This window comes from Myodes glareolus, chromosome 21 (genome assembly GCF_982192425.1).
Source record: "Myodes glareolus chromosome 21, mMyoGla1.1, whole genome shotgun sequence".
Taxonomy (NCBI): Eukaryota; Metazoa; Chordata; class Mammalia; order Rodentia; family Cricetidae; genus Myodes; species Myodes glareolus.
In genome coordinates, this window is record NC_142046.1 from 58,540,723 (window position 1) to 58,612,811 (window position 72,089).

The 72,089-nt window shown below is 41.7% G+C and overlaps 1 protein-coding gene and 1 pseudogene across 1 annotated transcript; both read right to left on the reverse strand.

Moving 5' to 3' along the window:
• Window positions 1-3,365: 3,365 nt before the first annotated feature.
• Cwc22 (CWC22 spliceosome associated protein) lies at window positions 3,366-48,685 on the reverse strand. Its single transcript, XM_048425896.3, has 20 exons — window positions 48,530-48,685; window positions 41,948-42,089; window positions 38,467-38,534; window positions 37,242-37,352; window positions 35,164-35,403; window positions 33,378-33,506; window positions 29,989-30,157; window positions 29,604-29,657; window positions 27,005-27,140; window positions 26,709-26,915; window positions 26,566-26,628; window positions 22,873-22,980; window positions 21,666-21,747; window positions 16,696-16,756; window positions 13,544-13,621; window positions 12,570-12,722; window positions 10,446-10,573; window positions 9,303-9,404; window positions 8,995-9,212; window positions 3,366-4,161 (listed from the first exon to the last, which is right to left on the reverse strand). Exons 2-20 carry the CDS (start codon window positions 41,960-41,962, stop codon window positions 3,593-3,595), a joined length of 2,691 nt encoding a protein of 896 aa, XP_048281853.3. The 5' UTR covers window positions 41,963-42,089; window positions 48,530-48,685; the 3' UTR covers window positions 3,366-3,592.
• A 643-nt stretch (window positions 48,686-49,328) lies between these two features.
• On the reverse strand, window positions 49,329-50,290 carry LOC148118736 (small ribosomal subunit protein uS5 pseudogene; annotated as a pseudogene).
• Between the last annotated feature and the right edge of the window lie 21,799 nt (window positions 50,291-72,089).

Sequence of the window (72,089 nt, forward strand, 5' to 3'; positions counted from 1 at the left end):
GCAAGTCCTGCTGCCTGGATTTGCTACTTAGTGTGGTTGGTCCCACCAGTGTGATCTACCTAGCCCACGTAAGGACTGGTCTCGTGATATCAGGTCATCCTTAATGACAATGACAGTCTAATGAAAAAAAAATGGTAACAGTGATGGCAATAGAGAGCTCTTGATGCCAGGCACTCACTCACGAGATGGGCTTCGAAGACGTCTTCCTCCTCCCAGGATGTATTACTGTGCTGACATAAAATTTAAGACAGATGTTGAAGGGACTGTCTAAAGGTCTATGGCCAGAAAGGGGTAAAGATGAGACTGAAAACCCAGTTGGATTTAAATATGCGGTTTCCAGTTGCTAGTGTTCAACCCATGTAACGGCTAGTGGGTATAAAGCTGTCTTTGCCCCTGAAAGCAACCACTTCTGATCTAGGCAGACTCCTGCCCTTTTCACAGTACACACGGATATACAGAGCCTGTGACCGTGGCTGAGTACCCACACTTCACCTGTGTATAACTGATCTGAGGTAGATCGGAGTTTACAGTTCATCACAAAGCATGGGTGTGGTGGGTGGGGCGGTGGTCGAGAGACAGAAAGATTGCCTTGCTTTTGTTTTCAGTAAACAGAAACAATGGCAGTCACATCTAGATTAAAAAAAATGTGCATTCTAATGGGAAGCGCAACAAGCTCCAAAAACTTTCAAGGACATTTGGGAGGAGGACTTGGGAGTCAGGAGTGGAAGAATGCTGTATCAGATCCAAGGCCAGGGAGACAAGAGGTCTGAGTAGGGACACAGGCCAGTGTGGTCGTGCGTGATTGGGGTCTGGAGAGTCTAGGTGAAATGTGTACAGAAATGAGAATGTTCCTTAGGGTGACACTGGGCCCTCAGCTCTCCTCCCTATGGCATAAGCAGCAGATGTAAACAAGACTTTAAAGTCAGGAACCAAAAGTTCACCCAGGGAGTTTGCTGTGAGACAGTGCCTCGGAGCAATGTCAGAGGCTACAGCCATGAAGTCTCAGCAGTCAATGGATGCACCAACGTGTATGGGAAAGGCTCACAAGACTTCAACCCTGCACAGGGCGCTACAAGCAAACAGGAACACTGAGAGTGGGAGGAAGTATTCCAGGGAAGGACATGCCAACTGGTTATCCAATGCCAAATGGTCAGCCCTGAAAACACATACAAGTTAACATTATACAGCCCTGAAAACACAAGTTAACATTATACAGACTGAGCAGGTTATATTTAGAAATAAGTGTATAGATGTGTATAATAACATGAAAAAAGAGGTTATGGTTTTGAAAGACAGTAAAGGGGCATTGGAAGGTTTAGAAGGAAAGGGAAGAAAGGAGTAAGGCAATTATATTATAATCTCAAAACTAGAAGAAAATATCCTAAAAAAATTTACCGGTAATTATAGAAGTTTTTTTCTGGCATCATTGTGAAATGGCAGAAGAATCAAGTTGTTTGAGCTTAAATGATGTATACATCCCAAAATCTTAACGAATTTAAAATAAAAGAAATAGAAGAAAAATGAGGGGAAGTTGCTTCTGTCACACCCACACTCCCCGAGCCACCCTTTCTATATGGCTACTTTAACATTTAAAAAGAAAAAGGGAAGGCTCAGTGCTATTTTAGGCCAGATGAAAGACAGCGGTCATAAAAAGCCAGTCAAAGCGCTCCATTTCCCTTTTAAGTCCTTCCTTTATGATGGGGGAAGAGGAGAGGGTCGAGTGCGTACTGTGTGTTATTTCATGGCTAGAACTTTGTGAAGTAAGTGCCGCAAGGTCCTACAGAAGAATAGCGAGAGAAAGGAAGTGTGCCTATGTTCACGCAGCGAGGCGAAGGAGCTGCTGGTCAACAGTCCAGCAAAGGTTCTGCCTTTGGAAGGAAGCTGGCCTAGGATAAAACCTGGTTCCAACACTTTCACAACTACAAGCTCCGAGTCCACTGGCCTCTTGGGCTTTAGTCTCTTCTTCTGGGAGACAAAATCCAACCCTAAAGGGTTGCTTTGAAGAGCTAAACTAGCCCATCATTTCTTCATCTATTCCAAGGACCAGGCTGCAGAACAAGGGAAAAGAGACATGGCGCCAACAAGTGAGCAGATGAGGGGCTCTGAGAGGAGCATTTAGAGGAGAGCAGCTGAAGCCAGGTGAGCTGGGTGGGCACCGGTCGGAGCATGCTTCAAGAAGAGATTTCAGCCATAGCTGTAACAACAGAGGGTGGCAAAGGTGCTAGGCACTGAGGAGCAGAAGGTCCAGGCGAGGCAGCCGAGAAACTAAATGTAATGTATGCAAAGTATCTATATTTCTTCTGGGTGCAGGATACTGGCTAGTGTGAGCACGCCCACCCAGCTGCAGTACCTTTGCTGGATGCTAGTGTGAGTACGCCTTTAAAAAGTACTCAAAGAAAAGTACTCACTGCTAATTTAAAAGTCATGAATTAAGGTTAAAATGAAGTAAGATAAAATTCACCCCCACCCCAGTTTTCTAGTGTTTTTGTCTACTCAAGAGCAATGTCCAGGTAAAGGAAGTAGACCACATCTATTTCCTTCAGAGAGACACCTTCACTCCTCAAATTAGGTTTGCTCAGCTATGGTTTTGTGAGACGGGTGCCCTCATGATGTTTGGCTACTGATATTCGTCACCTCTTGTACGGAATACTGCGGGGTTGGTAACACTTTCCTGAGGGAGAAATGATTTTCACGGGCTGCACCGTTGCTCATGCTCAGGTTTCTGGATAATAAACTAGGCGTTCTGAGTCAGCATATGCCCAGGAGCTCAAGATGACCACAGTGGTCCCACTATTCCTAATACCCACACTTTGGCTGGAACGCGCCCGATGTACTCTAAGGTGAACAGGTGCAAGAAGCCATTGAGCATGGGGTGCCAGACTTACCTGCCCACCCAAGGGAACGTTTTATCTACATAGCAATTATTATGCTTCTATATTCTGAAGTTACAATAAAGAAAATCCTTCCAATTCAAGTTAAAAAAGAATGGAATTGCTTCACAGGCAGCTCATGTACCCCATGGCTATGCTTTTTAAATGACTCACTAATCCAATTAAAATTAAATATATACACCAGCCTACCTTGACATAATGATAAATTGGTAAGCACTAACCACAGGATCTTAGGAACTTTCCTGCAGGGTCAAGAAGAGATGGACTAGGCTGCCCTGTGGCTCACTCCCAAGTGCATCTCTCAAGAGGACACCCCAAAACACCGCAGAGAAACTTACAGAGCTGAACTTTGTCACAGATACCCTACTGTAAAAAATGGAAATTTTTTTTTGGTCTTCGGTTATATATAAAAGCTACTAATAATTATTAAGCTAAAGTTATTAGACACATTGAAACTGTTTTACAAATCAGTGATTCAATGAGCATTTGTTCCTTTTATTCACAAAACATAAGCCCCTCTGTTGAGACCTTTTATGATTTTACAGAGGACTTGAGATACATCAATTATAAAACATGTCAAAAAGAAAACATCTTCAAAATATACAGATACAAAGAGGTCCTTTATACAGAGTTCTCTATAAAATTCATCAGTGTAAAAAGACGTCGGAAGGGAAGTAAGGCTCGTGCTGCTGTCATCAGAATCATCTTTGTCTAGGAGACTTTTCTCTCCTCCGGTCCTGGTTTCTCTTCGAGTCTCTAGAATGTTCTGAGTGTCTGCTAGACTTCTCCCATCGTCTCTCAGCACCATTCTGATACCTGTCATCATCACTCTTATGGCCTGAATGTCTTCTGCTCCTGTCCCTTGACTTGGAGCGATCTTTCCTCCTGACACTTTCACTGTCCTGACTTCGGGGTCTTTGCTTCTCATTTTCAGAAAAAGAATCTCTCCTCTCTCGTCGCTTCTTCTTTGGCTCACCATGCTTGTCTTCCAGCTCTCTGAGCACGTCTTGGTCTCGGCCATTCCGAACTCTACTGTAACTGTTTTCTTGGGAAGGAAGCCTTCTGTCCGCCATGTGCTTTGCTACAGGATCTCTCCAGTCGGCATTTCGGGAGTCATGCGCTCTGTGTCTCCCCTCAGACCTCCCTTCCGGGTGCCTTTGCTCCTCCCTTCCTTCTTCTCGCCTCCTGTCACGTGTCTGCTGCCCCCTGGCTGCTTTCTCTACCTCTTCACTTCTGGCCTTCCCTTGTCTCTTCTTTCTTTTATCTTTAGCTGCGTATAAAATAGTATAGTTAGTTTTTATGTTAGTCTAAGTTCATGATTTAACAACATTACCGCCATACTGGAGAACATTTATTTGTGCAAACCAAATGTGAAGCCAAAGTGAAAAGCCTAAAGCAAGACTATTTTAAAAGATGAATAATTTTAAAAATGTCATTATTAGTTATTAAGTAACTATAGTTTCAAGTTCTCATAAAAGTTTTCAATAAACTATAGCAAATATAAAAAAAATCTATCAAGTGATTAGACATGGTACAATGCTACTCTATCCTCTAACCCCAAAGAGAGCCTTGTCAGATGAAACTTAGCTGAAGCAGCCCTGGTACACAGACAAGACACATGGCCACCCACCCCAAAACCACTTCCTACAAGGAGGCCAGGGGCAACTGGCTTCACGTCACAGGATGTCTGTGTTTCCAGAGAACTCTCCCTCTGTGAACAACTAAGCTGTTTTCTGGTGTTCTCAGAGACACCAGCCATCCCAGCAAAGGCCGCGTTATGACAGTTACAGGCTCTATGAGGCCAGGAAGCTTGGTCTCTGACCAACTTCTAAAGAGACTCTGAGCAATTTAGTTTTACTGATATAACCCCAAATATAAAATAAAGGAAAACAAGTCACCACCTTAAGATAAACTTAGCCACTTGTTGATTTGAGCTCATGAATTACAAACACTGAGATGACGAAAACTTCACAGATTCCTCTAACTACAGAAGGAAAACCCAGCAGGAGTTCACTTCTTCCCCTGACTATGTCCGTGTACCACCCACTTTCTTCTAAGTGGCGATCGCTGGCACACAGCCTACGAGCTGACGGGCCAGTGAGAAAGAACTTCCTTCTCAGGCTGCAGCTGCCCAAGCACAGCCGTCTGACTCAATGCTAGGCCCATGTCTCTGGCTCACTCTATACACTGTCAGGGCTCCGCCAAGATAACACCTCAGCCACGCACCAACATGCAACCCCCTCAGCCATAACTGCTTCTCAGTTTTCTGATTCGGAGGCATTCCCACAGCATTTCTGCTATGTAATACTTTAATAATGAGACACTCCTCCGCTGAGATTGTATAAGGTGAACGAACCTGGAACCAGCTACCTTTCTTACTGCAAATGTCATGCTGAGCTACCGTCTGTCCTCAAAATGGACACCATGAGACACACTCTGTAACATTCCAAGACTGTGAAATGAACAGTGCTTGCATGGCTTCCATTCAGGAATGAGTTCCTGTGAGCCAATGACACATTCACAGGAATGTCCAGTAACACAGAACACGAAGAGGCCACAGTCATCAAATACTTGAAAATGCAGCAAGACAGGGAATCACATCATAAATATCTGCCGACCAACTAAAGGCTGAGAAGGGAGCTGCTAGCACTGCGCTCGGCACTAAACTGTAACAACGCATTAGCTATGCAGGCACTCTGCTACCCAGGTGGATGAAGATGCTCTACTGCAGAGAGGCAGAGCAGATCTTGGTTAAACCACGCAGACCTCAGGAAACATGGACCAGGAAGGAGGTCAGTAAAGCATCTCTCTTCCTGGTGGAGTAAGGCACGTACTGAGAGGCCTGGAAATGCCTGTCTGGAGCCCCAAAATCTGCAACATTTGTGATGTTGGAATGAAAGAAGTGTTCAAGTATAGGATGCGAGTGTGTGCAAAGAAAGGAGCCAACCGAAAACACTGAAGTATCAGAGTGAAATGAGGGCTGGCAAGAAGTTCAGTGGGTGGAAGAGATCGCCAACAAGCCTGATGACCACCCGAGTTCTACCCCCAAATCCCACAAGGCAGAGAATCAACTCCTGAAACCTGCCCTCTGATCTCCGTAAGTGTACACCATGCAGGTTTACACACACACACACACACACACACACACGCACACATACATACACACGCACACAAAATTAAGATTTGAACAGAACCTGGAGTGTAACCCACAGAATAACACAAATAGGCATAAGGTCATGGTATAAAGATAAGACTGGGTAAATAAACAAGGAAGGGGACAGCTTTTCTCTTAAAGAAATTCAATTACTAATTCAAAAAGAAAACAAATCATCATTAGGCAAACACCACAGAGAATGCTCCAAATACGGCTGCCAAATGACTGAGGGGAAGCTGCAGACGGACTTCAACAGAATTGCATGCTATCCGTACAAGGCAATTGATTTAATAGGTGAGGTGTTTATCTGAAAACATCCCAGACTTTCTCAATTTAATGATGACAGCTGATGTTAGTGAAATTACAATGTGCCAGCATTTATGACCCTTCATAAGATGCTCTAAGAGGAGGCCACTTCCATGATGTTCTATCTAAAATCTGGTGGTGTGAATGAGAAAGGTCCCACAGATTCATATTTGAATGCTTGGTTCCTCGATGGTAGAACTGTTTGGAAAGGATTAGAAGATGTGGCTTTGTTGGAGGTATGTCACTCACCGGGGGGGTACCCTCTGCCACAGGCTTGCAGGTAAGATCTAAACTCTCAGCTACCACTACAGCACCCTGCCTGCCTGCTGTCTGCCTGCCTGCTGCCATGCTCACTACCATGTTGGTGGTGGACTCTCCCTCTCTATCTGTAAACCCCAATGTACTTTCTTCTATAAGCTGCCTTGTCATTGCGACTCTTCATTGCAATAAAAAGTACCTATGACATCAACTTTTATTCTGTTCGTAAGAAAGGAGCACATAAATACCTATACTGAAGGACTACAATATAAATGACCAGAAGTCTTAAAAAATGTTAAAAATGTGTGGAAGCCTTGACAACTGCTGTGGAATTAGACAGTGCTGAAAGATGGAAAAGGACCCTGGTGTCTTGGGTCCTGACTCATTCACCAATTGCTTTACTCTTTGTGAAATCCAAATGAGATCTCTAATAGCACTATTTACTGTTCCTTTCCACAGTGTCATTGATAACCGCATCGTTTATGTGAGAAGCTGACACTGAGGGAGCTGGGTGGAGGGCGTATGTGGATTCTATCTTCTGACTTTCGTAATTTCGTAAGTATGAAATTAGTTCAAGATAAAACTTTAGAGCATTAAAAACATGAAGGACTTGGTTTAAAAAACACCAAACAAACAAACAAACAAACAAGAATCAATGGCTCCATATTTAGGGGAAGGCCGACATGCAGAGAAGTAAGCTACGTTGTGCTGCGACATTCCCCCAGACGGTCTGCTGCTCCAGGGGCTGCTGAGGGAAAAGATAAGACAGCAGCGCTCTGGTGGCCTCACAGGACTAGAGACATAAGTGTGAATATTTGCTTAAAATATCCATATATAAACATATTGCAGCATATTACACATAATAGATGGAGAGAGTGAGAGAGAATGAATACAAGGGAAAAAAACCTAAAAATAGGAATGTCAACTTAAAAGGGGGAGCGAGCAAAATTTGAGCAAACAGGAAATATCCAAAGGGCCAATAACGTTATGCTCAGCTTCATTAGTGATCAAGGAAATGCAAATTAAAATCAAAGATATCAGGCAATATTATCACAAATTAACCAGGATGGTTAAAATTAAAAACATGGCCAATATGCAGTTGTCAGGAGTGTAGCTTGGAATAATCACTGAGAAAGCTGGTGGTATTTACTAAAACCAATGCATCCTACAGCAGCGTGCCATCTGTAGCTATGGGGCTGAAAAGGAATGTACATGTGGGCGCTCCTCGACTCAAGATGAGGTTATTGACACACCACAAAAAGCACCGTTTACCACTCTCAGAAGGCTTACATTAATCTACAGGTTACACACAGGAGCTCAGGAAGAGAGAATCCAAACTTCTAAGCCTATCTCTGTTGACTATACAGCTTTTATATCAGTGTAAAGTTGGGAAACCAAGAGCACAATATGATCAGACAGGGACTATCTGCATATATATATATGGTTATTGATAGAAGTACCTAGGACATCAGAGACATGTATGAGTATGTACAGCAACCACTGTGGATGGATGAACTATAAACACAATAATATGGGTAAATTTTGTGAACACGATTATAAAAGAAATATTAGATAAAGGAGTCCACAGTTAATAACTATAAAGTGAAAAAGGCACTGTGGCACAGGCCTCTACTCCTAGCACTTGGGAAGTAGTGGCAGAGAGAACAGGTTCAAGGCTCGCCCCGACAGAACAGTGAAAGACTAGACGGCATATAAGACTCCAAGAAGCAAATAATACAAAACATCCAACAGCAAACAAGCCAGGCAAAGGCTGGACATGATGTGTGGCTGAAACCCCAGCACTTGGGAGGGGAAGGGGAGGGGGGTTGCAGCTTCAGGCCAGCCTGGGCTGTGTAGTAAGGAGACTAGGTGAGCATGTTGTGAGAGCTTGCTGCAATGACACAAAAGAGGCAAGACTAAAGGATGGAATTACAAATCACAACAGCTGCTGCCGTGAAGATGGGGGAGGCTGGCAGGCACAAGGAAGGGTTCTAACAAAGGAGTTCTAAAGTGCCAGTCGTTCTTGGTCTGAGGAAGAGCTCTGTACAGCAAAGCCCCAAGTGAGCTACACAATGAATAAGTTGATGTTAAGTAGTCACAAAACGCTTGACTACACAAATACAGCTCTAAGTGCCTTGACAATGAAGCATCGGGATGGCACCTACAAACTAGAATGAGTACTTCGGGCATCATTAAACCCCAGTTGTGTCTATGAGGAGGCTTCTAAGACAGAAATAACCCAGTGTCAATAACAGATGATCGTCTCTATTAATAAAGATGATGACCACAATAAATAAGCAGCAATTGAAACCGGCCCTCAACATGGACACTAGGAGCCCTGCTCTTGTTAGGAACAGCAGGCTAAAGTCTGGATGAGCCTGATACCTGAGACGGAGCTCTGACCGCTGGAGGACGAGGAGCCGCTCCCTTCACTGGAGGAGTCTGAGCTGCTCTCGCTGCTGTCGGAATCTGAGTCAGAGGACTCGGACTCCGAGGAGGACGCCGAAGACGATGAGGTTAGGGCGGGTTTCTTCTGCTCGGCTTCTGGTTTCTGGGCCATGATGACCTTGGGTGTATTTTTCAGGTGCTCTCGCAGTTCATCCCTAACAGAAATATAAGGTGTTATATTGCTTCCAAGGTGCTTGTAAGATAACTTTGTCAGCTAAAGCTAAAATTCTGCAAATGATCCTTACGTTAAACCTCCAAGACCTATGGAAGTGAAGAAGTTGATGGCGAAGCGGGTATTCCGTGGGTTGTCTCGAGGTAACAGCCCTTCAAAGAATGGCTGCAGAGTTCTGAAAAAAAAGAGAAAAGAAAAAAACACAGAAAGAGAAAAATGAAAACTCCTTACCCACTTACCAGATTTCCTATATATTCAATTAGTAAGTTAAGTATAAGAAAGTGGTTTATGCATTTATAGGTTAGGCTACCTAAATATAATCAGTAACAAGAAATAATTCACTGAAGTTCATTTCTTTATAAAAAAAATTTCTTTACAGTGTGTGTGTGTGTGTGTGTGTGTGCGCGCGCACGCGCGCGTACGTGCGTAGGCCAGCATATAGGAGATGGTTCTCTCCTTCCATCATGTGGGTGTCAGGGATCCAACTCATTTCAGATTTGGTGTCCTTCACCCACTGAGACATCTCACTGGCCCTTAGACTTGATTTCTGTAACTACACAATATGGATTTAGAAATTTTTCATTTAGACACTAGGATACACACAGAGTATACAGATGGCATCCACACATTCTGTGTACAAGTATATTTTGCACACATGCACAGAAAATATTAAAGGCCTTGGCGTACGTATGCTCATCTCAGTAAGCACTGGGAAAGAGTAGGAAATAGGCAATGAGTGTTTTCTAGAAAAGGGTACATTATAGGAAGACTGACTAAGCATGGAAGATCAACAAGAGGGGCATGGCTTCTGCAGTCACAGGGTTGGTGCACATAACAGCAGCACTACCAGTTCAGTGATCCTGGGGGGTGACCCTACAGAGCCATAGCCGAGACCACAGTGAAGCCTGTAGACCTGTGCGGGTCTTTGGTCATGGTTTAGGAGAGGCAGAGCAATGAAAAGCTGGAATAACTCGTGGTGCTGGCGGAATGGAAGAGAGGCCAGTCCAAATAGGTACTAAGGAAGGTGAAGCAGGGGTTATGTGACAGCCCCAGAACCAGACCCTGAAAGCTGCATGCTGTCCCATGCCTTTTAACACGCGGCATGCTAATGTCACTCAAAGTCCTAGAGGGTTTTCCCTGAGGAGAGGACAAGTCTCTCTGCTAACACGGGGCTCGTCCAGACACAGAAAGAGAGAACTGTTCATGGTCAACTCACTCATCCTTTAACCTCGCGTTCAGTTTAGGAAGACCCATGTATTCACACAGTTCCTGGAAAAAGATTTTGACAAAAATTCTACTAGAAGACGTAGTGGTTTCTTCACTGAGCTTTATGCACTCAAGAACCTGAAAATTAAGAGAGAAAAAAATTACTTTTGTTTTAAAAGACAAGGACAAGTAGCCGAAAAGCTTAAGTCCTCTCAAAATGACTGGGAATTCGCACCCTCAGCAGCATCTCTGGACCCTCCCATGCTGACATGTGCTATTTCTAGGTGACATGGAAGACTGCATCTCTGTATTAACTTTCCAATGTTAAGATGGTACAGTAATGGTTTTGTTCTTTTTCTTGAAGAAGATGCTTTTCATAGCAGAGAAGAAATCTTGTCTTGAGCATATATCACCAAGTAAAGACTGTTAGCAAACTTCCCTCCACAGAATAGGATGTACACAAGGGGCTAGATAAATGCCACCCAGAGCAGGATGCTAGCTTTATTTGGCATATATACACAAGGTAAAAAGAAAAAAAAATGATGGATGATGTATCCTGAAAACCAAGATGACCATTTTTATAAACTAACTGTGGACATAGATTTTAGAGATAAACAGGAAAAAAAAAATCTAGCTTTTTATGGGTTATACTCTGGAGCCTATTTTAGCCAATTGTTTAAAACTTCCTTTTTAGAACGCAGAAATGAAACAAAAGGTTATGATTAGTGTAGGTACACAGGTCTTTCCCGTTTCTTCCTGGCAATTCGCAGGGCCGTTTGACCTCTGGCTCCCTGGAGATTCTGCACTAGCACTGGCTTGAGGGTATAGTTTAGAAAGAACTTGGCTCTCTTTTGTTAGGGTAATTCCACCTGTAAACAAGGTTATAGCTGCGGGCCCTATACGCCTGCCACGCCTGGCTCCCCCAGCTGATTCTGCCTGAGGCGCCGGGCACCTGTCATCCTATTCCACTGCTCCTGATGGGAGGGGGCCGTGCCCTTTTGAACCCTCTTGCCCACTGGTATAAATACCCGACTTGAGTTTAATAAAGTGGCCATTTACTCTTTGGTAAGTGAGCAGGTCTCTTTGTGTCTGTTTAAACCCTTAGGACAGTCGTCCATTCTCGTGGACTCGAGTTCAGGAAAGTGCGCGCCTGAATCGGGCCTGGGTATCCACAGAAAAGTGCGGAGGCTAACAGATTAGCTGCTGGGTTTCCGTGCCCATTGAGTGTAGTCGGATAGACTCAGGACTTCAGTACTGCGAACATATTCAACACTCCTCACGGGTGGAGCTCACTCTACCACCAGTTTGTGGTATTTTACAACGTCGTCGTCCTCTTCTTGGGTGTGACTTCTCTGTATTAAAATTCTTCTAGCAACTCTGCTTTACTTGGGGTATGAGACTTTTTATGGCACCTTTTCTCTTACATGGTAACATTCCTGAAAGCAGGGACCACATAAATCATTCAATTGCCCGCTACCAAGAATTGTGACTGGACATGCAGCTGGTAGCAATAACATCATTTGAATCAACAGTGAGTGATTATATAATAAATATGGGTTTAAAGTTCAATTTGGTGCATATTTCCCCATTAAGGACACCTTTCTTTGCTCTAAACACAATCACAGGGTCTCCTCCCTATAGCTTAAGCTAAAATGGCCCCTTACCATCTCCTAGAACAATCCTTTCTTTGAATCTTAGTAAGAGCAACCTTGGAGAAGCTATTCTCTTAGGAAAATACAGACAATAATTCTGAGGCACCAATGCCACCAGGAGAGGGGACACATGTCTCTCCTTGGTTATGGAGTATGCACAAATACGCAAAAAGATGTCAAACATGAAAATACATAATATTTTCCCTTAAAATATTGCTAGTTGGTGTTACTACAAAGCCGCATGGTTTGGGCATGTATATCCACAATAGTATTTCTTACACGCGTCCATTATTTGACTTATTCTTTTGATTCCATGCTAAGTGAACATGTTTCAAAGACAACAGCTGCAGTAAAACTGTACCACGCATTTCATTTTAATTAGTATTTGCTGATAGGATAAGCATGGCCATGCCACAATTAATGCATACTTCAGAACAACAGGAGATCAGGAATGAAGAGCAAATACTGATCCAGTTACTTACACTCCATGGAAGTGAATCAGTGTATAGAAGGTGAGCAAACATCTTAGCAACATTTCTCAATTTGTTTGTTTCTAAGCGATGGATGGTATCATACTGTTCTTTGAATATACTTTCAAATGATTCCATGTATTCTTTTTTCAGCATACAAAACCGCTAGAGATAAGAAAACTGAAAGTCAACACCAGCAGAAACTGAAGTCAATACAACTGAACTTACTGGTCCTAGGTTTACTAAACAACTGTAACACCTTCGAAAATTATCTATCACTCAATCTTTCTGTGTGAAATGATGTTCACAAAGTTACAGCTATAGTTTCTATCTGGATTTTATATGCTAAAATAAAATTATACATTTAGTTGATCCTACACACATACATCTTGTATTACATAACTGTGCTTTATGAATAGTTTACAAATATTTTAAGGCCTGGAAAATGACAGATCAAAGGTTAAGAGTTTTTAGTGTGGTCTGCAGAGGACCCGAGTTATGTTCCCAGCAGTCACGCCAGGCGGCTCCGACAGTTCCAGAGATCCACCTTGGGCCTCTGCAGGAACCTGTGCTCATGTGCACACACCCTGACATGTACACATACAAAGACACATAATTAAACATGATGAAAATAAACCTTCAAAAATTTTTAAAATCATGATTACCCTGTGCTGGCTTAGCAGGTTCCTGACTTTAGTAACTGCTTTGAGTTTCTGAAGACATTAGTTGTTTTGGACTGGTTACTGTTACAAAGTATTTGTAATTTCAAAAAGCTGTAGAGACATGATAGTAATTTAATGTACTGAAGGGCATGAGTAATCTGAAGGAGGAACATTGTGCTCTCAGAAAAGAAAATATGTTGTTGGTTGAAGGTAGACCAGGCCACGAAGCACAATCATTAATTCGCTGTATTATTGCTGGGAATTCTTTTGGAGCTTCTAATCCTTCTATTAAATCTGGACATGAAAAGCAAGGCTGTAACTCACCCCAGCTAACAAGCCAAAAAATTTTTCATAGGTCCTTTGCTGGGCACAGCAATCAAGTATCATGTTGCAGAGTTCTTTCTGTCGGAAAGAAAAACGGTGTTAATGGCGCAGAACACAATGGAGCTTTGCTATATGGCAATTTACCATCAATCAGTAACTGTATTTTCAAACTAGACTTTTAAAAATTTTGAAAACTTTGTAAAATTATTTTTAAAAACTCAATGTCAAGCTTATTATTTTTGAAAAGCCTTTGGCCTGACTGATAACATCTAAAGCTATTTACGATAATTTCATTAAATATAAAATTTTAAATTTATGAGTATGAATCGTTTCTAAAGAATCTAGTGAAGAGGGTCAAGGCATAATTGGATATTCTGTCTTTAAAGACATCTGTATGGAATTCTTTTAAATTTAGACTCACCAACACAAATACCTGACAATTTAGACATGAACTCAATTGCTAAAGGATATGCTTAGATAGTTAGTACGGAAAAAGCACAATATGAGTGTTTACAGAAGCATGAATGGACACTTCAGTTTCAACTTCAGTGACCTTCAAGTTGGTAAAGGAAAAAACATATAAAAATGAATAAATAAATAAATGAACAGAAACAAGACTCATGACTTGAATTTCCTAAGTCCTGACATAAATGTTCTCTGTAGACCTATCCACAAGGGGATGGATGCTCTATGTACAGACCTACCTAGAGGAGGATGGTCGCTCTACGTACAAACCTACCTACAGGGGGATCTCTAAAGATGGATGTGTCAATCCTGTAACTGCTGGAATGTACTACCCAATTAGCTATTTAACTGATTTAAAAAACATCTCCATGAGAAATTTTGGAATAAATAAAGTCCTGATTATGCTGTGAGGTTAACAGAAAACCCACTATCACAAATGATTGACATCTATTTTTTGGCATACATGATTTAATAATTCCTAAAATAACCCTAGTGGATCAGACAGTGATTTCTTGAGACAGTAACTCAGGTAAACTGCAAGTGAAGACAGAATGAGAAGGCCATCACCCGTGTACATTTTATAAAAATCACTCATTAGAATGTCTACCTTTTTTACAAACAGTAACTTGAACATAGTTAATTCCTCTAGTAGAAAACAATGTATACAAATTAAATATGTTAATTTTTAAGTTTAAACAAAACAGTTAATTTTTACTTTTAAAATTTAAATGAACCATCTTGAAACTTTGCCATTGTCACTAATTGAGGGGTGATCTAAGAAAAGACTGTTAACATTTTTAAAATTAGGTAATTAAGCATTTGTGTCTATGTAAGCAATCTGTCTTAGAGACAGAAGTGCAAGTGCAGAAAGAAAGACTGGACAGGAACCTGTGCTATCCAACATGATAGCCAGAAGTCTCTATAAATCATTTAAAATTACAATCTGAGTTCCTTAGCCAGGATACTCTTACTGTGCTGACCAAAAGCTGCACGTGCCTAGCTGCCGCTGCCACTGGGCAGCATGCTCGTCTCCTCGCCGAGCAGCTACTGCACAGTGCTGCTCTAGAAACAGATGGTCTACCATGAACCTTACCACAGCTCCCTTTAAAACACGGGCGCTTTAGACACAAAGAAAATGAAAAACAAGTCATTAGCTAACCCAAATAAGTAAAATGTTTATAAACGTGTTAAGTTCTGGAAAAGAAATTTCACCTGGTACTGAAAACTTAAAATGAATTCTTTCTAAATTATGCTGTTAGGTTAACTTGATGTGCAAAATTCACTCTCAAAAATTTTTGCATCGTGTTTATAATATGTTAATCCTATTTTAATCAACATGCAGTAATACACCAACGGTGCTACTGATTCAGAACCACCTGCAAAACATCAATTTTTCCCTCAGACTAGGTGCAATTATAAGCAGTATTATCTATGGCTTGTGATAATTAAATATTTTAACATGTCAATTAAATATTTGAGCAATTTTAGGAGTCTTTAGTATATGAAAATAGATGTATTAAGATACTTCCAAATATTAATCAAAGTATGTTGAAGATAGTTCTAGAACAGCTACCCTTTGGATTAGCATCAATAAAATTGTAATGACTTAATTATATTCCTCAAATGTAACATGGTCACACAGCAAATTCAGTGTCAATTCTAATTTTAAAGGTTAATTTAATAACTTATTTCCTTCTAAGGATGACATATCCACTGTCTTCAAGGATATAAATAGCAACCATTAGGAAAAGGAACAACTTTCTAATTTGAAAATAATTTGTTTTTGCAAATTTTATAAAATGTTCAATATGTACAGACATATTTAAAATAGATTCAATAAAGAATTAAGGATTTTTTTCTGTAAATGCCCAAACACTAAATATTTTACAGGTAAGGACTAGTGCAGTGCTGGGCAAAGGTATTTATTCTGCTACTATGGTATGAAAACAGAGTGTGTGATTTTACTGCAATAAAGCTGTACTTATGAAAACAGGAAGTGGGTCTGGGCGCCGTGTACCAATCCCTACAAATGATCATCTAATCCTGACACAGCTCAGTACCAAGAGACCGCACACAGAACAGCCCACTGGAACACGTTTACTCCTCCATCTATGAGGTCTATCACACGTCCGTAAGGTGTGAGGAGGGCGCCACCAAAGCCTGAGCTCAGGCTCCAGAGACCTAAAAGACTATATGGCGACAGCCGGGAAAAAATTACAAAATTATTTACAGAGCTTGGTGTTTATTATCCTTAGCACTGGGGTTCTGATATGCTGATGAACCCATGAAGCTAACAAAAGACCTTAGGAACAGTAACACAAATCCTTCCGAATACAAGCTGAGCAGTCATACATGTTGTGACTGCTACAGCTCCCATCAGAAGGATTCTTTACTGCATAGGGATAAGATTTCCTCCTAAGCGGTAATGTGCTCACAGGTAACCACCCAGAAATTCTGCGTAAGCACCGTGGTGAGAGACGCCCACGCCAGGATGCATCCATGCAGACGCTGCACTCCACTAGAGCACACGTCAAAGACCCCGGGGGCCTTAAGCCTTGGTTTAAAATAGAATTACAAAACTTACATCTACATGAGTATTATTGTTTCAATTCACAAAACCTATTCATCTTAAACATTTTAGTTACCAATACGTGTTTCCTAATTTAAAGACAAAGGCATGGACTTACTGTTTGGCTCTCTGCGAACTCCATCTTCAACAACTTGTGCGCACATTCTTCAAAATCTAAACTAGGGAGACAAGATGGTCACAATATGTTAAAAGTCTGAAACAGTAAATTACAGTGCTCTGTACCTGTCCAAATATTACATTACTTTCTTAACTGTAAATGTGCATAATATCCCAGCACACAGAGAACAGCTCTTAACTCTACAAACACCAAAGTAAATGCACACAACAGTACAAGGAACCTTAAACCATGCTACAGAGAAGTCAGACACAAAGGCCACAAACAATATAATGAACAGGCAAATCCATATATAGAGAAAAGCTGACGGGACCAAAATGATGGCTAGTAGAAGCAGAATTCATTCTTCAGTGTCAAAAATATTTTGGCAATGTTTGGACAACTTTACAAATACTCCAAAACAACAAATTGCAGGTAAGAAAGGAGGAATGTTATAGTACATATGGATATATATATATATATATATATATATATTACAAGTATATGTGTAAACTATAAAAAGATAAACTAGAAATAAAGAGAATGACTATGTCTTGATCTTTATTGTTCTCTCAAACCAATCAACCTGCAGTGACAGCCGGGTAAGCTGTCAGCACAGACAGGAAGGACGTTTCTCAATGAAGCACAGCGGCTGTAAGCTCTCAAGCGCCAGCATCAACGTTTCCTTGAATTCTGGAAGACAGCTGGCATGGTGGCTAGTTCCTATAAACCCAGTACTCATAAGGCTGAGGCGAGAAGGACTTTCTTTGAGTTTGGGGGCCTCAGGCTAGAATGAGATTCTGAACAAAGAAACGAGAACACCAGTGGAGGATAAAAGCCCTGTGAGGAACTCATGAGCTGTTCCAAACTGATGTTCCAGTAGTAAAGTACAAATGAACGCTAAAGATAGGGAACCTGGTCCCAGGAGGCAAAGACTGACTCATGCTCAAGATCTACTGAATGTCAGTCATTTCTTCTATATTTGTAAGAATATTTGTTTATACTTGTTTAGTAAATTAAGTCCACAAAAAGGTAGTAGTAAGTTTGCTCAAAATTTTAGGTAAAATAACAGGTAGGATGCTTAACAATAAATATACTAAAGTTTAAAATGTTACCAAGTACTTGGCTTTTTTTCTGTTTGCTTCAGAAAAGGTTGCATATAGCCAAGGCTATGGAGGATGACCTAAATTCCTGACTCTCTGCCTTCACCTTCCAGATCCTGTAGGTGTCTCCACATAGTACCTATAACCAACTAACTCTTTTAAGAAATGTATTTTCAGTTGCCAGTCCTACATCCACACATTAATCAGTACATCTGGTTCCAACTTTAACATCTCAGATTCAGCAACATTTGATGTGATCCTCTTGTTTTAAAGAATAGAAAATCAAGACTCAAAGGTGTCTGTGAGACAGACTCCTGGATAACATCTCAGTAGTTAAGAACTAAACACGAAATACTTATGCTTCTAGCTCACTGGGAAAGCTACAATAAGTACTGCATTTTAAAAGCGTCTTGAATTGTGTATTATGTATTTAGAGAAGCCAGGAAAGAAATTTTAATTAAAACAGGCCCAATTTCTTATGTTTCCAATATTACAAACCTCAGTGTAGAAGAGAAAATGATCCTCTATCACACTGCAAACCTCAAGACACCTCTACAGCACTGTCTACCCCACACACCAGCGCCGAGCTATCCAGACACTGCAAACCTTAACACACTTCCACAACACTGTCTGTCCCACTCACCAGCGCCGAGCTATCCAGACACTGCAAAACCTGAACACACTTCTACAGCACCGTCTACCTCACACACCAGCGCTGAGCTAGGTCAAGGTTAGACCTGCTGCAAAAGCCAGCCCGATACACTACAAGTTATTTCATTTTATACACAAACACAGGGCTTCCCCATTTATGGAAAATAACTATAACATTAGTAAATGATGCAAAGCAACTTATAAGGAACAAAAGCACATTTTTACAGTGTTTATATAGATGATTTTATAATATCCTTAACACAAGATAATTAGCAAATTCAACAAGAGCTTGACTCAGTAATAATGCTGATATAGCCAAACCCTTTCAGATGGTCTAAACCCTGCCCAATAACCACCCAATGCAATGCAATGATTCTGAAAGTGTTTGCAATTCATCTGTTATTTCTAGCTTCTATTACTTACTAGGTTTCATTAAGCACAACTGGGCAACCATCCAGCATAGTGCAAGGCAAGAAAAAAAGAAGAAAGCTAAAATAAAAAAAGCAGCCTTCCAGGTAGCAGATAATAGGCAATACTACAAGGTGCCTAGAATGGACACACTTCAGTACTATAGCAATAATAAAGAGTATTATTAAATATATGAACTGTTAAAAAAAAAAGGAAATACATGGCAGAAGGAGAACTTGATAATTAAAAGCAAGTCAAATAAGTAATAAGAAAATTTTACTACTTTTATTTACCAGAAAAAGTTGTATGAGCTTGTGCATTTGTATATTTGCATTCTTTTAAAGCATATGGTGATTCTGAAGGGTCACTAGTTATAAATATCACATGAGCTAACACTGCTCAATATTTTAGGTATCTTAGGTGGCTGAGCATTATTTCCAGTTTTAAAACAATAATAATTGAAGTAGGGTTATATAAACGCATTACTAAATTATTGTCTTCTTGACTTGATGCCAGTTTTAAGTAGTATTTAAAGATGACTACACCGATGTGTCCAATCTAAGAAACTCTATCATCGGTGACACTGCAGTCCATCTCCAGCTGCCACCACAACGTTCAAACTGCAAAATCTGACCATCGTCAAGAAGCAGGAACAAGGGGGGAGCTTCCGCCGCGACAGCAAAGCCAACTAACTGCTTACTGTGAGGTTTTGTAAAATGAAAGAGTGATCATAGAGCCGCAGGAACCTCAGAGCAGCAGGGAAACAGGAAGACTAGCAAACTAGTCATAATCCCTAAACAGCTCAGGAGCCAAACTGACTTGTTTGCATAAAATCACCTAAGAAGAGTCCTATGTTCAATTCTCAGGCCTGTAAAATAAGTACCCCCACACCACCTCAGTCAGTCACTTCATCCCATCTGACCGGAATGGTATAAAGACTTCACACAACAGGAAGAAAACACTGGACACACACCCACAAACAGAGACTGACAGACAGCTCTTCAATCCAATCCGATGTTGATTACTATGTATCATTTCTTGAGCTGCCTAGAAGGTTTTCAATGAAGACCACACTTTCTCCAAGCTGACATGGATCTGAGCATTTCCTACATTTTTAACAAGTCACGATCAACTCAATTCTCACGGGAGGCATAAACCAGACATTTGACCATGTATGGCAGGTAGTGATTGCCTATTTGTTCCCTTCATTGTTTTGCAATGGACAATTTTGTGTAATTACAGTAATGAAAGAGGGCCAGCTGCCATGGAGGGAAAGCCCTTGACTCGTGTTCCCAAAAGTTTTCTGTAAAGAGTTTACCTACAATAATGTTTTGTGAATCTAATAAAATTCAAGATCTAGTACCACTGCTTCAAAAAAAACAAAAAAAGCTACTTCTGCTTTTGATGACCAATGACAGCATTTCTTTGCCTAAATATTTGATGACTAACATTTTTATGAGATTTTATCACCAAAGAGTCTTGTTCCTAAGTCCTCCAATGTGTATATTGGGCAGTAATGATTTTCTTCTAACATTTGAATGGGTTTTTATAAGTCTAGTAACCATTTTCATATAAAATTGGAAAAAAATAACTTGTCAGGTATGGGCTGGTAATCTTAATGCTATTATGCAAGGTCTGCAGGCACAACAAGGAGAAGCCACTGTCTAAGAGTGAGTGGCTGCCTACGCTGGGTGTAATCCCAGCATCAGGAGGTTGAGGCAGGCAGATCTCTGTGAGTTCAAAGCCAGCCTGGTCTACAAAATGAGTTCCAGGACAGTCAGGGTTACACAGTGAAACCCTGTCTTGAAAAACAAAACAAAAGCAAAACAAGAACAAACAAACAAACAAACAAACAAAAAACAAAAAAAAAGAAGCAGCAAAGAGTGGCTGCCTGTGTCTTGGTGCTTTTGTTTTTAGTAACTTCTCTGATTTAGATAGTAGCAAAGTGAAGGTAACCTAGACCGGGTTCTTTCTACACAATTACTCAGCTGCACTGCAACTCCTCCCAGGCACAGCACTGAGGGCAGCACTAAAGTGATCTCTTCCCTCCTGAATAATGCCGCAGTTCTGAAGAGGACAGCAGGGCCTCAAACTCTACAAAATTCTCATCTTCTAAGTTGCATGGAAAAACTAGCAGCTTTTTCATTTGAAAGATAAAAACATAGGTCAAGATAAACAAAGGAAAAGTTTTTATCAGTGTTTGGTATTCCTCTATTTGAAGTTTTCAGACAACGAAAACAAGATGGCTCCTACTTAGTCAATGGAAACACAGAACCTAGCAACAACCCAAACTGAGAAAACATCCTTCCTCCTGTGTGAATGTAAACACATTCCCAGTAAATCTATAAGCTGATTCACATCAAAATAACAGATGAACTAAGCACTTAACATTCTTGGATATGTTCCCTCAAATCAAGTGTACAGGTTTCAAAGGAAAAATAGTTTTAATTTCATGGTATCTTGGTACTTCTTAACACACTTCAGAGTCTTCAAAGCTTTCCAAAGTGTAATTCCCAATTCCATTTCTATCCTCCTGCATCTGCACAGCAAGTAAGTTCTCAACGAAGAGTCAGAATTAAAAACCACATCAGAAAAAGAAACATTAAATTCACATTAACAAATATGGTGATAGCCTTTGATACAGTTGGTTTTTTGAGGTTTAATTAGTAATATCTAACTATAAGAAATGGCACACTGAAAGGAAAGCAGAACCTATTTAGGTAACACAGTTAGGACTCTAAGTAAAAACCCTGGTTACCCATCACTTACCCAAAATAGAAATAAATGATCAACTAAGCTATAAAGTCTTACCTTGACTGAATAGCAAGATATATTGTACGGCGAAATGAGACTAGATTGATTTCTGTTTTGTCATGAATAGTTACTTTTTGTCCTGAAATAAATTAAACATAACAATTATAAAAATATATTTATTCTATGATCAAATTTAGTAACAACAACAATGTTGTTTTCCTTTTGTAAAAGAGTACTTGCAAAATTAATGGAGCTACTGTAAGCTTCTGTCATACCATTTTGTTGGATCAGAGTCCACCACTATGCCAAAAATCTACTTTTGTCTCTGTATTACAAACTCATTTAGATACCATAGAAGGCTTTATTCCACACTGATGCTTTATGGAATACTATTTCTAGAGTTATACACAATTTTGATTAGGCGGATGAACTGTACGGGCTGGAGTTCAGCTTAAGAGAAAATGGGGCTGGGGCAGGTTGGTTGGCTCTCTCCAAATGTATAGTTTTCAAAATCTCTTCACTGATGTAAGAAAACTTTCTTACACCTAATTATTTGTATTTAAACAGTATTTCCATATAATAAAGAAAATCTAAAAGAAAAAAGTAATATATAACTACTTAGATGACTTAAAGACACCAGTAGAAAAAGCCAATCTATTTTTTATAAAATGTTACAGAACGATTTCACTATAAGACCTATGTTACTCTAAAAAGAAAAACATACTTTTATTATTTCCAGATCTGTAATGTAAATAACGCCAGCTTATATATGCTGCTGTATTACTGATACTCAACCAAAGGAAAGGTCTGAGCTTGTTTTTCTGCACAGTGACGTCACCGGGGCTGACGAGGAAGGACACCAAGCCTGTTTCTGCACTAAAATAGTCAGTGGCCTCCCGAGCCTATTTTGCCAAAATGAACAGCAAATATCTAAGTCATTCACATCTGTCACACTCTTGCCAAGGTTACATAAATCACACACCCTCACCATGAATGTACCTTTAGAAGTCAAGGTCTAAAGCACCAAATTAAAATTACGTTGTTAGTAAAAATGAATTTCCTTGTTTAAAACTTTTAGGGTGGCTTTCCTGTTGTAGGGGGCAGTCTTCTGTCCTATAGGGTATGGAAAAGTCTTCACCCACTAAACTCCAGTGGCATTTTTCACAATCCCTTCTCAGTGAATTGAGAGCCGTTTTAGAATGGTACTTCAGAATCCACTTAACCCCGGAGCGTTTACAGCACACTTGGAAAAGCCACACCTTACCTTCTTCCTCCTCTTCTCCTTCTTCATCCTCTTCTTCTTCCTCCTCGTCTTCACTACTTCCAGCTTCTTGGTCTGTGTTCGAATCACTGTCTCCTTCATCAAGAATTTCTACAAAGCAAAATAAGTTTAAGAAGAAAAAAAAATGAGCTAGATACATGTACCTCACCTTGAGAAGTTCAGTCTCATTTCACCGCATCTAATTTTAACTGTTCATCTGCCAACAGTTATAGCCAGAAAGCAATGAGAACGATTTGACGTTAGGAAGGTGACTCTTTGTCAGATAAAATGCGCTCAGGAAACAAGGGATGAAAAGAAGAAAGGAAAGGCACGTGACGGTTTTCTAAGTGGGCAAGAGCACCAGGAAAACACTGGAGACCAAAGCTAGCACTTCGAAGTCCAAATGCTATCTTAAGAAAGAGAGCAGTCTATGATGGAAAATCAGGCCACATACAGAACACAAGAACACAGAGTTAAGAGAATGGACTGACACGGGAGGGAAATAGTTCCATAACTTCCTGTATTCACTTTAAATAAATAGATTGAAAATTTTAAAATATATAATTGTTAAATAGAGTATTACAATCAACCTAAAGGGTTTTCATGCATAAACCTAAAACAGAAGTTGATCATGAACAAAACTGTATAACCCTCACTATTACTTAAAATACAGCATACATTCGGATCTGAATGAATGTACATGAAAGGTCACACAGGACCACCCACCACATCAACAGTGCAGATGGCACGGATCACAACTGTACCTTGCCCAGAGATGCTGTCAGAGCTACACACTTTTGTAAGATGTCCTGTGCACTGTGACTATGTACTCCTCCCATTGGTTAATAAAGAACCTGTTTTGGTCTATTACAGGACAGAGTATAACTAGATGGAAAATCCAAACAGAGACAGAGAGAGAAAGATGGTGGGGACAGGAGAGAGACCAGCAAGCAAGCCACACATAGAACAGGATGCCCAAACACTGTAGAGCTGTCATTTAGCCTTCACCTGACAAACAAAACTTAAAAACATTTATAGCAAATGCAACTCGAAGAAACAATTCAGTGTCTAGTTGGTTATGCAACAGAACACAGACTCTGAAAAGAAGAAACTATTTAGTATTCAAAAGTAGGAAGACAGGCACTCCTGCTGTTTCCCCAAATGCTGTAAGACCTGATGCACAAGCGCACCTGGGTCACTCTCAGGCGCTAATTACTAGAGCTGTGCTCACTTCCTGCTGTGGTCATTTTTTATGCCAGTTCCAGGGGAACAATTTACTAAAGATGAAGGTCAAATGAACTGTCTGATAGTTTAGAGCATCCTCTTTTCTTTCTTCTTTAGAATTAACTCCAAAACTCCATAAGCACTGACAAGTGGATTTCATTCAATGAATAAAAAGTTTCAACAAATGTTCTCTGATACCCGGGGGGAACCTGAGAGACCTGTCAGATGGTCTATGGGGGCAACACTACTTTCCAACGATCCCAAGGTTTTACGTGCCCGTTCACTGATATCTGCAATAGACAAGAGCAACGGGGTCAAGACTGCTGCAGTCTAAGCAATGCACCAGGAGTCACGCTGCTTTCTGCCACACTTGCAGGAGGGGAAGACGATTTTGAAAACAACTGTCCTTGATGAAGATGAAGAACACTAACAGAATTACAACTCCACACTTGACTTGTAGCATTTGTATCAGACAGATGGACAGTGCATAGTAACCTTAGGACAAGGCTGGGTTAACTGCCTGGGTCTACCATAAAATAGCAACTTTTTACATTTTTTTTAAATTTAAATTTTTTATTTGGAAAAAAAAAGGTCAAAGTCATCAACAGATGTTATTAGATGTTTAGCAAGCATTTTCAAATGCAACAAAGTAACACTCTCATTTTAAAAACAGCTAAAAATACCAAACCAGTATTTGCTACCATGATACAATTTATGTTTGTAAGACCAAATCTAATAGTTGCAAAATTTGTATTTATTCCTCTGAGTTTCAATAGCTTCACAATAATGGGAAAACCTTCTGAGAAGACAAGTGGCAACATTAAGAAACGTAGTGTCCTAACACATTAACTTGATTTTGATGATGCTCATGTGATAATATTTAAAGGATACATATATATAACACAGTGAAGCAAGATGTTCCAGATGACTGTCATGTTGCAAAATGAGGCAAGGTTTAATGATGTACTGGAAGTGATACATACACCAAAGGTTTTTAACATTCAACTAAGTGTGAAAATTCATCAGTACCATTTAAGATTTCAAATGGAAATTAACTTTTAAGAAACTACTAACAGTCAAATGTTGTCCTGGTATCAAGGAGGAATAACACACTCATATGCAAAGGCCACCACAACAGTTCTCCCTCATCTAACTACATTTTATAAAGGAAATCAGAGTGAGCTGCAGTAGGCAGAATGCAGAAGAACAGAGCATCCACTTCCTACTAGGTTAGACACTAGACATAAAATACGTCATCTTCTCATTAAGTCCCATCGTTTGAGAAAATAATTTAATAATGTTACGTTACTATCCACCATTTTATTATTTTTAAATGAGCTAATACATAAATATTCAAACACCAGCAGATACAGCACATATAAACTGAAGCTCTGTGGAGTCTAAGTTTAAAGAGTGCTAAGGGGTCTCAAAGCCACAGAACTTGAGAACTGCTGTATAAAAAGGTATAATCCATGACTGGCTAACTGCCTAGACCTAATGGGATTCCCAAGTTTAAAATAGAAAGAAACCACATTACATATTCAGGGAAAATATTGGCACTTTTCAGGGAAACTGTAGAGAAAGAAGTCCGAAAGCAAAAAACAAAGAATTGGCTTAAGAAATGAAAGCTTAAGTGGAAAAGGAGCCAGTACTGTGGGAGTGGAAAGCTTGGAAGAATTTGCATCAAAGAAAAGAAACCTGTTTGTGGTCCCGTGGTTTTAGCACAGTGCACAGAACAGAAGACTTTCTGAACCCTTCTGACTACAACTAAAGCACAGGAAGTAGAAGACAGAGTTCAGCGACTCACTCTATGCGGCAGCTGCCAGAGTAGTAGGCTGTTCTCAGATAATATCACAGCCCACAGTAAACAAACCATAAACCATCACAAGTAGGACCTGGACAAGATTATCAGAGGAAAATACCCATGTCTGGGAAAACACAGAAACAACTCTCTCTGTCTAAATACCTATCCATGGCAATACAAAGTAGTTCTCCTCCTCTAGTAACCTGACTCTTCTATCAAACAATTTGTTCCAGGCTATCTAGTTAGTAATGGAAGAGACAAAACACAACTGAAGTCTGTCCGAAGTTCCTACTTATAGTACGCTGCTGACATACAAAGAATAATAACAACAATCAGCTCAGCAACCACTCAGACAGACACTGTGGTGATGTCATTAGGAGAAGATACGGTGTGACACTTGCAATGGCGAATAGCACTCAGTTGTGTGGCCCTGAGCGAGGTGTAGAAAAAATACCCAATAAAGGCCACTGGTAATCTAGGAGAGTTTCTTAAGACAAGTGGAAGAGGGACATTCAGGATCCCGAATGAATTTACACCAGGACCGACCACTGTGAATAAAGTCAATTCATGAGGAAGCAAAGAGCAGGCTTCACTGGAGCTGAGCGTCAGTCAGGGAGAACCAGTGGTTGCCTCTACTGATCCAAGCTACGTTGTCAAATTTTACATACCCTTTTTAATAGCTTTGTACTTCTCTTCATTCTCCATAAAATTAGGATCCATCTTGAAAACATCTTAAAAAATAAACAAGTTAAGCGTTAATTTCCTGCACACGCTGGTGTCCCACCTCCTGTTTTGCACACCCTAGGCTTACTAAGAACATCTTCTGGATTGTAGTCATCCTCCAAGGGGAGCATGTGGGTAAACTGATCATCCTCTTCCACTAAATCAAGCCCGTCCAGAATAACGGGGTGGTCCTTGAATCCGTCCTTCCGTACGGCAAACATCACTTCAATCATGTACTGCACTCTTTTGTCAATCTCAGACTCATGCAGGATGTTTCGCAGGCGTTCAAAGATAGCTGAAGTTAAAAGCAAAGACAATAAAACAACAACACCAGCACTAGAGTAAAAATCCATACGACTATAGGAACCAAGGATGAGCACTCACCATTGATGCCTCTTGGTGACACCTGGGTTAACTTGAGGCCACACTCCTTGAGGAAGCCGATAGCGACCTCGACGCTGTCATCTGTCGGTCTCTCCAGCAGCAAAGTGAGCATCTCCAGGCACAGAACCTCGTGTGCCTTAACAGAATCCAGGCACACGGGAGAGACAAAATCGTTTTATATTATTAACCTGCTACTGACAAGCTTTTAAACATAAATTAGTATTCTATCATGATTATAATGCACATCATAGTTTTTCTATAAATTTTATCATGTATATATCAAAAATTTATAGATAATCTCTTTAACATCTAAACTCATTAAACTGAACAGAAAGAAGCATCTGGTTTATGTCTACAAGTAGATTTATTTATTTACTTATTTATTAAGAAAAGGAAATTGGATCCCTTGGAATTGTAGCTACAGATGGTTGTGAGTGCTGGGGACAGAACTCAGGTCCTCTGGAAGAACAAGTGAAGTGCTCTTAACCACTGAGTCAGCTCTCCAGCCCCAATTCTTTCTTTGCTATCTTTTTCATGACCACAACTTTTTATATCAGCTCCCCAATTCAACCTACTACACAATTCTACTATTTACTATTTAGTAGAATATACAAAAAAATTATCATAAACTATCTTAAAGATTACCAATGCTAAATTATGAATCATACAGAAGTATCTTTTTATTTACTCATTTAGGTTAACCAGGGCCTCATGCATGCCAGGTAAGCACATGACCACTGAGGTACAGCCCTAGTATATGTCCTCTTCATAGCTCAAACTACCTACTGGTTTATATTTTAAAATGAACACTTCTACACATTGCCTTGTGGAGTGGGAATAAAGTTGTATGAAGACACACTGCTATAAAAGAATGAACTATTGTTCATCATGCTATCCATATGCCGTCATAAACAAGGGACATCTCTGAAACGGTGAGAGGAGTCTAAACCTCAATTCAAGAGAATACGTTTACACTGTACAAATTAGAACCATACTATTTTTTAAGGGGGAGGAGTAGGGTAGTCACACATCTTTGTAAGAAAATCTTTACATCTAACTGGGAAGGTGAAAATATTTACTATTTTTACTGTTTGATGTTAATAAAAAAATTTCTAATAGTAACTAATAAAATTTCAAAAGCAGAAATATGTATCTGTTGTTAAGATAGAGACTGTTTCTTTGTTCTTTAATTGGTTAATATGCAAAGATTTCCAAGAGTAGACACTGGAAAGATCCAAACTTTAGTGCTGGAGAAACAAGATTAAGCGCACATTAGAATCCTTCCGCATACATGGGTGTTATAGTAAGAATGATGACACATATAGAAAAATCTTTGAATATGAGTAGTTTTATTCTCAAGGCTGAGTAGAAGGCAAATATAAAACAGAAAAGTAGAATAATATAAAAATTAAAACCAAACAAAATGATAGAATTATAGGCATTCAAAATAGATCAAAATCCTTCAGCCTACTGAGTTTCACAAATATGTATCTGGTTAAAAAATTTATGAGCATCTCAGGAAAACTTGGTATATAGGAAAGAAAAAAATAAAGCAAAAGATGTCAATTATCTAATCTATAGTTCATAAACTGGCCCTAATTATAAATGACTACAACATTAAAATGAATTTTTCTTTATATCCAAATTTAATCTTTAAAACAATAATTAGCATTTTCATGAACTTTAATGTATAGCTTCTGTTATATGTGTGCATAATCAGGACTAAGTAAAACCGAACAAAATATAAAAATAAGTCCACCTCAATTTCTGAATCTCAAAAAATTTAAAAAAATGGAGCCACAATCAAATTTTCCTATATGCTATCTTTAGGGACTACACAGTAACTTTAAAACAAGTTAACATGGGCTGGGGATGTACTCAGTTGGCAGAATGCTTGCCTAGCATGTGGAAAATCCTGAGAGCGATCCTCAATACTCACAAACTGGGCATAGTGGCTACAGTCTAAGCACTGAGAACAGAGAAGCTAAGCAGGAGGATCAGAACTTCAAGGCCAGCCTTGACTAATAGTGAGTTTACATGGAGATAAGGAAGGAAGACACAGACAAACAAAATCCATCTTGCTGATGGGACAATGGGGAAGGGGTGCACAGCTGGGGCCCCTGAACAGTGAGCTCACATGCTGGTTTCTATGCTAGGCTGAGCACTGCACTCGATGTCATGTAACAGGACATGTCCAGAGAAGCAAGCCCATTCTACAAGAGTGACAGAAATGCTACACAAGAGAAGGGCAGGTCTGCTGATGCACTTGTCTGGGACGAGCTGCTCACACCACAGCACTTCTTTACTCGGTGGGCATGAGCAGCAGGCCAAAGAAGGAGTGAGAGAGAGACACAGAAAAAAGGATTTAGTTTAACTCTACAAGGAATAACTTGTAGTTCAGTAACCACCGACAGTGTTCAGTCACATCAGCCTGACAAAATACCTTAGCAATGCTGAACAACATTCAGATTATCTCTACACTCAAGAATATTAGGTGCATTTAAACCACTTTTACACCTGACATCTCACCCAGTGTGATCAAAGACTGATGCAGGGAAATGGCACTGAATTCCAGCAGGTTTTAAAGACAATTACTTACCACATTTTGGTTAATAAGATGTGCCACAAATTTAGAAGCAGTCAGGCAAAGTTGCTGAAAAGTGAAAGTAAGGACAGTTAATCCATCAACTATAACCAATTTTCCTGTATCGATAAAATATATAGTGGACTACCATGCTCTGTAAGGGAGCACACGGGATGATTTTTATCCAGCAGTAATGCACACGAATTAGCTATGAAAGCTGTTAAGTGCACAGTCAGGCACCGTCTTAGTGGCCAGAGGATGTGCAGGAGAACGAGCAGTTCATGCAGTTCGTGAAGCACACGGGAAATGTGCTCCTGTGTACAAACCAGCACGCCAACTTTCACTGATGCTGGTTTACTGGCCTGACATCATGTGACAGTCTGCTAAAAGCCACCCATACCTTATCATTCCTTCGATATCCTTTCCGGAAATTAAGAATTAGTCTCTTGAGGATTAATTCTCCAATCTGTGGAAATTTTGAGTTGATTATTGCCACCAAAGCTGCATAGACATGAGTGAAGATTGGAGACGCGCTCTGCGCCTGCAGAACAGACCTGGACAGCAGTCCTCTGCCCAAAACATAAGAAAACCAGAGTTCAGGAAAACATGTAAAATCAAGGAGAACTATTCCGTCATGAATAAAAGCTCGTTTACAACTAAATCTTTAGTGCTTTTCCTGGAAAAAAGAGTTCACCTTGGCAACCAATAAAAAAGTGCTTTTTAATAGAAGAGGAGGTGCCTAGCCTCACTGCACCTCGCTATACCAAGGCTGATACCCATGGGAGGCCCACCCTTTTCTGAAGAGAAAGAGAGGAGAGGTGGGAGAAGGGGATTGGAGAAGAGGGGGGTCGGGGAAATATTGGTTGAGCTATAAAAACAAAAATAAACAACAACAACAAAATGCTTTTATGCCAGGCATGGTGGCACACACCCTTAATCGCGGCACTCGGGAGGCAGAGACTAGCAGACACCAGCCTGGTCTACCAAGCTAGTTACAGGACAGTCAGGGGCACACAGAGAAATCCTGCCTCAGGAGTTCGGTGGTGCTTTCAAAAGAATGAAAATGTGCTTTTTTTGTAAAATGAGAATAAATTTTTTCAAAAATTCCTTTCTAAAGATAATCCTTTTCCTATTCACATTCCGTTTAATCACAACGATGAGGACTAGGACAAGGGAGAGCACAATCAGAACTGCGGGAAAATCTTCCAGTAAACCAAAAGGCAGTGCAGTAAAAACAAACTATCTCGATAAGTGTAAAATTTAGACAACATAAAAATTCTGCCATGGGTCCATCATTTGTCTAAAATAACTGTGATGGACACAGATTCAAGCCGTTTCCTCCTTTGGAGTAATTACAGAGGAACAAAGGGAAGGCCATGGAGGGACGACAGTGATGGACTCACTAGGAGAGGAGAGGTGGCGAGCAAGGTCATTTACATGTTCTGAGCGACAGAGTGACAATCACTGGACTGCTGGAGCATGAGGAGGAGAAGTGAACCCAGGCCATACACAGCAATAAGCAGAGGCCCCTTCTCTGCGCCCGCTTGTTTTCCAGGTAAGATGCAAAGAGCTCCAAGGACGGTGGCAGGCTCCCGGCCAACCTTCTGCTCCCCAACAACACGCTCTATTTAGCTTACTCCAGTTTTCAATGACTATAATCAGGGCAATGTGAAATCACAAGAAAAGAATAGATAGATATGTGGTATTTATTTCCCTATCTTTATTCTTTAAAAAGGTCAACAATTGCCTGAATCCAAATAGAAAATGATGATTCCCTTCGCTTTCCTCCAAATTTATTGTTCACCCTTCCCAGTCTTCTCCATTCTTACTTTGCTTTAATTAAAATGTGAACTGGAACAAAGGACATAATAATAAATCTCAATAGTGAGAGGCCAGACACTTCCTTAGGAACAAGCTATGTTGCTTTTCCTACTACCCACATTCAGTGTAATACCCATCAAAATTCTAGTGGCGTTTTCATGGGGAAAAGAAGCTCCTAAGATTAGCACAGAATATAAAAGAATCTAGGTAGCCAAGAAATCTTCAGCAGAAAGAACAATTGCCACACAAGCCACAGTCATCAAAACAGCAAGGCACGGGCACCGAACTCTATAGAAACCAACAGAGAACAGAACAGAGCACCTAGAGGGACATTCATATTTAAATCTAATTGTTTTTCACAAAAGCATCAAAACACACAACATAAAGGTAGTCTGTTCAAGATTAGTGGTAGAAAAACCAGACATCAACATGTGGAAGGATAAAAGTGTACCTTAAACTTAAGCAACACAAAACAACCTAAAACTGATTAACAGACAGAAAAAATACATGTACAACTACTTGGGGAAGCTCCATATTTGTCTGGATTGATACAATTTAAAACATTTAACTTAAAAATCACAAATAACCCAAGAAAACTTGTCATTTGAGACCTCATTAATCTAAAAGACAGTGAAAGAAACCACAAGAATCAAACATACAAGTCAAGTCTAATAAGGAGCTAAAATCCAGAACACACAAGGAAATGAGAGAAGCCAATAGGAATAAACCATAAAATCGACACATCTAAATGGACATTTCTCCAGACTACACATAGGAGACACCATGCAGCATCATCTATCACCAGACGAACAGAGTACAGCCACAGGGCCTACCATCTCATCCCTGGTACAATGAACGTCATAACAGTGACAAAGGCGAGTGTTTCCAAGGCTGCAGAGAACAGGGAACATGCGTGCACTGTGAATAGGCATATACAGTAATGCAGAGAGGGCAGGGAAAACACAAAGCCACGGAGCCACACACCACACCCCTACAGCATTATCCACAACAGCCGGATGGAGCTCCACACCAGAGTAACAAAGACAATTCACATACACACAATGGGATACTGTTCAGCTCTAGGGAAGAAATCCTGACACTTGTGACTACACAGGATGTATGGATCAAGCATCACAGTTAGTAACAAATTCATGAAGATTTTATGTCAACTCAAACGAAGTGGTTTGAAACAGCAGATTTTAATAATTATTATGCCTCAGCACCTTTGTTTGTCCCAGCCAGAACGTGGAAACAACCAAATGCCCCTAGACCGAAGAATGGATAAGGAAAATGTGTTACATTTACACAATGGAGTACTACACAGCAGAAAAAAATAAAGACAGCTTGAATTTTGCAGGAAAATGGATGGAGCTAGAAAACATTTTGAGTGAGGTAACCCAGACACAGAAAGACAATTATCGCCTGTACTCACTCAATGGTGGTTTTTAAACATAAAGCAAGGAAAGCCAGCCTACAAACCACAATTCCAGAGAACTCAGACAACAACAAGGACACTAAGAGAGACTTACATAGATCTAATCTACATGGGAAGTAGAAAAAGACAAGATCTCCTGAGTAAATTACGAGGAGGACCTTGGGGGAGGGTAGAAGGGAGGAGGAAAGAGGCAGGGAGGGGAGCAAAGAAAAATATAGAGCTCAATAAATATCAATAAAAAATTAAAATAAAAAATTAAAAAAATTATGCCTTATAGATTTAAATTATTAGAGACATTTAGTAAATGTGCAAAACTATGTTGTAAAATCAAATCTCAAAAAAACACTGACTATAAACCTTGAACAACATGATGTAAGTTATTTAATAACTATATTGTAAAAGAACTGCATTTTGAATAAACGTTTACAAACACCTTTGAAAGGAAGTAGCCTAACAAACAAGGCTTACTGTTCATAGAGATGTTTCTTTGAAAAGTTACTGTGAGAAACACAAGACAAATAACCAGCACTTACCTCCCTCGGACTATGTTTTCTTGAAGAAGCTCTTGGATAATAATACTTATGTTGGAGATGTTGACCTTGTTAATGAGACCATTGATTGATTTCTTCAGGGCCTCCCAGCTCATCCTCTGGTAGGCTAAGCTAAACATTATCAAAAAAAGGGAAAGTCACAAGGGACCGTGGAGCTGAGACACTGTTATAACATTCAAGACCTCCTGTTTATGCGGCTATCCTGCTGAAAGCTAGACAGTTATGGTTTTTAACGTACATTTGGGCATTTAAGCCTTACTTAGTTTGTTACATTAAACTTGATAATGCCCAGGTCTTTTAAAGTTCTAAGAATATGGTTTTTATAATTATTTCTCTTGGAAATTAACATTGGATGGAGGAATCCATAACTTTTTCCCCATACACTTCTCTTGAAGTCTAGTGAGACCAGCAAGCTTTCTGACATGCATGAGAACAAAAGATTACAACAGATACTGAAACACAAGAAGAACATGCTTGACACAGTGTGGTCCGAGTGTTTTCAGACATGAAATTATGAGAAGCGGGAGGAGGCCAAGTACTGACTTTAATCTCAAACAGCCTGGCCATGTACAGTGTTTCACAGTGACCGTAACAAACAGGATTGGGACCACCCACTACAGTTACACTTCTAATAGAAAGAAATGCAAGAATTTAGTTAGGGACTACTAAAAGTAAAATGCATGTTCCCCAGTCCAGACTCGGGACCTGAGAGCCTGAACTCTGCCTAGGAGCCTACGGAATCCTGTGCGGAGAGCGTGGGAGCAGGCTCGGCAGGTCTTAGGTCACTGACAGTGTTTAGAGCCCAGCAAGAGGGCGAGGGGCTGCTGAAGGCGCACTTGCTCCTAGTGTCTTGTTGTCGCTTAAAATTCTCTATCAGTCAAGCTCGCAACTGTCCCACTTAGCACACTTGGACACGTCACCTCCTCTAGGGAAGTCTGTCTGTGACTGAGCAGAATAGTGCCAGCGTGTAAACACAGCCTCCCTGTCTGTGACTGAGTAGGAGAGTGCTAGCGTGTAAGCACAGCCTCCCAGGAAGCTGGAAACATCAAGCACAGTGAGTTCCTAACTCTGGAGCTGTCACTCCACTCTTCCAAGGATCCACTCCAAGGAAAGTCTATACAGTCCTCGCCATTTCTACTTGTACCTTCCGACCATGGACAGACCTCTACTGTACATGAATTAACTCCTAGAACTGCTTACAATTGCACAGGCTGCTAACTCTTCCCCAGCCTAGGTGATGATGAAGCTTGCACTAAAGCCCTTCCCAATATTACATTTTAAAGATCACTGTCAAGTTCACTAACACACAAACAGAAACACAAAGACCCAAGTTCAACCTCTGAGTCCATGTAAATAATGCCTGGCACAGTAGTACACACTGGTAATAAATGCGGTAATACAGAGACAGGTGTATCCCTGGGGCTTGTTGGCCCGCCAGTCTAACCTACTTGGCAAGTTTCAGGCCACTGAAAAAACCAGTCTCCAAAAAATAAATAAGTAAAAGACAGTGTCTGAGGATTAACACTTAACATTCAAAGCCGTGCAAGCATGCACGCGCACAAACACAAAGTTATGAACTAATATCAAGAGTAAGTAATATACAATGCTCCAAAGGAATTTCTGAAGACAAGAAAACAAGAGGCTGTAATTTGTGGTCTCTATCACAGTAAACTGGGTATGTTCTTAGAAAAAGCACCACTAATTACAGTACTCTGCTCCTTGCCCAATGAGGCTGCCTCTGCTTTGGAGACGCAGTGCATTAACGTGCCTGTTTTTATCTGTGATCTGCTCCTGCATCATCCTGAGTTTGGCGGGAGGAATATACGCTCCCCCAGTTCGGGTGAGCAGTGGATCCTGCTCATCCTTCTTCTTCTTCATGGAAGGTTCTTCCTGAGTAGAACTCTGGGTTACAGTTCGTTCTGGGCTCCTTCTTCCAGGAGATGGGGATTTCCGGGACCTTTTCCGATCCACATCTCTTTCTCTTTCTCTCCGTTTTTCTCGGTCCCTTCTGTAAAAATGGCATAGAGGGGGTAGAAAGACATAAAATCATTCTTACAGGGAATGACACAAAATGAGTGAGCCCACAGGAGTGAAAGTGGTTCAGGATAGAGGAGCAATACCTCCCAGAGGAAAAGATGCCTGGTTCCAGGGCTCAAGGCTTTTAATAAGCGTCAGCCTGGAAGCAGACTGGTTAGAGGGAGGATGATGGCTGGGCAGTGGTGGTGCACACCTTTAATCCCAGCACTCAGGAGGCAGAGGCAGCGGGATATCTGTGAGTTTAAGGCCAGTCTGGTTTACAGAGAGAGTTCCAGGACAGTCAGGGATACACAGAGAAACCCTGTCTTGAAAAACAAAAGGCAGGGAGGATGACATTTTCACCTAAAATATAGGTACTGTAAAACTGTGCAGGGGCATTGAGACCAGAATGACACTGTCAAGAAACAGTGGAAATCCAGCACAGCAGCTTGAATCAAACTGAGTTTAAGTCTGACTGAACTCTAAAAGCCAACCAATATACTTCAACATTTTTATACTGGAGATGAACATACATTTCTAAGTCGGAAAAAGTGGTATGAAAATTAAGACCAATTAGCCTGTGATGTATTTCGTAAATTGTAAAAAGAAACCAAAGTTTATTTTCATAATGTTAAATTTAAGTATAAAAGTATTGTGAAAACCTAGAAGTTGAAACTGTCGCTTGAAAGAATTGCTGCTTTATTAGAAATCTCAGAAACCCTGGTTATTAAGATGATGTGGAAAGGGTCACTTTACTTCTTCAGTTACTCTTTCCTCCGATGTATGTGTTTATCTTTCCTTTAACATCTTTAAAACTCAGCTTTTTATTTTCTCTACAAACATAACTTAGAAAAGACAAGCGTAGATGTTTTGCTCCTGAGAGAACAGTTTGTTCCCTTCACTTTCAGAAAATGCACTGTCCTGAAAGTATTTAGATGTAACGGCAATGGTCAGCAAAGAGGCTGCTGCAGACTCCACCTGCGACCAGCATGGAGCACGCCCGCAGAGCGGCAGGAGCAGGAAGTGCCCAGCTCTGCAGGACTGCAGGGAGCAGCTGGCGTGCATCAGCTGAGGCAGCCGCTTCCCTACAGTGACCTAGCTAGCTCTCACTGTGCAGATTCTCCCAACAGAAGCCGAAATACTCTGTACCACAGGCGGGGATTCGAAAACCTGTGGGCTTTGGACTCAAAATTTGATCAAGCTGAGCATCAATTATCAACCAGATGAATTGTTGGCTGGAAAAACAGATAGACAGCCCAGTTTCCCAAGACTCAAACAAAATTCATTTATTTAGAAAAATAAACCTATAAATTAGGAATTTCATTCCCAGTATTCCTCTGCCATACTGCAGAAAGAACACTGGATAGCAGAAAACCCATGCTGTAGTACAACATGCAAACCACACCTTGGTCAAGGGCAGACAGACCTGGGCTTGACACTTGTGTGCTTTGTAACCTCAAATTACTGAGCACTTTTAGGCCTGAGTTTCTTCAGCCATAAACAGGTACTATCTACTGTATGTATCTGTTGTCTTAAGAGTTAACTCTCATGAAGGCCTTCTTAGGAGCCGGGCCCCCAGAAGCATGCAATCAGCACCTACTGCTTGCTTCAACCTTTGTTTTGACTATACTGGGAAGTAAAGAAAATTCGGACTGGGGATGCAACTTACTCAGCAGAGTACTGGCTAACATGTACAAACCCCAGGTTAGATCCCCAGCTCAGGAGGGAGACACAAGTCGGCTAGGTGAGACCCAGTCTCTAAAACAAAGCAAAACGAGCACCACATAAAGAAAAGTTAACTCATCTGCTCTTCAGATCCCCAACACTCACCGTGATTCCACACCGTCGTCGTAAGAATACCCTCTTCTTGAACGCTCGTGGTCTGACCGGCTGTAATCGGAGTAATCTCTATCCCGGGGGGACCTTTCTTGTTCTGCATGTCTAACAGAGAAGAAAACCCAAATTGTCCATCGAAAGCAATTTTGTTAAACTTGGAAAGTCAGATATTAGTGATGCCAAACAACGTACAATGCACAACATCGTAACCAAGTGTTTTAACAATGGTTCGTTGTGCTGGACCTAGCCACAGGCTGAATTACAAAAGCTCCCAGCACGGACACAGCAAAACCCTCCTGCAATGAACCAAATTTACTCATCCTTCTTCATACTGCCCTTGGTGACGGGATAAATCTGGAAATTACACATGACGGGCAGCAAGAGAGGCTATTCGAGTGCTTGTTTGTTGCTTGTTCTATGCAACTCTACTCCAAGCATTACACTCACTGGATGTTATCCTGCAGTGCTGGCAACACTGAACAGACACACAAGATGGATCACGTTACATCCACTGTTTGGTTCAAAACTCAATAAAGTCAGAGAACATCAAGGGAAGTTAAATAACAACCCAGATAGTAATATCATTTGTGTTTTACACACAAATCTACAATTACCCTAGACTTGTGTGTGTCCAATGCGGACAGAGCGAAGCTGACTGGTGAGGGTAATAAGTGGTCACAAACCAAGACCTTGAAGCAGAGGCCCTGGGAGACACTCGGCAGAGTGGAACAGGAAGAAAGAGCACAAGGCACCGGGTGCTTCTCCTTTAGGAATTATTTTAATGGCTCTCAGTGACACAGCTGTAGGGCTAATAAAAATGCATGATCCACATTACTGGTACTATTTCTAGATTGCTCTATTTTATAATTATGCTATGATGCATATAAAAATTTAACTATAAAAAGCAGTGTGAATGTATCCATGAGCTGTAACAACAAAAGCAGCACTTCAAGGTCCACCTTAAAATTAAGAATCAAGCTGGGTGGTGGCGGCGCACGCCTTTAATCCCAGCACTCAGGAGGCAGAAGCAGGTGGATCTTGTATGAGGCCAGCCTGGTACAAGAGCTAGTTCCAAGACAGGCAAGACAGGCTCCAAAGCTACAAAGAAACCCTGTCATGAAAAACCAAAAAAAAAAAAAAAAAAAAAAGGAAAAAAAAAAGCAAAGCCAAACCCTGTCTTCAACAACAACAACAACAACAACAACAAAAGCTCAGTTACCTGTCTTCTGGGGAGGAGTTCCGGTGGTAAGAATTGTGGCTCTCCCTTCTGTCATGACCAGAGGAATGCTTCCCAAGAGAAAAGAAAGAAAAAAGAATGCTTCAAAACCAGCTATGTTAAAAATATATACACAATATCTGTCTCAGCAACTAGCAGTACTTCAGAAATTACTTAAAAATTTTACCTCACTTAAATATTATCATGTGGATATATGTCTATTATGTGTGTGTGAGAGAGACTGTAGACACACATGTAGAGGTCAAAAGACAATCTGGAAACCGATTCTCTTCTTTCAAGAGTTCTAGGGATCAGACCCGGGCTGTCAGGCTTATATAGGATAGGAAGAAGAAGGGCAGGGCATAAAATAATAACCATGTAAGCCTGACAGCCCGAGTTTAATTCTTAAAACGGACATTAAAAATAAATAAATAAATAGAAAAATAAATAAATAAATAAATAAATAAAACAACATAATGCGGCAGGTGGCACACTTCGGTACTTCCGGTAATCCTATGGTGTGTGTGGGAGGCAGAGATTTAAGAAGTGGCCAGACTGCAGCATAGTGGCAGAATTAAGAAGAGAAGACCCTGGCTCAAAATATGAGGCATCTCCCTTCTTCCCTCTCACAAACACAAGCAATAAACATAAAAAAAAGTAGTAAAGCAGATAGCTCAATATGTACAATATCAGTTTTATAAAACTTTATATCAAAACGCTGAGCCCAAGGCTGAAGTTGTAGTCCACTGCAGAGAATCTGCTCAGCTTGACGGAGGACCTGCAACTCCCCATACCCCAACATCCCAAGTCAAATACACGCTACAAGATCCACCAAATTCAACAGTAACATATGGTTTTATGTTACTAATTATTTATTATGAGACACATATTTCCCATGAGCCCTTAACATTTCCTGTGTAGTCATTCAGAAGGACACAAACACAGGAAAGACTCAAGGAACAGAAGATGTTCACACTCAAGAGTTATTTCTAGAGAGTGTTTACATATTTGTATATTAAACACATTAAACCATATATAATGGAGAGAGAAAAACCAGAGACAGATAAAGGAGACATAGGAGGAGACAGATAACAATAAAACTAACCTATCCCCATTTTCTTTTACAAGTGAGGTAATTATTTTGACTACATTAGGAAGACAGCCTCAATTCCGTGCTAATGATTTTTAACACATCTCCGCAACAGCTGTTGTGAACAAGAGGGAGAAGCCAAAAACACAGAAGCGGTGAATCAGGAGGATTATGTAAATATGAATAAGTAACAAATGACTGGCACATTACAGGAAAGCTAGCGTGAGATCTTCAGTAGGGAACAATCACTGTGGCCCACAGCTCTGAGTGACCATGATTTGCATGGAGTTTTAATGGTGATAGGTCACAAAATTAAAAAAACAAAAACAAACAAACAAACAAAAAAACCTGTAGGTATAACCCGAATTAAAAAATCCCTTGTCATAGTTTTAAATTAATACAATAGTTAAAAAAGAAATACAGTCGAACTTTTTCAAAAATTCCAAATTTGATCAGGTAATGGTGATGTGCACCTTTAACCCCAGCACTTGGGAGGCAGAGGCAGGTGGATCTCTGTGAGTTCGAGGCCAGTCTGGTCTACAGAGTGAGTTCCAGGACAGATTCCAAAGCTATTCAGAGACTCTATCTTGAAAAACCATCTTCAAATTTGTTAACAAAACAAAATCAGGTGCACTGTTCAGTCATTCAGTGTAAGGGCCACAGAGAGCGGAGTGCGTAAGTGGGTGGAGCAAGGGCCCGAGTCCCGTGGCTCCAAGCATGTCTAGCAGGCCCAGTGACGTCTGCAGGAAGAATGGAGAGCATGGCTCCTGCCACACGAGTGAATTGCTAACAGCTAATTCAAACAAGAGATGGAGGTAGACAGAGTACAACCGGCACTGAGTCTGAAGGACATGCTACCTACTCCTTGCATGGTGTGGTGTAGAAGAGGGACCACTGAAGAAAGCAGGAAGCATCTGAGAATGGTTACATGTTTCTCTCTCTGAGTACCAGTCTAAAGATGAGTACTTGCAGAAGGCTCGAAGACAGTTCTCACAAGTCCCCTTTCTCCTGCTGACGCCAGCTTTTAACGTTCAGTCAACTACCTACTGAGTCTTCAGGAAATGAACTGTAGAAGAATGCTGCACCAATGAACACAGATTCCAAAGCAGCAGATCGCAGACAGACACAGGAAAGAAGACAGGGTCAGCTTAGTACGGCCCTGGGAATGGGAACGTGTAAGGAGGCCGGGGTGGGGGGGTGGGGGGGGTTCTTACACCTTGAGAACAGAAAGGACGACAGGGGCAGCTTTGACAAGCACATGCCCTGTACAGGTCTACAAGTATAGTTCACTTTTCTCTTAGGGAAGTTTAGGGGCACACAGTGAAGTAGTGTGAGGGATGTGTGCATGTATTTGCAATAAATAAAAATATATCTTTCCTTTGACTGACTCCATAGCCCAGGAGAGAATACATTGGTTTATCGAGCACATACAGGAGAGAAGTCCAGTGATTTGCTGACTTTCCAAGACGACTCACAGGCAGACTTTGAAAGCCGACGACTTACTGTTCCTGTCACTGCTCTGACCTCGTCATCTGCTCCAGTCACACTGGACTCTGGCCATTCACTTCCTGTCCCCACTTTCTGGCACTTTCTTTCCCTGGTTAACTCTCTTGCTTCCAGGAAGACTCCCCTCACATGACTGACTGCCCTGCTTCACAGCAGGTCCTACTTGCCTCCCTACTCCCACACCCACCTCCTTACTCTTCCCTGTTTCTCTTCTCCACAGCTCCAACCTTACAGTAACATTCTAACACGGTGCATAGCTCATTTGTTATATCACAGTTATGATTTGCTTTCTGCTTCCTCACACCTTGAAGGAAATCCGAAGATAAGAAGGCTGTGTAACACTACTCTGTTAAAAACGCTTGGAGGAGTCACTGTAACATTCAATTCACTCTTCATTTGATGAATAAACAAATGTCTACAACAAAGAACAGAGAAGCCCACGTCCACACATGAACAAACTGGACAGTCATGAAAGAATCTAGACTGAGCGAAGGAAGGAGTTACTTGCCTTGCACCTCACTCGGGGAAGCACACTCCTTGAGAACGATGTTAGTTAGCACTGTGTGCATTATTTGTTATCCCTTTTTACACGTGTACACATTTAAATGATGCGTGGAGAACAGGATGTAAGCAATTACGTATGTCTGTATGTACACTATGTACTCCTGTGTATACACATACACACACATACACACACACACACAGATAGCCAGTATGTTTTCTCAACTGCCCCTCTGCTCAAATACCTGTTCCACGCTAAACCTGTGTCAGAGTGTGCACAGTACCATTCTACCACACAACTGTCTAGCCCTATAAATGCACTGTTATTTAAAGGGCAGGGCATGGCTGACCATAGCTTACATCTTTAGCTTAGGTCCAAATACTTACTTTCATGTGTGCCATACTACTTTCTATTTGCAAGTGTCAGCTGACCAAATAAACTAGATTCCTCCAGTTGGTTCAAGACGCACGCACGCACTCAATGGTCTGATTTCCTTGATAGTTTTCTTTTGCTGTCTCCTCACATCACCTAAAAAACAGTAACAAGAGCTTGTTAATAATGATGGTCAACAGTGCAACAGCATGTTCTTTCTACATGTCAGGCCCCTGACCACTTCATTTTCAACTGTCTCTGTTCTTCAACAGCATGTTCTTTCTACACGTCAGGCACCTGTCTCTGCCTTCTGAGTACTGGGTTTAAAGGTATGCACCACCACTGCCCGGCTTTATGTATTATAGCACAAACAAAATATCACAAAAGTCACAAACAAAATATCACCACGAATGTCTTATTCTGGTAGGGACCAAACTCAGTTTAAAACCAGAGTTCTTGTAACACTATGATTGAAATGCTTCAGCAAGGAAAACTTACGCTTACATAATCAAGTATTGTATATATAAAACAATAAACCAAGGAAACAATTCCCAATGTTTCCATATCAATTACAAACGAAAGAGCCAATGTTTGTGCAGAACAATCATTTGAAATGCACTCCGAATAGAAATAACTTGATAAACTGAGATTTGTCCTAACCTGCTTTACTAAAGGCAAAAGGCTCCAGATCATGCACATTTAAAGATGAAGTATTTGGTTCTAAAGGAACGATATCTGCTGAAATGTCTTGTGTGTGTACATGTGCATGTGTACACACGTGCCTGTGGAGGCCACAAGACAACCTCAGGTGTCTTTCCTCAGGCATCCATTCTTTTGAGAAAGGATCTCTCACTGCCTAGGCACTGCCAAGGAGGTAAGGCTGGCTTGCCTGTGACTCCCAAAGAGCTGTCTGTCTCTGCCTCCTCTGTGTTGGACAACAAGCAGGAACGGAGCCTGGCTTTTCTACAGAGTGTTCTAGGGGAATCAACTAGGGTCTTCTGTTTGCAAGGCAAGTTTTTTTTTTTTTAACTGATGAGCTACCAGCTGCTAATGTCTTCTATTATTTTTCTGCCAAAAATATTTTAGTAATTTCTATAAAGCGCAGAATTGGTAGTTATGCTCATATAGACCTGCCAATCAAAATTCTATTGTAATTACATACTCAGTTTGTGATGAGAATGAAATCACAAAAATAAAATGAAATAAAGAAAAATGAAAGAACTGAAAGATACAAGGAGTAAAAGGAACTGTAGTCAGTATTAAAATAAGTGAATACAACTGGAAAAAGATGTGAGTGCTGGAAATGCTAGAGATTATCTGCTCCAATGCTCTTTCCAACATGAGCGCACAGAAAGGTAGCTCATTCCAGCACCCTTCACACGAAATGGCATTCCATGGTTTCTCACTTTCTTTTTGTGATGTCCCAGCTCCTCAGTCTTAAGAGGGGAAGGTATAAATGCTCTCCTTAGGGTTCAGTACGCAAGAATCACTTACTCTCAGCACCTTTGGAAGCCACGGGCATCTGATTTTGCCTCCTAGTCATTATACAGAGTATTTTCATTAAAACCACAAGTAGGTGTCCTGGCTAGTTTTTATGTCAGCTTAACACACACAAGTGTCATCTGAGAGGAGGGAACTTCAAATGAGAAAATGACTCCAAAGATTAGGGTATAGGCAAGCAATGTAAGGCATTTTCTTAGTGATGATGGGGGAGGGCAGAGCCCACTGTGGATGGGGTCATCCCTGGGCTGGTGGTCCTTGGTTTTACAAGAAAGCAAGCTGAGCGTACAGGATATTTGATCACACTGTGAACCCGAGATTACACTATTTACCGGAAAAACCTGGTTTTAGTTGTGCTGTGGCTCAGCCCTAACACACAATCCAAGAGCTTCCTGTTTATTGCCAACAAAATTAAATAAAACCAACCACAGGTCAAGAGGCAGAACAAGCAACCAGTTAACAGGTAGTGAACATAGGATTATTAAGAAAATAGCAGGGAGTAACAGGGAGTTAGCAGGACAGAGAGAGACACACAGGTAGCAGAAGGCAGGGTCATTGGGTTTGAGGAGTTTTCTGAGAAGGCATAGATGAAGGGAGAGGCTTCTGGGGTGATGGTGGAGGATGACGGCCAACTGGGTGCTTTCTCTGCCTCTTACTGAGCCAGCAGGCTTTCACCTCAGCATCTGGTTCCCGATCTTTATTGGGAAAATCGAACAGTTGAGATTTTGTTAAAACAAACAGCTGAACAAGCCACAAGCAGCAAGCCAGTGGGCAGCACTCCTCTAAGGCCCCTCTATCAGCTCCTGTGTCCAGCTTCCTGCCATGTTTGAACTCCTGTCTTGGCTTCCCTCGGGGGACTGTGATTAAGACATGTAAGTGAAATAAACCTTCCTTATCAAGTTGCTTTTGGTCGTGGTATTTCATTACAGCAACTGAAACCCTAACTGAGACAGTAGGATTTGTCTAAGAGTATTAACATATTTAGAAGGCATTATGTGGTTACCTGCTTAACTAAACAGTTCTCCAATAAGGTCCATGACTTCTCTAGCTAGCTACTTGACTGGGCTTACACTTTCTTTTTTTTTTCTTTTTGATTTTTCGAGACAGGGTTTCTCTGTATAACAGCCCTAACTGTCCTGGAACTAGCTCTTGTAGACCAGGCTGGCCTCAAACTCAGAGATCTGCCTGCCTCTGCCTCCCGAGTGCTGGGATTAAAGGTGTGTGTCACCACCATCCGGCAGGGCTTACACTTTCATGCATGAGTTTCCTCCTTTGGAGTGGGCTTCAAACAATCGAAAGTGGTTGGTTACACCCGTACCAGTAGTGTCACTATTACACAAGTGGCCTCATCCTACCTGGCAGGCTGGCACTGAAGTTTGTAGGATTCACATCTGAGTACTTATTTCCTTTTCTTCCTCTGCAACCTGCACCTGTTCCAGCCCACTGAAAACTAGCCAACAGGGAGGGAGTTTTCAGCTTACTTCCAACTTTTTTTCGCTGTATTATGCAATCAAGGTATATTGGTACCTTTTGCAACAGGGTCTTAGCTTATTCTGGTGGGCAACCACGAGGGATGGTAAGTTCAGTGACTTTTTTTTTAACTTAGTTTAACAAAACTAAGCTAAGCTACAATGCTGAAAAAAAAATCCTAACCTATAGTTAGTAAAAAAAATACCTAAAATTTAAAGCTAGATTTATCTGATGCCCAAATCATCCAAGTTCACCTCAACGAAAATGCCAGCATTAGTAAATTGATGTCAAATTGGCAAGTTATAAAATGGAAAATCTAGAAAGTGTTCTTATCCCAAAACCGGTCCACTTTGAAGTGCCAGATTAAACTATGATATTAAATAACAACACTTCTTTCTGAACAAATAAGGGATCCTCACGTCATTAGCACGCCTGGGCACTGTGCAGACATGCTATAGGCAGACGAAACACTCGCCTCCCTGTGCCAGAGCTGGTACTTTCCTCTGCGATCCCAGTGACTTCTCAAACCTGGCTTTTCAGCCAGCCACACAGACCTTTAATCCCAGCACTCGGGAGGCAGAGGCAGGCAGATCTCTGTGAGTTCAAGGTCAGCCTGGTCTACTGAGTGAGTTCCAGAAGCTACAGAGAAACCCTGTCTAGAAAAAAAAAAAACACAACAAACCCCCCCCCCCAAACTGGCTTTTCTTCTTGTCTATCCAAAGTAAGAGCAATTTATGCCTTCTGATTGTCCCTTTCACCATTCCAGAGCCTCACTAATTACATTTCCATGTCTCAAAGCTGGGAACAGCGTATATGGCAGCTGCAGTTAAAGGCACGTAAATGCCTCTCCCTGCCCAAACGTATACAGAACATTCCTGAAGATTCTGAGAGCTCAGAATGGGGGAGCTATACACTTAGACTAACTGGAAATTCCTGCAATGACAGCAATTTATCTAGAATGTAAAGAGCTCACTGCTCTTCCCAGCACCACTATAGACTTTTTGAAGAATTATTAAATTCCTCGTCCTGTCACAGACAAGCGACTTGGCAAAAGCACACCGGCTCAAAAAGACGGTGTTTCACCACAGAAGATGCAACCCTCTTGGAAAGGACACTTTCCAACGGGGGCCTATTTATATATAGTAGCATGTGTAAGACGTATTTCCAAATGTGAACCAGAACCTATCCAGTAATTACACCTTCAAAATACGAGCAAATACTCCAACGGATGGCCTGCATGGCCGCTAGACTCTCCATGAGCACAACACTTCTGCCACTGTTACCTGAGTGGGTTCAATCCATGAGATATGCAACACAAGTAGGAACTAGCCATACAGCAGAAGGAAAGAGTTATTCTGATAGGGGACTCCATGCATATGGGCTCTCAGAGACCCCTCCCCCCCCAAAAACAAGTCGGTGACTTGGTGACACTTGAGTAAACATATAGAAACTGGACATAAACTGATAAACTGACATGGGCCATAGAGACTCATGAAGCTAACCCATGAAAGGCTTTTTATGGAAATAGCAGATCCATGAAATTCTCAATCACAGACAGTATTAAATACTTTAACAGACTCCAATTCTAAAATTAAGTTTGAAAGGGGGAGGGTGGTTTTTTAAAAATTATCTTAGATCTACAAAGGCCTCAAGCGATTTTGACAACGTATCAAACCCCTTATTCTTGGAACCACCAAGCTGTCTGACATAATCTGGATCAAGGCAGCACTATTAGTGCCCTTTGAGGAAGCATTACAAGAGGAAACTGGACCCTAATGGTACAAGCACAGGAGTGCGGTATAAGGCCTTCATCTTACCCTGATACTATTTTGTGTCCTCTCCTCCCCCAAATCACATCTGGTCCACAGCTTTGCTGATTAAATGTAGGGCTGACTATATTCTACCAGCTCTCACAGAATGCACTGAAATGGCCTTTCTGATCATTGGAAGTTTTATTTTTTTTTTCCAGAGCATAGTCTGGCTTAAAGGAAATCTCTCCATGGAGAAACTTAGCGCGTAGCCTCTAGAAACACAGCACTACCACCTGCCACAGCAGCTCTGGTCTAGAAGGATCTACTCTAATAAACCGATATAGAACTCATGGTATGGCTGAGCTTTGTTCAGATTAAGGCACTAATGAGTTAGGGTCAAAGGCAGATTAAACGTCAGTTCACTCTGGGTCTCTCACACTAGCTGATTGATTCTCCAATCCCTGGAGAACTATTAGAAAAGGACACCCCATACTTGCTTTTCTGCTTCAGCTCACTAGGATTTACTGATGTGTCGCAAAAGGCAAAGGCTCGTTTGAACCCACTCCTCTGGCCATGTGCTCACTTTTCATGAAAATCCTTTCCACGTGTGTGCTGTGGTAAGCATTCAAATGCCTAATCCCATGTTCACCTGGGAGATGTACAAGAAAGTTTTAAAAAGTGGGGTTGAGGGTTTTGCTGAAATCCATATTAGAGGTCTTTACATTCTATCACCCTCCCGTTAGCAATCTCAACAGAAAACAAGGGAGATCTGACAGAATAGCCCTCAAAAACACTACTTCCGACCAACTGTATTACTAATTGCCACTTCCTTTTGGAACTAGTCTATGCTCTGACTGAGTCTAACTAGGCCAGTCATGAGCAAGGTAGGGATGCTGGGGATGGTAAAAAATGGAGTCTATGAAATACAGTGCACGATTCACAGAAGATGTAGCTCATTTTTACATGTAAGGGTGTTGGTCCCAGTAGAGCTCAGCAAGAGGCTATCGGGTCTTCTGAAACTGGTTTTGCAAATGGTTGTGATGCACCATGTGGGTGCCTGGGACCGAACCCGGGGTCTTCTGCAAGAGCAGCAAGTGCTCTTAACCTCTGGGCTATCTCTCCAGCGGCTCACCGTGCTTTATAGAACTCAACTCATGCTTTCCAAAATCAGTCTCCACGTACGTCAAATAGACGTTAGCGGCTGTAATGGATAAAACCATCTCGCAATTACAGTAGGTGAAAACAGCTGGCACACTGCTGTTTGTTAAAGTGTACCATGGGGCCTGCAGCTTGCCAGGGGCAGTGGCTGCAGATCTATAGTTTGGGACTTAAGAATAGCACAGGTATTTAGAGTTAGGTTTAACACACACCACGCGAAACATGGAGCACGAGGGCTAAGGCACACAACAAAGTTCCAGTCAAGTCAATGGGAAAGAAGCATAAATGAAAACGTAATAGAGTTGGCCAGTGGGCTATTAAGCTGGAATGAGGCAAGAGCGTGACTACAGTTTATTATTGCCAACCCTAAGTCCTGGGGAGCCGACAAAGTCCCGCGGTCTCCAGGGTCGCAAGAGATGAGTGTCTGAGGCAACGCACGAGGACGAACAGGGGACTTCAGCTACCAGGACTGCGAGGTCAGGTGTCCACCCGGAGAACCTGGACCAAAGCCCAACCGCGCACTCCCCGCCACCGGAGCCAGGCCCAGCCCGCTCACGCCGCACCGCACGGGTGGAGCCAACGCAGCCACGCGCGGAAAAGGAGGCCCACCCCGCCAGCACCCACTCGCATGCCCCTGCCCTCTACACGCGACCTCGTAACCCGCAGCCCCCATTCTGGCTCCTTGTCTAACCCGAGCCTCAAGAGTTCGGTAATTACCTAAAGCGCCACCGTGCCGCCATCACACCGGAAGTACGTCACTTCCCCTTCCCGGGTGGAGGCAGTGCGAGAAATTCGTGAAAACCTGAGTAAATTGACTCTTTAGTATGCAATACTATTAATGGTAATACCGTATATCAGTACTAGAGGCAAAGCAAAGCTGCTAAACACACCGTCCTGCCTTATCAAGACCGTGCGAAAACATTAGTCCGTGTGAACTACAAAGTCCAGGACCCTCTGGTAGCGCGGACGGAAATGAGAATACGCTCGCAAAGATAACCGCGGTGCTTCATGGGAATTGTAGTTCGTATGAGAGTAGGCGTTCACAATAGAGAAACTTGTTTGTGAACTAGGTTTCAAGGCATGCATCTTATTCTAACACTGCACATCTTCTACTACCATAAAACGTAGCTCTTAATGGTCACTTTTTGTTAGCTTTTTTTTTTTAGCAGTGTTAAAACTTAACTTTGATACACATACTAGGTAAGTATTCTACCATAGAGCGTTATTATAAAGATCTTCAAAAGACTAGACATTCCAGCCAGATAGTGGTGGCTAAGGCCGTTAATCCCAGCACTCAGGCGGCAGAGGTAGGTGGATCTCCTGAGCTTGAGGCCAGCCTGGTTTTACAGAGTGAGTTCGAGGACAGGCAGAGCTGTTACACAGAGAAACCCTGTCTCAACTTCCCTCCACCCTGCAAAGAAAAGATTAAAAAAAAAAAAAAAAAAAAAAAAAAAAAAAAAAAAAAAAAAAAAAAAAAAAAGAGTAAAGATCCCATTCAGGTTTTCTTTTTTTTCTTTCTTTCTTTTTTTTTTTTTTTAACAGACTTGATTCACTTTTATTTTTTTCTTGTATAAAAACCCTTATGTGGTAGCCACAGCTGGAGCCTGGGTCCTCTGAACAGAGACTCTGGTGTGGGTTTTCACTAGGTGGTCAGTGAATTCCTGATAAGGAGACTTGGTGAACACAGTCTCTTTCCAGAGGTCGGGGGTCAAGTAGCTGTAGGTCTTAGAGATGGCATCAAAGGTGGCCTTGGCAAAGTTGCCCAGGGTGGCAGTGCAGCCCCTGGCTGATGTGTAGCAGTCATCAATGCCAGCCATCATCAGTAGCTTCTTGGGCACAGGAGCGGAGACTATGCCAGTGCCTCTGGGGGCAGGAATGAGACGCACCAGCACAGAACCACAGCGGCCTGTCACTTTGCAAGACACAGTGTGGGGCTTGCCAATCTTGTTCCCCCAGTAGCCTCTCCACACAGGGACAATGGAAATCTTGGCCAAGATGATGGCCCCTCGGATGGCAGTGGCTACCTCCTTGGAGCATTTAACACCGAGACCTACGTGACCATTGTAGTCCCCAATAGCGACGAAAGCCTTGAACCTGGTCCACTGGCCTGCCCTAGTCTGCTTCTGCACGGGCATGATCTTCAGAACCTCATCCTTTAGGGATGCTCCCAGGAAAAAGTCAATGATCTCGGACTCCTTAATGGGCAGGGAGAACAGGTAGATCTCCTCCAGGGACTTGATTTTCATGTCCTTAACCAGGTGGCCCAGCTTGGTGACGGGAATCCACTCCTTGTCTTCAGCTTTACCTCCGCGAGCCCCGCGGCCTCGGCCACGGCCTCGACCACGACCACGGCTACGGCCCCTCAGACCGCTACCGAATCCTCCGCGGAAGCCGCCACGGCCTCCTAATCCTGGGCCCCCGGGGCCTCCGGGCCCTCCTGCTGCACCGGCATCATCCGCCATTGGTGTCTTCCAGAAGAAGAAGAAGCCCATTCAGGCTTTCAACAAAAGTTTTACCAAAAGTCAGTTTAGCAATAAAAAAAAAAATGTAAGTGACAAAATGTTTAGTATATATTAAATTCCCAGATTTTAAAATCAAGTGACTGGAAGACAATCTAATCATAACTGAAATGATGTAATGAGGAACAAAACTGAAGGCCCAACATGATGGTGCTTACTCAGCCCTTAGGAGGCTGGGGCTGGCAGAGCTCTGCCGTCTCACAGAGAGAGGGTTTCACTGTACAGCCCTAGCTGTCCTGTAACTCACCATGTAGTCCTGCCTGGCCCAGAACTCACAAAGATCTCCTGGCTCTGCCTTCCAAGTGCGGGCATCAAAGGCCTGTACCACTAAACCCCGCTTCTCTATTATAGTTTTAAGTTGAGCCTGCGTTCAGCCTTTTCCTAGAGATGCCATGAATAAGAATAAAAGTCCTGTGCTGGGCATGGTAGTACACTTGAATCCAAGAGCCTCTTAGGCAGTCAGATCTCTAAGAGTACAAGGCCAGCCTGGTCTGCATACTGAGTTCCAGGCCAATCAAGGCTACATAGTGAGACTGTGTCTCAAAAAAAGAAGGAAAAAAAATACACAAAAAGTCAAAAGAGAGAAAACAAAGAAAAGACTAAAAACCCCAGAGCTGGTCCTACACTAATGTATTAGTTTCTAAAGGAAAGACCTGAAAGAATGAATACATAATGAGGGTTTGTGGCACAAATTCTAATTGGTTTTGATAATAAAAACTCAGAGTCAGATATAATGGTAAATGCTGAAAGATCAGAGAAGTAGAGCAACCAGCCACTAGTTCTTTCTTCCACTGCACCCTCAGACCAAAGGTGTGATCCTGTCCCTGTGAATCCTCAGACTGAATGCCATAAGCTCCCATCTCCTTCCACCTTATATTCCTCTTTCGACCCAACCACACCCGTTCCTGCCTCTATCCTTCTTAGTGTTGGGATTAAAGGCCTGGGACTCCTGTGTACGGGGATTAAAGGTGTGAGCCACCACTATCTGGCTCTGTTTCTCCTTGAGACTGGAGCAATCTAGTGTAGCCCAGGGTGGCCTTGAAGTCACACAGATCCATCTGCAGCCTGAGCGCTGGGATTAAAGGTGTGTGCCACCACTGCCTGGCCTCTATGTCTAACTAATGGTCAAGCTCCATACTCTGATTTTCAGGCAAGCTTTATTTGCGTTGTTAGATCATAAACAAAATGTCACCCCAAGGGATGTCTCGCACTGGCTGGTAGGATGTGGTCTGGTTACTCCAACAACAGGGGCCTCACAATGGAAAGGCCAAGGGCTCTCTGACTGTTCAGTTCATGACACCATGGTCTTCATAGTCCCCGCCTGGTGGTGGAGTGCTGAAGGACTTCTGGAAGCTGCTGGTTTTCAGTCTGTGTGGGAATCCTGCAGAAGTTGGATTTAATACTTGCAGCAACAGGGTAGACAAACTTGCCAGTGAGGGTGAGGGCAAGCAGACAAAAATCAATTGCTCTCTTCTCTTTTCTGTAGGCTACCACCAGGTGTGGAGGGGATTAAGTGTGAGTCTTAACTTTTCAAATAATCTGTTTAAAATAATCTCACTGGAATGTCCAGGCACTTTGGTTTTAGTTGATTCCAAACATCACATTGACAACTGAGATTAGCCATTTTAAATCCATGTGTCTGCTGTGATTCTGGTCATCCAGGGCCGAAGAAACAGCTGTGATTAACAAGAGCCCTACAGAGTAGGAGGTGGGGTATCCAAACCAGGAGGACCCTGTAACAGGTGGGGCTGAAGGGTGCTGGATGAGGTTTGCTTTGATATGTTAAGCAGTCAATTCAGCTGTGTGTCCCAGGGTTGAACCCTAACAACCTGCACTTTTCCCTCCCAGCTTTCTGAACTCTCTCTCACATTTTGTGCTACCTATACATGTCTGGCTTTCTGGCACACTCCAGGACCACCTGCCTAGAGGTGTCACTGCCCCCAGTCCCACATCAATTGTCACTCGAGAAAATGTCTCCAAAGGCTTGTCTGTAAGCTAATCTGGTGGGGCGTTTTCTCAGTTGAGATTCCCTCTTTTCAGACGACTCTAGCTTGTGTCAAGTAACAATTAGCTAACCAACACCCCATGTGTATGCATATATTTTAAGAAGGTTCTGCAGGAGTAAGTTTCCATATGGCATTTTCAAAAATTTGACATTATCCCAGTCAGAGCAGCTAAGATCCAAAAACCAAATGACAAGGTGTGGATGTGGGGAAAGAGAAGCCTTATTCAACACTGTGGCAGTGCAAACTGGTACAGTCACTATGGAAATCAGTGCGGGGCTTCCTCAGGAAGCTGGGGATAGATCTACTACACAACCCAGTTCTACCACTCCTGGGCATGTATCCAGAGGCTCTTCATCCTACCACCGAGATACTTGGTCATCCATGTAATTGTTGCTGTATGCACAGAAGCCTGGAAATGAAAACAAGCTTGATGTCAATCAGTTGATGGATGGGTCATAAAATATGCAGAATACACAGTGGACTATTATTTATCTGTAAAGAAAAATGAAATGTACAGGTAAGTGGATGGAGTTGGACACCATCACTCAGAGTAAGGTAACACAGACCCAGAAAGACAAATATTACATATTCCCTCTCATACATGGGCGCTTTAGATTCGTATGTTAAATTGGGGTACCCATAGACGTCAGGAAACTATTAAAAGGCCATAGCTGGTGCTTTAAGGGAAGGGGGAAAGAAGACATTGGAGATGAAGGGAGAGAGGGGAATAATGGAACAGGAAGGGTTAAATGAGGTCAGGGATGGGAAAGTAGGGTGGAGGTGGCCATATAAGGAAGGATAACTAGCCATAATAAGGTCTTATTTCATGGACGACATTGATAAAGCTCTTATGAAATAGCTAAGACAATTTTACTCCATTCTGATATGATTACTAGTGTATTAAATCGACCACAGCCGTTTGGCCTTCTGAATAAATTTGTTTTGTTCTAAGGTTTAAATGAAAACTCTTGTTTGGGCAGCAGGGTAGGTGTTGGTGTCCCTTTCCTAGACTGTCTCAGAACCCAGTAAGAACTCCACTTGGTCCTCTGGACTAAGGATATCCTGTGGGCTGTCTCCTGTAATAGGGTCGCTTAAAAGTGTCAGGTTGTATCAAAGAAACAATCCAGGACTTCTGAGGTTCAGTTCTGCCCTGAAGTGGGTGATAGGTTTAATCGAATCCAACTATACGAATCAAGCTCCAGTGAAAGAAAAGAGCAATTATAGTAGACTTAAACAAGAGTGTTTTCAATGTGATTGTTTATCCAGACAACTTCTGACCTTAGTGTTCTGTCTTTCTATGAAGATACACGATAGCTCATTCTTTCTTTCTTTTCAAGTTATTTCAGATCCTAAATTTAGTACACCATGTCTAAGGAACTGAATTCTCTCTAACACATACGAATCAAGAAAATGCTATTTTTATCAAGTTTCCTTACTTTCACAGGGATATAATCTTTGCATAAATTCATATGAATCATTTCTCCTTTTTAGACAGGATATAATTTGACAGATCAATAACACAGTGAAATTATATATGAGGGGTTACCTTTGTGAATAGGTCTCATGTAAACTCATGCCAACAAGGGGGGAGTTTTCTGCAGAGAGCGCTGATGGATGACTTTATTGACTGACATTCACTGTGAAGGCCAGAGAGACAGGGAACAATCATTACCTTCAATTGCTAAACTGACAGGAAGATCCTTGGTCTTCTCTTCTCCAGTGAAGACTGGATTCCAGCTTGTAGAAAAGATAGAAGGTAGACAGATTGCAAAACTTAAATATCCAAGCAAAACTTAGATTCTGTGGTTACAGAGAGAGGGGAGGGGAGAGTCGACGCACTAATGGGGGTCTGGAAATGTGTAAGGGCAGTTAAAGCTGTCCCTATGCCAAGAGGCTGATGTTGGTACTCCGGGGGAGATGGGCAATGGGGAGTGGGCAGAGAGTTCTAGGATGAGCTTTCCCACCTAATGCCTCTGGAGTACCATGAGAAATTTAAATTATATCCTCCATTTTGGTTTACAGGGATGGATTTCTACATGCCCCCCCCCCATTACCCAAGCCAGTGTGTGGAGTTCATGAAAAAGAAAAGTTTAAGCAAATAAAGGATTTACTCTTGCTTCCCAAATCCACTTTGTAATATGTCTGGTCCTATTACGGTTACACCTAAGAGCACATTTAATCGAAGTACAAAATAGTTATAGCCCCGTTTTTAAAAGTGAGTACAGATTCCTAAAAGCAGATAGTCTTCTATCGATTTTTTATAATAATTTTGTCCAGGCTGCCTAACTCTCAGATGAGCATATTAGTCACGTCGAAAAGCAAAAGCTTCGCTTCACTGTTGAGTGACTCAATTCATCTCCCATGCTGGATGTTTTCACAAGTGCTCAGTGCTTATGTAACCCCCATGTAATAATTTAAGAGTGCTCCTGGACCTATTTTTGACAGCTTCTACAAAAACACTTTAATTGGGGTAGCCAGCAGCAGCTTTTAACTCTCACAGGGGATGTTTTGATATGGGAAGTGGGTGGAAACAAAACAAAAGCTTCATGGAAGAGGGTTCTGAACTCCCCAAAACCTCCCCCCACTTGTGTTTGTCTTTCTGATGTTATTTCCAAAAAGCTGTTCTTTGCAGACAAATGTGAATGACTCCAAGAAGTGAATAGGGCTGTTTTCATTTTGTAAGGGAAAGCAGAGGCAGGCGAAAAGTTTGAAGAAGGCAAAGTGGAGGGAAAGGGAAAATGGAACCCAAGAACAAATGTGAGCTCAAAGGAGCCAAGAAAGTGTGAGGAGAGAGAGAGAAAGGAGTGAAAGGAAGGCTGTGGAGCTCAGAGGGAGAGTCAGGCTGCAATGATCGCCTTAGCCTTGATCACCATGGTGCCAAGATAAAAGGAATCTCTTTAGGGCACAGGGAGTTGCTCTGATAAATGCAAACTCTTAGCAGTGATGAGGTCACTGGAAACGGGAGGAAACCTACTAACCAAACCCATATGCAGATGTTGGCCTCTGTACAGGAAGGGCAGGGGAGCAACTCAAAACTAGGGGCCGATGGTGCGTGGTGGATCATACTGATGGCTGCAGCCAGAATGTCTAAGCTCAGAGTTGTCACTTGTATGGTCCATTGTCCCATAATACACAAAGCAATCACCAATTGTACTTTCTGTGGCTCAGGAATCAAGAAACACCCTATCTAGGTTCTCTGGGTCTGCATCTCAGACTCCAAGGTTGCCATCAATGCGTCAGTGAGGGTGTCAGTAGACCCAAGGCCCGATGGGTAGAAGATTGCTTCTGGCTATTGCCTGAGTCTTTGCCTCTCTACAAACTTCACAGGCTGAAATTCTGCACCCCAGAAGGCGACGGCATTAGAAGATGGATAGGACCGGTTAGGAAATGACTATGTCATGGAGTAGAGCCCACAGAAATGGGGTTAGCACCTTATATAAGAGGCCCGAGGTGTCTTGTTTGCCCTTCCATCATCCGAGGGTACAGCTTGAATGTGCCATCTATGAGAACAGCCCTCACTGGCTACAAGACTGGCCAATTCTTTGATGTTAGATTGACAAGCCACACAAAACTATGAGAAACAAATGTTTGTTTTTGCTTTTCGCTGGTTTATTCTCTATAAATCCCCCAGCTTATGGTATTTTGGTTTTGGCAGACCACACAGACTAATAAGACACATCCCTGGGCTCACTCCTGTGTTGGTTGGCAGGTCTCGGGCCCTCACTGGCTGGTATTCAAGGACTTTCTCCTTGCTGCTAATGTGGAACCCTTACTAGGTAATTCCAAACAGACATTTCATCAGAGTGAATCAGTAGGAAAGGACGGGAGGACATTGCTTAACCTCAGCAGAGATATCTTGCCATTTTTACAATGCTCTGTGTTAGGATTATGGTAGTGGTGGGGGGAGTGAAAGGAACCCCCTCCCTGTCTAGAGAGTAATGAGCTCACAGCAGGCAGAACAGGAGGAGAGACATGCATTGGGGAAACCCACAGCATGGGAAAAACCTTCAAATAAGATCTGCGGGCAGGTGGGTGAGGTGGAGACATCTTCTCAAGCCACAGGAAGGAACAGACGCTTGGGGGGAGTGGGTTACAGTACTTCCCAGGGTGGTGCTGGCCCGCTGTGTGAGAAACATGGGCAGGAATGCACGGTGGAATAAAGGCCATGCTATGGAGTCTGACTCCTCTTGGATGCTTCCCTCATTTCTGGGCTTTGATGAGAGTTTGGGGAGGAAGGAAAGTGCTTTCCTTTTATTTCTAAACTTTATTGATATTGCTGCTGTTGCTGCCTTTATTCAGAAGAAGCCCCCCTCTGTCAGATGAAGGAGCTTTGGAGAGAATTCCTCTCTAGGGCTTGAGCGGAGGAGAGGAGACCTGCAGGCCCTGCACTGAAGGTGGCAGCTCCAGGAGTCTTGGCTGGCCCGTGTGCCAGGTTGAGTTCTGGTATTCAATGACGGTGAGAGCATGCTCTTGTTTAGGTCTGGGCTCCCCCAGAGAGCCTTGACAGAGTTGATGGAACAGCACAAATGAAGTCACTCATGCGGAGAAGCCAAAGCCACCAAACCAAACCCAAGTCAAATCGTCAACTGACCAACCTTTAGAAGAAAAAGACATTCACATTTTTCAATGGGTCAGCTTCATGGAACCTGAAACAGCCTGATGTTAAACAGTCAGTTACTTTTCTGTTCTTCCGTTTTCCTGTCTGAGCCTTACAGGAATGGGACTTTGAAAGGACTGATTCATTTTCCGCCTTGTTTCTGTTTTCTTCAGCCCTTCCCGACCCTGGAGATGCCCTCTTCTGCTCGGCTCTTTACTGTTCTCATTCTGTTTTGTGGGATAATGTGTTCCCTGATTCTAGCATTGTAAGTAAAGCCAGTTAGTGTCCTCATCCTTGTCATTGTTGTCGTCTCCTCCTCTCCTTCCTTCCTCTTTCTTTTTCTCCTTCCTCTCCTTCCTCTCCTTTTTCTTGTCTTTAGGTCACTAGGGCCACTCGAGCGGCCTCTCAAATGTAAGGAAACATGTTGTGGCATAGGGTATTTGTTTAAGTACAGATGTTAAGTACATTTGTTTGTGTTGCAGAAGAATTGTTTAACTCTGTAATGATGTGTTATACTTGTTTAACGATGTAAAGATGTGTTGCATTTATCCTTGCCTGCCTAAGGCACCTGATTGGTCTAATAAAAAGCTGAACAGCTAATACAGAGTAGAGGGTTAAGCAGGGATGGTGGGCAGAGAGAATAATTAGGAAGAGGAATCTAGGCGTCAGAAAGAACAAGGGAGAAAAAGAGGGAGATATTCCAAGGACCAGTCAGGCAGGCAGCTGCCAGCAAGCCAGGCATGGAGGAAACAGGAAAATAGGACATACAGAATAAAAACAAGGTAAAGAAGGCAGGAGAGGTGGCTCAGAGGATAGGAGCACTGGCTGCTTTACCAGAGGTCCTGAGTTCAATTCATAGCAACCACATGGTGACTAATAACTGTCTATTATGAGTTTTGGTACCCTCTTCTGGCCTGCAGGCAGGGAGAAGTATACATAATAAATAAATTAGTATTTTTTTAAAAGAAAGGTAAAAAGCCTCGAGGCAAAATGTAGATGAAGAGAGACAATTTAAATTAAGTTATAAGAGCTGATGAGACAATCATATGATAAGGCTGAGCGTTCATAACTAAAAATAAGTCTCCATGTCATAAAATTTGGGGACTGGTGGTCCAAAAGCTATCTCCAAATTTACCAAGCTTTCATTTCCTTTATTCCAAGACCAGGTAAATAATAGCTTCTACCACATTAAATGGCACAATAAACAATAGTGGAGTCAACATAATGTATGCAGAATAATGAACATGGCCTTACACAGGCTATTTATAAAATGCCATTTCCCCCCCAGAGGTCTTCTTTCCAATTCCCTCATATAACCGGTTTCTTCCCATCATCGCTGTGGGGATACAGAGCAGAATGAGAAGCTGGAGGCATCTGCTCCCCCTGACTCCCATTCCTCAGATCCACAAGAAACTGGAAGGTGAGGAGAGGTGGAATTGTATAGGGTCAGTCCCTAGAAAGGAGAACTGGGTGAACTATGAATTCTCCCTGCTCAAATCAAACCAGGTACAGCGTAGGTCTCAGCTAGGTTTTCTATTGCTATGAAGAGACACCATGACCACGGCAATTCCTATAAAGGAAAACAATTATTTGGGTGGCTTACAGTTCAGAGGTTCAGTTTATTATCTTTGTGGTGGGACATGGCCTCACGCAGGCAGACATGGTGATGGAGAGGTAGCTGAGAGTTCTACATCTTGACCTGCAGGCAACAAGAAGTGGTTTGGGACACTGGGCATGGCTGGAGCATATATGAGACCTCAAAGCCCACCTCTACAGTGACACACATCCTCCAACAAGGTCATGCCTACTCCAAAAAAGCCACACCCCCTAATAGTGCCACTCCCTGTGCGCTTATTGGAGCTAACTACATTCAAACTAGTACAGCATATAAAAGAGACCTGTGGGTTGGGTTTTTTTTTTTAAATAAGCAATTTGGTAGAAATTAGAATTGGGGCCACGTAAGAAAATGACCAGACTATATCACAGGGAGAAAATGCCTACAATCACACTTGATCCAACAGTATGTGTTCTGTAAGCCTTGGATTAAGTCATATGAATTTATCCAGAAAAAGCAATAATGGGGATTTTGCTACCTGGTTTAGGCTTAGATCGAGTCAAAATTTAATATCATTTGGTAGTGTGTTTTAAGTCCTGCATCTATAGTCAGCAAACTCATTAATTCTATATTAGAAGGTGGCAAAATTTTGTCAGACTGCTCTCGGAAACACTCTTTAAAGCATTACTGTTTTGTATATCAGAACATTTCAGGATAAAAAAAACATGTTATGGTTTTGATCTATAAATAGAAATCATCAAGCACAGGGCAGAGAGGCACTGTAAGGAATATGAAACTGAGGGGATTACTTTTTCCTTTCACATTTTCTGTATAGTTGGGAGTTTTGGCGATAGGCATGGCCCACGACTGACATACTGAATCTTTGATCAGGTTTCCTACGGTTCTGAAAAGTCTTGTGGAATAAAAACCTGTGGGATAGGTAGGGGCTAAGACTACTGGCCTGAGCAAAGCTGTCAGAATTCAGCCCTTGCCTCTGCTCTTATGATTCAATTTTAATTAGTAAAAGCTACTTGGTATCACTGTGAATTGATTGACATTCAAACAACAACAACAAGCATCCTAGCCTTCAGAGCAAGGATAATAACATTCCTCCCTCCAGTTATATAGTTATTGTCAGAAGCAAATGAGATACTCTGTGAGAGTTTTGAAAACTAGAATACACGACTGGCCTGATAAATGGGAGCATATGCTCTGCACCTGGCTTTTGCTCTCTGGTCAGCCTTTCCTGCCCAGTTCCGTTTGCTGTTGTGCAGACCCTTCATTGGATCGTTTTCTTCTTCCTACTTCATGTATGCTCCAAAGAGCAGCATGAAACTGACCCTCAGTTGCCTGAAGCCCTACTGTAGAACTTCTTATAGAAGATGGTGGATGACCATGTGAGCCTGTGACGCCAACCAGAAACACAGCATCAGTGCTACAGATGGTTCATGCCCTTTCGAGGGGCTCCCCAGAAGGCCATGTGTCCCTTGCTCTGCCTTGTTGTCCATGTGGGTGCTGGTGTATCGCCTTCCTTGGCTCTGCCCTCTCAGGGTCCAACATTCAAATCCAGGCAGTGGCTCATTCTCTTTAGAATTAACTTCTTATTTCCTAGGAACAGGGGAACATTTCTTCTTCTTTGTCTCAGGTATCTCCAGTCCTAATATCTTCTCTATTTTGGATACCCTAATGACTTATAAAAGCGCATCCCCACTAAATGCGTTGTCTTTCACTAGATGCTATTTTTCTCCCACCTCTAAAACTGGCACAAATGTCAATCAGATTATTTTAATATTTATTTAATTATTATTTATACAGTGTTTTGTCTACATATATTCCTGCAGGCCAGAAGAGGGCACCAGATCTCATCACAGATGGTTGTGAGCCACCATGTGGTTGCTGGGAATTGAACTCAGGACCTTTGGAAGAGCAGGCAGTACTCTTAAGTGCTGAGCCATCTCTCCAGCCCTGTAAATCAGATTTTGACTACCCGAACTTCATTAAAAAGAAGCTGGAGCGATGGCTTAGTAGTTATGAGCAGTACATGCTCTTCCAGAGGAACAGGCTTTGATTCCTAGCACCCACAGTACTCAATCATCCATCTATGACTCCAGTCCCATGGGTTAAAATACCTTCCTCTAGCCTACATGGGCATTAGGCATACACATAGTGCATAGATATACATGCGAGCAAAATACCCATATACATAAAATAAGAATAAATAAAAGTCCTATTTATAACCCTATCACAAGCCCCAAAGTAGTGTTCTTGGAGCAGAGAAAGGTGGGGAAGACTGTGAAACAAAACCACCCCAATAACTCACATCCTGTATCAAGTCCGGGATTTCTGTTGTAAGTCATGACTCTAGAGTCAAAGATTATCAGCTATTACATCTCCCTGTCGAAGACCGTGTTCTTGATTAAACACCTCAATTTCCTGGAATGTATTGAAAAGGCTAAGGAAGCCACTCTTTAGGTCCACTAACTCACGAGACCTGGGTGGGTTAGAATTTGTTATTTGATCTGAAATAAAGGACTGGTTGGACATTTTCTTAGGTGCTCCATTTGTGTGTGTGTGTGCGTGTGAGACAAATGGTACCTTCATTTTAGAAAGAGGACCATTCTGTTTGTATACAATTGGTAGCTTCCATTTAGGGTGATGAAATAATGGTGAGGAATCCAGCTGTGCTAGCATCATCTAATACATGGACAACACACCACTGCAGCTAGGCTATTTGTGCAATGGATTTTGTAGACAAGAAGCCCTGATGAGGTAGAAAGGCATTTGGAATAACTTCTTCAGTTTGATAGGCTCTACTCCCTTGTTCCTGAGTTGGAATTATTGGCTACTCTGTGAGCCTAAGAGAGAGCCTTCCTTCTATAGCTTCCACCCAGAGAGGCCAGCATCTGAACCTGGGCAACCTGGACCTCTAGAACAAGAAGAGATGGATATCTCTAATCTATTTAGTGCCAAAGAACAAAAAGTAGGAAGCAGTGTAAGGAGAATGGTTTCTACAGATTTCTGAGTTCACGGCCAGCATGGTCTACAGAGATCCAGAACACACAAGGCTACACAGAGAAAAAGAATCCTGTCTCTAAAAAATAAAAAAAGCCGCATACGACACAGACAGAGAGTTCGAGTCATTCTCAGGGAGAATGCCCCATTTTATTCAACTTAATCCAGGGTTAAATACTTTTGCCCCAGAAGTGGAGAGCCCCCTCCCAGCTATGGGTGAGATCAAGGTGTTGGGCACCTGGCGCCAGTGGCAGGAGCTGCAGGGCAGGGGGTGCCGAGCTGGGAACCCTGACAGACAGATAGGAGGAGATTCAGGGCGTCTGTGAGAACCCTCCTTAGCAGGTAAAATTACCATAGCAAAGACAGAAACAAGGTTCTGAACTAATCTCCTCAGGCTGGCAGAATCGAGCAGGGGAAGCTAAGCTGGTTAGCATAAACATTTCTTGCATCCTGTGCTTTGGCCTCGAGGAACAGGGAAGACAGGGCATCACGCATTCTATTGCAAGTCTTTTCTTATTTTTCTCTTTCAAGGACCTACCAAATAATCCATGGACTGGCCTTCTCAACATTCATAATGTACCTTATTAGTTACAGTGCCATTGTATGTGCCAACCATTCACATTAGCCTCTAATTTTCATTTGGAAAATGCACCTTAATCTAGGGGAATCAATCCCATACTTTGTTTCTTCTAGCCCTCTGAAAGTATTGTTTCTTTTTGGATACTTGATTCAATCAAGGAATGGAACCAGTGCAGCCCAGCTTCTGGGAATCTTAGGTCTTTAGGTGGGCATGCTGTTTGGTTGTAGAGACTGTGGTATGAATGAATATGAAGTCTGGATCTCCTATGGTCATTCTTGACATGGAGTCAACCCGAAAACACAGATCACCGAGGGAGGAAGTTTTTGAGAAATTTGACACTGGACACTTCATCAATTTTACAATTATCTAGATTAGTCCTGACCTGAAGAATACTTCTGAGTGGTTTAACAGATGTTCTCCACCAAAGCTTTTACTGCCCAGTGTGTCAGGAAACATGGGGACATCTTTGACTGTGTGGGACGATAGATGACTATTGTCAGCATTTAGTTCTTAAGGCGAGGGTTGGCAATTGCCCAGGTAAAAACATCAGTAACCACTCTGCCATTGATAGCTCATTTTTTAGATTTGAACTGAGATTTCTCATCAGTTTGAACTGAAGTTATTCTAGCCTGCAGGGACATAACTGAGAGAGTACCTATAGGTAGCAATGGACAGAGTATTCTCACTAGCATCTATTTTGATGCTTAGGCAGAATTCTACGCTAGTGACTAAACGCTTTGCATATTTTTCTTGTGACAAAGCCCAGAATGCCTCAGTCTGCTGTATCTGGAGTGAGCATTAGTGTTTGCAATGTGATGAAACTAGTCTGATTTTTGTTACAATAATGAAGTATCTGAAGCATGCTACTTTATAAATAAAAGTAGATTGAGTTTGCTCATGATTCTGGAGGTCCTACCTCTTGGGATCTTCTTTGAAGATGGATTTCTTGTTGATAGAGTTCACAGTGATGGAGAACATCACATAGCGAGAGAGAGAGAGGGAGATAGAGAGAGAGAGAGAGAGAGAGAGAGAGAGAGAGAGAGAGAGAAGAGAAGAGAAGAGGAGAGAGTCACATGTGTTTGTCTCTGAGCTTTCTCCTCATTTTATGAAGCCACTAAGAGTCAGTCATGAGGTTCTTGCTTTAATGAGCTTATATCAACTTAATCACTTCCCAAAGGCTCTACCTCTTAAACACACCATTATCAGACACCCTTTTAAATTCTCATAATAACTTACAATAGGGATGAAATTTTAGTGCCCAAAGCCTTGCATGAATGTACTCCTATCACGAGGAAACTCCCAAGAGATTTAGGAGCTCTGTACCAGCTATCTGGCCTTAGCTCATTTGTGCCACCATCGCAGAATACCACAGACTATTTTTTTTTCTCACAGTTCTGAAGATCTGAAAGTCCAAGATGACGACACCAGGATTTATGTCTGGTAAAGGCTTTATTTTGTATGTGTGGTGCTGGGGTTCCCATGTGGAGTTTCATGTTGCTAAACGTGTTCCCTGTCACTGTGCAGCATAACCATGTCACTCACATTCTTACCGTATCCTCTGTGGCCCAAGGCGAAAGAACTGAGGAGCAGACAAGACAGGGTTTCTCTGTGTAATCCTGGCCTGCCATCCTAGAACTCACTCTACAGACCAGGCTGACCTCGAATTTAGAGATCCACTTGCCTCTGCCTCCCAAGTGCTGGGATTAAAGATGTATGCCAACAACACACAACTTCTTTTCAATTTTTTGAGGGATTCATACAAAGAGGATTACTATATTGTTATAGCCCTGTGTTCAAATGTTTGAGGGAATGCTGGAGTCTTCTAAGGCAGCTGCTTAATTTTCTATTCTGGCAGCAGTGTCAGAGGGAAAGATTGCTAAGTCTTACCTTAGGCAATACTTGTAATTCTAATCTTGAGTAGATGTAAATTGGTACCTCATTCTGGTTTTGATTTGCATTTCTTCGATGATTAATGTTGTTTTGCAGCTTTTCAAGTGTTTACCAGCCACTTGTACATCTTCCCTAGTCTACTTAAAAGCAGGAAGTATTTTATAGAGTGCAAATGTTCTTTGTATATTTTGCATGAAAATCTCCTATCATGTATATGAATTGCAAATTTCCCCCTATATTGTCACCTTCTCAACAAAAGCCTTTGAAGTATAATAGTTTATAATTTAATGGTCTGTATTATTTTTCCTTTCCTTGCTTGTGTGTCTGAAGTCAGAGCCAAGATTATTTGCCAAATTCAAGGTCATGGAATTTGCCCTTTGATTTCCTCTAATAGTTCTTGGACTTCATAACTCTGCCACCCTCTAATTCAGTTTCTCATGCTGTGATGACCCCAACCATAAAATTATCTTCATTGGTGCTTCACAACTGTAATTTTATGAACCAATGTAAATATATTATTTACAACCCCTGTGAAAGAGTCATTCTAGCTCCCAAGAGGCAGAGGCAGGTGGATCTGTAAATTCGAGGTCAGCCTGGTCTGTAGAGTGAGTTCTAGGATGGCCAGGCCAGGATTACACAGAGAAACCTTGTCTTAAAAAACAAAACAAAACAAAACAAAAAAACCAACTAACAAACAAAAAGCCAGTATTCACATAGCTATTTAGGGACATGTATAGCAGTATAGTTCACAGTAAACAAAATAGAGAAAACAACCAAGGGCCCATCAGTTGACAACTGGCAGACACGTGGTATGCACATACAGTAGACCATAGTTCAAGCACAAGTAATAAACCTGATCTACACCCCAACCCAGCTCAATCTTGAATGCATGACACTATGAGACAGAACCACCTACAAAAGCTGTTATGTTATTCTATTCAAAGGAAAGACTGAAAATGAGAAAATCTGTTGAAATGGAAGGTGGGGTAGTGGTGGCCTAGGGCTGGAAAATAGACAAAGGGATGGGAGGGTTACCATCTAGAGCGCTAGTGCTGCTGCTTTCTCTCCTGACAACACCGTTATCATCACCGCAAATGTGGGTGTGCTATGAACCATTGTACTGTGCATGTGAAGACGCAGAATGAGAGTGCTGTGTCGTATGTGGCAATATTTTAAAGAACAGCATTAAGAAATCAGTTTTTGTCTTCAAAAGTAAAGTTATAGGCATAAAACACCATTAAATATCTAAAAAGCAATCTTAGATTTGCTTCATTAATCATTAAGTTTAATATCAACAATAATTTCATCACCCTGGAGAGAAAAGAATATGCTATTCTTGTGTTAAGATAATTCTCCAGGAATCACAATAATCCTTTAGAAATCAAGGCCAATAATTTAAATAATTTCCAAACAAAACCATAAAAAGGCATTTGTATTCTGTGCACGGCCAATATGCTGCATTTAATGTAGCATGCAGCTGCATTTAATTGAGTTTTATGTATTATATAGCAGACTTTCTAAAGTAAGTGTTTGGGGTCCAAGTTTTCAATTGTCTTTTTATTATCATTCCTTGCCCACAGACATGTACACAGTGCTTTCGGTGAATAGAATCAGTGAGGCTTGAAGAGACAGAAGAGGCAATCACTCAGCCTGCACGGGTCTGCACTAGACCCTCTGCAAACATGCTCTGGTTGTTTTGACTTAGGGTTTTATGTGACACTCCTTGCAGTGGGAATGGGGCTATCTCTCACTCTTTTGCCTGCTCCCGGGACCCTTTTCCTCTTAGTAGCTTGCCTTGCTCAGCTCTTATACGAGGGCTTGTGCCTAATCTTATTGCTTCTTGTTAGGCTGTAATTGGTTGGTACCCCTGGGAAGCCTGCTCTTTTCTAAAGGGAAACAGAGAAGCAGTGAATCTAGGGGAGAGAGAGGCTGGGAGGAGAGGAGGAGGAGGAAGGGGAGGAAGGGGAGGAAGGGGAGGAAGAGGAAGAAGGGGAGGAAGGGGAGGGCATAGGTGGGGTGTGTCATATGAAAGAAGAGTAAAGGAAAAGAAAGCATCAGTGGCTTGCGTATACTTGTCTGTACTCACATCTTGATTTTCAGGACTGTGAAACAAGTTTCTCTGTGTAGCCCTGGCTGTCCTGGAACTTGCTCGGTAGACAAGGCTGGCCCTGCACTCATAGTGATCCACCTGCCTCTGACTCCCAAGTGTTGGGACTAAAGGTGTGTACCACCACCTGGCTTATTTTTTTCTTTTTTAAAGAACTCTTGGTTCCAGCTTTCATCTCCAATCTCCTAACAGTAATTCTTTATTTGAAACCAGTTGCACACATTAGTGTTTAATAATAGCCCTTGAGTAATAAGGCTTAATTGAACTTTAATGTCTCTGTGATAAACCATTTTTAAGATAAAAGGGGGGTTACAGTAAGAATAAAGTGTATGACAAGCTAAGATTTTGGTAAGAAATTGGCATGATTTAAGGACCTAAGTAATGAAGCCCTCTTTAGGGTGGGGCAGTTAGAGAGGACACTGCACAGGTGTACCCAAGCTACTGGGAGGCATTAGGAGAGATGATACTGGAGTCTTCATAGAGAGACAAAGCATGGAATAGATGGTGTTTAAGACGCCAAAGAAAGCAACTCTGTCCTGTTAATGTCTACTGACCATTACCAACTACTGGATATTGAGACATATGAAAACCAAGTGCTATTTTAGCTCATTAACTTTTAAACTCCATCATCTATGACTTGGGGGCACTTTTAACTTTCTATTTTTGTATATCTTTCCTTTTATTCTTATTTCATGTCTGACTGTGACTTGGTGCCTTATTTTCTTGCTCTTCTATCCCTTCTTCCCCTAGTTCTCCTTCTATTTACTCTCTCTGCCTGCCAGCCATGCCTATCCTTTCTCCTGCCTTGCTAGTGGCCACTCGGCTCTTTATTAGACTAATCAAGTGTTTTAGGTAGGCAGAGTAACACAGCTTCACAGAGTTAAACAAATGCAACCTAACAGTGAAGGAGCAAAACAAACTCCATTTTGAGAAAGAACTCCATTTTAGACAGGACCTAACTAGGGGGCTGAATGCAGCCCAGCAAAGTCATAAGCATTCCTAAGAAACTGTGCCTACCATGGTCAAAGTGACCCCACTAGGGTACTCAAACAACATCCTGTTTACATCTGCTTGCTTCAAACGTCCTTGCAGGTACCTGATTAACCACTGTTTTTCCCCTGTGGTTAGCACAGGGTCAGCAGCTGTCTTGAGGAGGTAACCAGGGGGGCTGTTGCTATTCCCCTTAGATACTAATAGCCTATCAGGAGCTAACAGCTGTGATTTACCTCACCTTTTGACAATTGTGATAGAGAATAAGTAATTTTGTATTTTGATACTGTAACCTTGTGACTGCTTTGTGGTTTTTGTCTTTATAAACCCCTTATAAAAATAGACGGGGTCCTTCTCCCTCCCTCCATCTGCTGTGTCAGACTGTGAGGCAGAGGACCCATGCAAGTCTGCATTTAATAAAAGAAACTTTGCCTTTGCATTCAGAAGTGTGGCTTTGTGGTGGTCTTCTTGGGGGTCCTTGGACTCAGGCACAACAGAAGAATACAACACATCTTTGCATCATTAAACAAAGGTTCCACAGCTTAAACAAATGTAACCCAACTTCAATTAATATTCCACCACAGGACCCTAATAATGTTACAGTGTTGAATATTAATCTTGTCCTTTCCTCTTACAAACCTGCTTACCACTTCTTAGGGTGAACTAGATCGTGTCTCCCCAGGGGCATCCTTCCATTTTCTAAGTAGTTATTCTGGCATTAAAAACCCTCTAAAGTAAGTCGTGAGAGACATATTTAACACCAACTGTGCCAATAATCTTAGATGAGGCTATCCTTTTGTATACTTTAATTACCCTTAACATCCCAATTGACAGCTGACAGTGTTGGCTCACACCTTTAATACCAGCACTCGGGAGGCAGAGGCAGGAAGATCTCTGTGAGTTCGAGGCCAGCCTGGTCTACACAGTGAGTCCCAGGACAGCCAGGGCTGCATAATGAGATCCTGTTTCAAAAGAGCAAAATAACAACAACAACCTCCCCACCCAACCACAGTAGAGTAATATAGATTATAGGAAATAAAAACAATTAAGACATCTATTGTTCTGTTTCTGAAGCGCCGAACTCACCGGTACAGGTTGTTGTAAACTTTGGGGACAAAGGAATTGAAGATCAGCCTCCTGGATGGAGCTCTTAGAGTTTAAACCTACTGATGAGTTAAAGACGACCACAGGAAATGGGAGTGACAATACAGACCTGGAGAAAGGAGAGAGCAAGGAGGGGGCAGTTCTAGGTCTTGCCTCACTTTGAAATATAAAGTCTTTGTAGATATTTTTCATTAAATATCATAATTTTTCATAGGATTTTTTTTTTTACTTAAATCAGTACTTAGAACACTAACTTCAAGAGTAAGAACCATCACCCAGTGCTGGTTATTGGGCATGTCGTTCCTCCCTCCCCAGACCCAACACCTCGGAGATTATTTATATACTAATTTAGTTTTAGGATTTAAGTCTGAGCTGTCTGTCACCACCCTCTCACGGGATTTCTTTGTTCTGTCATCCCTCATCGATTCCTCTAGACCTGATTTTATTTACTTTTCTAGGAAAAATCAAGAAGGCAAAATTGAAGTCTTTTGTTTCTCTTTGTAAACATCAAATGCTGGGAGGGGCGTTGCTCTCCTGTGACAAGGTCAGCCTTCGCCTCCCCCAACTCTTGCTTCTCTCCTGTATCTCTCACCCCAGAATGGCAACGCTGCTGGACTCCGTTTGAACACTGACTCATTGGGAGTCTTTTCCTCTTGAATTTGGAGAGACAGAAGTGGTGGTGTCTGCAAGGCCAATATCTCTGTTGCCATAGAAACTGTGGGATTAGAAAAATACTTCAGAAGTTAGAAATCAACTTGGGCGTGATATGGTTTTTCTGAAGTGAATAATTTTCTTGTGATTAACAAGTGAGAAAATTGAGGTTTAACTAAATTAAAAGGTTGCCTAAGACCAGGATGACATAGCTTTGCTTTCTGGACAACACTGTGTGTTTTTCTCCCTCTGTGCCTTCACTACTACCTAATATTTTATTTTTATGTGTGTGTGTTTCATTTTTTTTTTAAACTGTGGCCTCACCATCTCATTTGAAGGTTATCTGATTCAAGTTAAATGAATGAAAGTTTGGAAAACTTCTTAGGAAAAAAGGAGAAAAATGTAGACTAAATACTATATAATTAATTTCAATAAAGAGCCAAAAGATTCCACACAATTATTTTTATTAAATATAGATTCAATTTAAAAGTCCATAGGGACTGAAAGAAAAGTGGCGTCAGTTATTGGACTAGCACAAAGCACACACACCAAGATAGGGTCTCCTTGTGTGCTCAGCTTCTTTTGAGCTTCTCTTTGCTTACCAGCTATACACTTAAATGAATAATTTCTGGTAAATGGATTGCAAGGAATGGAGCACAAGGAATTATGATGATGAAATACTGTCCTCAAGTCTGGAAAGTCTGGGAATGCCACTGTGTTTTCCTCTCTACACTCCCATAGTCCACTTCCTTCCAACACCATGACTTGTTCTCCAGAGCCACGGGCCCATATGTAATCAGTCCCTTGTATCAGACACAATTGTCTGTGTGTCTGCTTTCTCCATTTTCTCACAGATACCAGGGACTATCTATCAATATATCCAGTTTCCTACTCTAACTTATTGAAATGCATTCTAATTTTAATTGGCAGTTATGTAAAGAATTTTGAAGTTAAACATATCTCCTTTTCAGAGCTAGTTGCCAACACTTACTGAATGTATACCCCAAGTTACTTATTTGCAGATTCCCTATTCCAGATTGCCTGCTGTATTCTGACACTGTCCTTGGGAGATGGCATTCTAATCATCCACTGAAGAAGAAACTGAGGTGTGGTGAGATCACTGTGTGTCTGCGGCCACAGAGCAATTAAGTCAAGCTCCTTCTTTTTGGGTTTCTTGTTCTTCAGCATCCCTTCGTCTGTTTATTTTTATAACAACTTGATGAAACTTTATTACCAAGGCCACAGATTATGTTTCCAAAGCCTCATAGAAGGTCAAAAGATCAGCGTGTAATAGGACAGCATGGAATGGCGACAATCATTTTTAGAAATTCTCAGGCTTATAAAAATTATTATGTAGTCACAATATGTTTTGTTTTGAGGTGAATAAGTTTCTTGGCATTCTTTTTCAGTGTCCCAAAACAGCCATTTAGATTATGTTTATGAAATTCTTTAAATGAATATGCAGTAGTTAGCCCCACTTAAGATATTCTTAAACACTTAGAAAAACAAACCGTAATTTTACTTTTTCCAAGATGTAGTTGCTGAGAAAAAATATTGCATAATTTTAGCTGGCAGAAGATGTTTGTACCAGCCAAGCAAGTTAAAAATTATGGAGATGTTTCCAAGCATAATTGTCCCTTTTGACTTCCTTTTTCCTGTTGACATAAAAAAGGTCATTGACTCCAATTAAAGTGGTCTGGTTGAATTTATAAAATGAACGGTTCAATCCATTTCTAACCTGCTGTTATTCTCACTTTCTTGATTTGTTCATTACCTGACCAATGTTTTGTCTTTGTATTATTGTCTCTGAATGCATGTAAAGGAATTAAGGAAAATTCTTCCTTTAGTCACAGAAGTCAGAATACACACACACACACACACACACACAGAGACATGCACACAAACACACACGTGAGAAGACAAATGCATATTTTCTGTGCTTTTCATCTGTAAAACTAGATTAAATCACTTTTATTTTTAGATCTCTCTCTCTCTCTCTCTCCCTCGACTTTATTCCTTTGAGGCAAGGTCTACTTGAACCTGAAGCTCATTTCTACTCGGACAGGATGGCAGCAGTCCTACAAATCCTCTTATCTCCACCCTCCACCTTCACGGCATTGGGGTTACAGGGACGTTGGAGATCACACCTGGCTGGTTATATGGGTGTTGGGATCTAAATCAGTTCCTTGTGGTTGCACCATGGGCATTCTTAAATACAGAACCATCTCTCCAGTCCTCAAAGTTGCTTCTCAGTTTGCTCGCGGGGACCTTGCCCTCTTTGGCATCCCCATTTCTGACATCCCCATCACAGACTAGTGATGGATATTGGGAGCTCCCTATCTCGGCCAGTGCTCGGTCATATGCTCACGTTGGCTCTCAAGGTATTTTATTGCCCTCTTTAAATGAAAAGGATGTCACTGTGGTCTATGTACTCCTTGTTTGTCTCTACTACCCTACGTTCTAGACTCCCACCAGTTTAGTTATTTGTGTCAATTGCCTGTCGTAGTTTACTTTCCATTTCTGTGATAATACCATAACCAAAAGCAGTTTGGGGATGTAAGGGCTTAATTCATCTTATACCTCTCATGGAAGTCAGGACAGAAACTCAAGATGAGAACCTGGAGTCAAGAACTGAAGCAGAGATCATGGAGGAATGTTGCTCACTGGCTTTCTCGGCTTACTTTTTCCATATAACTCAGGATAGCCTGCCCAGGAGTGGCACTGTCTATAGGGAGTGGTCCTGCCCACATCAACTATTAATCAAGAAAGTGACCCCTGAATTGTTCATTGACCAACTGGATGGAGGAGACATTTTTCTCATTGGAAGTTCCTTCTTCCTAGATGTCCCTAGCTTAAGGCAAGTTGGCCAATGCCTCCCCCAGATCACTGCCTCATCTTGACATTTAGGATTTGATCTCATTTCTGCAATTGAACGTGAAACAGAGAATTATGTTCTGCTTTCTTTCCTGGGCTTGGGGTTTGAATGACAGATGTTTCCCAGAGGCTCAAGTATTTAACCCTTGGTTCCCTAGCTGGTACTATTTGGGGGAGGTTATAGAACCTTTACAGGTGAGGCCGTGGTGGAAGTATGAACTTTAAAATTTATAGTCACTTTCAGTTCACTGTCTAGGCTTTCAGTGTGACAAAATATTACCAGCCCCCCCTCTTGCTCTGCCCACAGGCTGCCATGCCTTTCTCCCTCTGGTGAGCTCCTTTGCAATGTAAGAATGAACAAACTCTTCCAAGGTTGCTTTTGACGGGTGTTC

Excerpts from the sequence above, each read along its gene's own strand:
- Cwc22 (XM_048425896.3), bottom strand. Across the intron at positions 30,158-33,377 it reads GAAAACATAGTCCGAGGGAG|AGGACTGCTGTCCAGGTCTG; the intron begins GTAAGTGCTGGT and ends TGTTTTGGGCAG. Across the intron at positions 10,574-12,569 it reads CTGATTCACTTCCATGGAGT|GTTCTTGAGTGCATAAAGCT; the intron begins GTAAGTAACTGG and ends CTTAATTTTCAG.